The sequence below is a fragment of the Hippichthys cyanospilos genome, chromosome 7 (genome assembly GCF_059441005.1).
Source record: "Hippichthys cyanospilos isolate Australia breed blue-spotted pipefish chromosome 7, RoL_Hcya_1.0, whole genome shotgun sequence".
NCBI lineage: Eukaryota > Metazoa > Chordata > Actinopteri > Syngnathiformes > Syngnathidae > Hippichthys > Hippichthys cyanospilos.
In genome coordinates, this window is record NC_142375.1 from 21,742,968 (window position 1) to 21,800,856 (window position 57,889).

Sequence of the window (57,889 nt, forward strand, 5' to 3'; positions counted from 1 at the left end):
ATGAATGTGTATGTGCATTTCACGACTGTTTGTGATCAAGAAAATTTTGTAGTGGCGCATAAGGGTGTTTCAGTAGATTGTGAGAGCAAACAAAATGTGAGATTCCAGTAGTATGCATCTCAGTTGTGTAAGCAAAACAATTACCAGATTTTGTGTTTCTGTAGTGTGTGTGCCTAAAAAAAGTCCTTTTGTACTGTGTAGTCTTCAGTTTTGCCTGTGAGAATCTTTCAAAGTTGTGTGTGAGAGTATTTCCGTAGTGCCAGTCGTGTGTGGAAGAGTCTCTCAGTAGTGTGTGTGTGTTTAATTTGTTGACACAGAAAGTTTCAAGTGCCTCTGAGAGTTTTCATATTTTGTTGGGAGCAATCTTTCAGTTTTGTGGGAGATTGTTTCAGTTTTGTGTGTGAGAGAAAGGTATTTGTATTTTGAGAGCATTTCAGTAGTGTGTGAGAGTGTTTTAGCATTTGTTTATGTGTGTGTGTGTGTGTGTGTGTGTGTCTTTTTTTGACCGTTTTTGTCATCACCTGGGTGAAATTTCAGCTCCCTAGTCTTTTACTGCTTTTTACTGATTTCAATTTGATGAGAAATATGAAGTGGACAAAATATCACACAATTTTTCAAGTAAAATACATTCATTAAAATGTTATGAGACGACTGAAGTGAAGTCCACAATAAAACTAGGGCAAGCCTGGAGCAGCGTCGTCAGTGATGACGAAGGTGCTGCGTTAGCATTTGATGATATGGCAACAAAGTCCATTCGCGATGCGGAGGAGCGCCCGGTGGAATTGCATCATCAACGTCTCACATGTCCTCAGCATGGTTTCCAAACCGCAAGCGTGATTAAAACCCTTGTGGCATTATGTTACAAATGATGGAAATTCCTTTGATTTTTTTGGTGATAGCATAAAATAATCAATGGGAAAAACACTAGGGAGCTGAAATTTCCAGCAGAGGATTCAAACATGTCAAATTTCAAAATGCATCGGTTCTGGCATTTCTATGTGATTGCAGATGGACTTGCGAGATTTTGTGTACAAAAATAAACATTGTCCAAATTTTGGATCATATAAAACCATTATAATTACAAATTTTTAGATTAATTTTAGTGGGATTTATTACATTGATTTTCATGCAAATTTTGCAGCATTTCGTTGAGCAAAAGAAAATTCTTAGTTGACTTGTGTTTCACCTCAAGGCAGTAGGTGGCAGTAGACATCACATTATCACGTCACCAACTACAAAGACATACCCTACAATTTTTCAATTTTTTTGTGGGTGTTAATAAATTTAACTTACATTTGTATGGATACAACTGATGCCACTGAACAATTTGAGTGGTTGAAGGGGAAAAAAATCATAAATAACTTTATTTATTCCACCTTTAAACACATTTACACAATTAGGAAAAAAATGCTATGTGTATAGTTTGCAAAGTGTGTGCACAAGAGTTAAGGTTGGAATGATCTGGATCTGTCAAAAAATGTCGGAAACACAATATTTTATTCTATCAGCAAAAATATAGAATTTTTGGGAACGTGAACAATTGAACAAACAGAAAGTTTTGCTATTCAAATCAGAATGACGTAAAAGTCTCCGATTGAACAAACCATTGGGAATGATGGGTGAGTTATTCATCTAAAACTGTGAAATTTTGCAAAAACCGTGAATTTTTGGAACGATAAAAATAAAAGCCCGCATGTCATGAATGTTTGGAACACGTTGAAGTTGGTACGGTGAGAATCGGTGGAAAAACGTCAAAGTAGTAGCGCGTCAAAAACGTCCATTACATCACGTATGAGGTACGGGAAGCACATTTTGACTTGGAAACGAAAACTATTGTAACCATTGCTGTTGTCGCATTTGGCCGTCAGAGAAGGCTGCCGCATGGACAACGTGGAGAAGAACATCGGCTGCAGGAAGTATGCCTTCAACATGTTGCAGCTGATGGCCTTCCCAAAATCGTATCGGCCGCCCGAGGGCTCGTACGGAAAAGTGGACACTTGACTAGTTGCTATCTGGTGTTGGTACAGTCCGGTCCAGACCTCCAACGAGCAGGTTATTATTTTTTTTTTTTACTAATACTGTACAACAAATAATTTATATTTTTCTACACTGAAACAATGGTTCGACCCTTGTGCAAAAAGTCATTTGTTGCATTTACCAAATAAAACAATCTTTCTATCTGCTTGTCATGTCTTTATAAGCAGTGAGATTCAAAGAAATACTCATCAGTCAAGACATAGTTTTAGTTTTTAAGAGTCCAGGTATTCAATTCCAGGTACTTTTATATATTTTTTCATGTGGTAAAAACAAAGTGGAAAAAAGGTTGGTTCTTTACCGTATTTTTAGATTATAAACCACGCCGGAATAGACGCGCAAACAAAAATGTGATTTTGTTGTGTATACATTTGTATATAGTGCAGAAACCACAGATTGTAACATCAGATATTTACGCAGAAAAATGTTACGTAGAAGGATTAAAAAAAATTTTTAATGAAAAAAACAAAAACGCAGATAAGCCGTACTGGCCTATAAACAGCAGGGTTCAAAGTGTGAGAAAAAAGTAGTGGCTTATTTTACAAGAAGTTCCAAAGTAATTGATAACTTATCTATTCATTTAATTACTTTAGTGTCTTTAGATTACTTTAGTAATCAATTATTTTATTTTTTTAGTACCCAAGCAATATAAAATGATCTAAATCAGAGGTGTCTCCAAATTACTAAAAACACATTCTGACATGGCCCACAATGCTATTTAAGAAATAAAAACGGTTGATGGTAGACAATGTTAGAAATAGATTCTAGGAATCATAAAAATACATTACTTGCATCATTTATTTTCACCATGATTAGCGCATGATTAGCAAAGTAAAAAAAAAAAAAAAAAAAATTCCAGCCTTTCATAAAACACATACAAGACAAATGTTATGTTTTTAACATAAAAAAAAAGCACAAAAGAGTAATAATATAAAACAGAACGCAAGAAATTACAGTGTGGGTGACACAATTTCATGTTTTAATTCATCTTTGCCATCAGGGGCCACAATATACATTCAAGCGTATATATATATATATATATATATATATATATATATATATACACACACACAGTACACAAGGAAAACATTCACAACTGCTACAGTGATATTAGTCAAGATAAAAAAAATATATATATGCCTGTGAGTATAGTGTACATCTTATTTTGTGTGTTAGCATCAAGCTAGCAGACGCCAACTTCAACTCTGAATGGCAAAAAAGCTCAGTGCCTCTTGAAAGTAGCACTTTTTGGAAGAATGACATGGCTGGCATCGGGGTCATGAGAAGTCACATTTCGGTGATTTGCATATTTTTTCCACTAAAGTCTACGCTGGTGTAGGTGAAAATTGCTAACGTTGCAATGCTAATGGTTGAACTGACACATTTTTGATTTTGTTAAATTTGTCAGATTTTGTCAACATCGTTTATTCACCAAAAACTGGATTTGGGCCAATGAAAAACAGTTGGCACCATGCATCTAATAACTGATACCAGAAGAGTCCAAAGCGACATTTCCCAGAAGCTTTTGAGCCATGAGAGTTCCTCCAGGTTCCTCGTCCATCAACGAAAACCTTTGCATGTGTCACATACAGCAGGGATACAAAACAGTGAGGTACAGTGATTATAAATATGAATAATGTTTTTTTTGGATGGAGAAAATCTTTTGTGTGTTAGCATCAAGCTAGCAAATGTCAACTTCATTTTGTAATGTCAAAAAAAACACCTTGTCTGTTGAAAAAGTACTTTTTAAAGAAATATTATATCACTTGCGTCAAGCAAAGATGTCATTAGACACATTTTGGTGAGTTCTATATGTATTTTTAATTTTTTTTTCCAAATTACCGTGATAAATAGGGGTTCACTGTACCGCTACACATTTAGCATATATTGACTTTTTTCATACATTTCTTTTTGGTAAATAGCATATTTTGGAGCGACAGTTTACATTTCAGTTCTTCAATGAGCATATTTTTGGACTTTAGATTACATTCATGGCTGTTTAGCAATTAGCTTATGGTCAGGCTAAAATATTAGCTAGCATTGACACACACTGCTACATCTTAACCTCTCAGGTTCATCAACATTAGAATAGGTCACACATTTCTTTTAAATTGCGTTAAAAGGAGTTTTTTTTAATAATAATAACAATCACAAGTTATTCCCTTCGATATATTCGGGTGCAAAAATATTTGGACAATGACAGTTTTGTTGGATGAATTTGCTTACATTATTTCTTGTTGACTTTCTCGTAATTAAGGGGCATTACTCTCTTGGTCTACCTAACGTGTTTGAGTTTCACGAGGGAGACGAGCGTTCCTACAAAACACGTGATTTGAGGGCAGGAGTTGTAATCTACTCCCGCCCCAACTCCCGCCCCAACTCCCACTTGTTAGCCAGACCAAGAGAAATGCCCGCCTCCCTCATGAAACACACACCGTGTTGTAAATCTCTTAGCGAGATTTGTAATAAATTAGAATTTTAAGTGTAAACTCTGATTGTTATCATGTTTAGTCAACTATAAACTTCAATCTAATTAGACTTCCGGCGCCGCTAATATAACCGCGGCTCTCCGTGAGACTACAGCCAAAGGGACGGGAAAAGATAACAGTACAGTTACTGTATAAGGTTTAATCATTTAAGATTTAAGTAAATATGTGCACCGCAGTAATATTTGTACTAGGTATAAATACTTTTCACAGATAAAAAAAAATCAGGTACCCACATACACATGCATGAAAAGTCCGTCGAAAAACGAGGGAGCGCTATGTATTGGTCCTACGAGATTTTCTCATAATGGGATTCTTGTAAGCTTCTCTTTACAGTGTGTGAGAAATCCGTGATAGATTTCGACCAACTTTTTCTACTTTTTCTTTTTCATACAAGTAAAAAAAAATAGCAATTTTATTGATCGTTATTTATCATGGAAATTAATTTATGACCTCTATTGCAGGTTTACCTACCTCTTTTCCCTGATATTTTTAGGTCGGACGGACCCGACATTTTAAAATCTAAAGAAAAAAAGTTCGAGCTCTACTATGCGAGTTTTGTTTACTGCGGGTATTTTTGAGAAGGTAACCCGCGCACTGAACAAGGGAAACCCGTATTTCTGTTATGGAATATCACGACTTTTGTTATAACGTTTCGATTTTCTCGTACAATTAGAAAATTTTTCTTTTAGCTTAAATACTGTGTCTTATAAATTGCCATTTTTCCACCTGACATAATGACCTTGTTGTGTTGTCAACTTTTATTTTTAAATTGTGTTTTACACCCGAATTTCTTCTTCGGAGAAATTCCAACCTTTTTTTTCCGCCGCGTTTATTCTTTGCAATTCTTTTAAAACTGCCATTGTCCCAAAAAAAAAAAAAAGTGAGGAGCTCAGCGTACATATAAAGACTTTGACGTTTCTATACAGTATATTACATATTTGCACTTTAAGGCTTTGGATTGGCATTCACAGAAGCCATGACTTGCAGGAGGGTGGTTAATCTGTCCAGAAAAGTTGTGATATTCCCAAACGTGTGCGCTTCGCAAGGTGGACAGCTGACCTGCAATTCAAAACAAGGTAAAAAAACAAGATTTTAACTCATTTTATTAGCAAAATTTTGGGCTCCGTACGTCACTGAAATGCTTGTCTGCTATTTGTCGGCGTCACGGTTTTGCTAAGACGCCGATATGCTAAAGACTTGACCTGGCGTGAGTGCGTACCGTATGGTATTTATTGTAATTCAAGCTTGAATCGGTTAGCCATGGATCCCAAGATTGCTAAAGTACTTAGAAGATGATTAGTATGGAAACGAAGCTGGAGATAATCAAGAAATACGAAGAAGGCTAGGCTAGGCTAGGCTACCCGCGCTAGGGAATATAGCCGTAACAAGCTCAAGTCACGTCACTAAAATGTAAATAAAATGTCATTTTTCCTTCAGATATTTTTTATTTATGTTGTTTAGTTCTATACATGCACATTATATATGTAGCACTTACTATACTATTTTGTTCCTGTTTTTTTAATATGTATATACAATTTTGATGGTTTTACCTGGGCTTTTATACGCTGTAGCAAATTACCATAAGTTTCTATTTTCCGCCATTTGACGATTTCGCCCTAAGATCCCAACTCCGGAACGGATTAAGCCCCCCAGGGAAAAGGCTTTTTGTCATGTAAAGTGTAATATCGATAAAAAAAAAAAATTCTGGCACTTTGATGCTATTTTTTTCAGCTTTAGACTAAGCTGTAACCGTATAAACGCTGTTAAAAAATTATTACTGAAAAACACTTGTTGAAATTTAATTTATATTGCTTATTCTTTTGGTAATGTTAAAAAGCATACAGATTTAGGTATATAAGATTTTTATAGATAATAATCGTATTTATAGTCAGCGCGTCGAATGGGGGGGCTGAAATGTTTTCCCTTTACTAAGCGGGGCTGGCGAAATATAATTGAGAAGCGCTGATTTAAGTAATAAAATAAATGTACGGTTGTTGTTTGGATTTTCATCTAGAACGGCCATTTTGTGCGGGCAATCCAACTTTAAACAACGATAATACGGCGGTAAGAAAATAAATATCAAGCACAATTTAACATGCGTTTACAGTCTATGAGAGGCATTCAATGCGCGTGACTCACAGCGTCGCTTTTGTGACGCAGCTTGTCGTGGAAATTATAGATGCAGCTGGCGTACACGTTGTCCTCGTCAACTTCTTCTTCGTCGATGACCATGGCCAGCTCCAAGAAGTAACACTTGAGGGAAAGATCACGACATTTGGCCTGCGGGGAGAGAGCAACGCCGAAACGGTAAAGTTCACTCATGAAAGTATGGGGTCGGATAATAAATCACATCGGTCAATAAATAGACTTTTTCTATGGACAATTTCACGAGTATTTTGCCTACGGCACCATGTTATTAAAGAAACAAACCTCAGCAAATCGTCTTTTTATTTAGTCAAGCTAACCCTTGACGTCACCGTGAAATCAATCTTGAAATGACTGATATATTACAGTGGGCCCCCGTGTTACGACATTAATCCGTTCCGCGGTTGGGCTCGTAAGGCGAATTTGTCGTATTGACGGGCAATCCAAACCTACGTGAAATGGCTAATGCGTTTAGAACCCTAGGTAAAAACATCAAAATTATACATACATATTCAAAATTGGCACCAAAATAGTATAGTAAGTGCTACGTACATATAATAAACATGTATACGATCAGAAAACATCATAAATAAAAATATAGAAAGGATTTATTTACCTTTGAGTGCCCCTTGTTATGCCCATATTCCCTAATTGAGGTTATCTCCAGCTTGGTTTCCATAGAAATCATCTTCTTAGTTCTCTCTTTAACATCACTAGCAATCTTGGGACTCATGGCTAACCCTTTCAACTTTGAATTAAGTAGTAAATTGCGCTATGAATAGGCTTTTGTAACCACTCACGATAGAACAAAGCTTTACCGTTCCGCCATTTTGAAACGCGTGAGGCAGACCAATAGCAGAGCATCATCTCCATGAGGAGACGCCGACCAATAGCAGACCAGCATTGCAGTCACGCGTTGCATGGAAGCAGTTAGAGGGCAATAGTAAATAAGTGCAATTACCTAAAAACGCCAGCAGATGAAGGCAAAACAACACAAATACAACGCCCTAGGGTCATGACAGTTGTTTTTGTCGCAAAGCCGGGAAAATACCGTAAAGAGGGGACGAAAAAACTCAGTATTCCACATCACAACATGAAAAATACCTAAGCCAGGGACGCTGTAACACGGGGGTCCACTGCATTGTAAGGTGCCTTTTGCCCGCGATTAATGCTGACTCCAAAGCAAGCTGCTAGTGTCAAGCAGCACTAGATGCTAGCATCTTCCATGACACAAACACCCCACCAAACTGAGCAAATATATCATTTTTCTCTTTCATCCAAACATCTAAATACCAAAAATTTCAATAGCTGCAGTGGTACACGACATTGTTCACTCACAAACATTTCATTATTTCATCAATTTTGGCCGAATAGTAATTCTAGCATTTTGTGGGCGTTTGACTTACTTGAATGTCGTTGACGGATGGCGCGTACAACATCGCACGGGAATCCTGAAAGGACAAAGAGGAAAACTTTTGAATTACGCTTTGTGCAATATATATATGTATATGTGTATATATATGTGTATATATATATATATATGTGTATATATATATATATATATATATATATATATATATATATATATATATATATATATATATATATATATGCGATTTGTATATGTGTATGTATATATATATATATATATATATATATATATATATATATATATATATATTGATTTGTATACCTTTTGCTCACCTCAATGGAGGGCGTAAGGCTGCTGAGGCACTGCTGCAGTTGTTCAGATTCCCGCACGGACAGCGCGCACGAAGGCCAACTCAGTAAGCTGCGCAGGAACAATGACGCTTTGATGCCGTAAAAAGAAATACTCTGGTGTTTTCAAAAAGACATATTAAGCAAAATGTGCCTTTTGTTTGCTTGTACGCTAATAGTAGTGGAATTTCAAAAAAAGATCTAAATCTTCCAAACATTCACTGCCATTGACGGATTTAGACGTCAAAGAAATATTTTAGCAGGGCTCAACGGTAATATTTTGGCTAATTCTGAAGACTTGTGTTAGCTAGCGAGATGAAGGGTTAATGTAGGTCAAGGTCAATTGTAGTTGGATGTTTTGTGACGTAAATAAAACATAAAACTGAACTGTTACGTTCTGCAGAGAAAAATCTTTAAAAATTCATTGTAGTTGGATGTTTTGTGACGAAAAGAAAACATAAAACTGAACTGTTACGTTCTGCGGAAACACGCTGTTAGCTGTTGAATAGATGTAAATTTATGTCAATCGCATTTGAAAAATAGCCCAAAGTGGGCTAACTGCTAACAAATTGTTGTAAGAAGCGCAAGGCGACATCAAGAAAGGGTAATAGCACAAGCTAAAATGTTAGCTAGCGAAATGAAGGGTTAATGTAGGTCACAGGAATACATTTGCTTCCTGTGAGAAAAATCTTAAAAACTTAATTGTAGTTGGATGTTTTGTGACGTAAACATAAAACTGAACTGTTACGTTCTGTAGAAACACGGTTAGCTGGTAAATAGATGTAAATTTATGTCAATCACGTTTGAAAAACAGCCCAAAGTGGGCTAACTGCTAACAAATTGTCGTAAGGAGCGCAAGGCGACATCAAGAAAGGGTAACAGCACAAGCTAAAATGTTAGCTAGCGAAATGAAGAGTTAATGTAGGAGGTCACAGGAATACATTTGCTTCATGTGAGATTTTGTGACGTAAAGAAAACATAAAACTAAACTGTTACGTTCTGTAGAAACACGGTTAGCTGTTAAATAGATGTAAATTTATGTCAAGCACGTTTGAAAAACAGCCCAAAGTGGGCTAACTGCTAACAAATTGTCGTAAGGAGCGCAAGGCGACATCAAGAAAAAGCTAAAATAGCACAAGCTATTTTTTTAGCACAAGCTAATATGTTAGCTAGCGAAATGAAGCGTTAATGTAGCTAATTTGCTTCCTGTAAGGAAAATCTTAGGGGTAACCACTCGGCATTCGGGGACAATGTAAGAATGAGATATTTTTGTGTGTTTGTGCATATTTTCCTTCCTCTGCATCACTTAACTCTGTGTGTGTGTGTGTGTGTGTACTGCGTCACTCCATTGTCAAAAAGCCTCCAGGGTTTCGAATTGTGCTGGAGTTCATCCTCAACCGTTTTTCTGAGGCTTGTTCCCAGAGAGCGTTGTTGTTGTTGTTGTTGTTTTTTTTTAAATCAGCATTGGCACAATAAGCTTGTTTTCTGCTTGTTTGCATGGCAACCAAAGGCATCCTACACCGCTGTCGTCGTACCTCAGCACAAACACACTAAGCCACACCTGAGTTGTGCGTCTGTCCCTGCACAGGTGAGGGCATAGCCGCAGCCGGGCGCCTGCCTGGAAACGACACCAACGAGTTAGTGCACATCCTCGCGCGTTCCGCCGCGCTTCCACACACAACCTACGCCGATAGCCGTAAATCTACCGTTGCGCGGATGATTATCTTGGCTTTATTTCCTGTATACTCAAACATGACTGATACAGTTGTTTGTTGTTGTTGTTGTTACGCAACAACATTCCGTGTTATCTATTAACACATGATCGAGACCATCCCACAGATATTTATTTAAGCCTGTTTGTTATTCTAAATTGCAGCTGTAAAGGAGGGACACATCCGTTCTTTATGTTTTGATTATTATTTGGCCGCACGCATGGGTAAAAATAAGAATAACCATTCGGTCCAAGTGCAATCTTTCCCAATTCAAATCGGTTATTTTTTAAACGGCCCAAAAAAGCTTTTGTGGTGAATTTCTTTAAAGGGACAGTGTGTAAGATTTAAAACATATTGTTGGAGATTAAGAACACATTCATCCGCAAGTTTTGGAAATTTACAATCATTTCATTTATTCCTTTTTCATGAAAAACGGTCGAAATCTTACACTGTCCCTTTAACGCTTGTAGTGTTTGTTTTGTTTTTTTTACTTTACGACATGGCCATTTTTCCGTCTCGTTTTTACGACATTTTTTTCAAAAACAACTTCTCTTCTCAAACATGGCGGTCAGTGTGTGTGTGTGTGACTGTGAGTGTGCCCGTTCTCAAAAGTCACTACGTACTACGCGACATGCTAAAGATTTGAGTACTTACAATAATATTGTGCATTTATTTTAGTGCTTAATTCTAACGTTAATTTGTTAGCCATGGGTCCCAAAATTTGCTAATGATGTTAAAGAGAGAAGTAAGAACATGATTACTATGACAACGAAGCTGGAGATGATCAAAAAATACCAAGAAGGCTAAGCTAGGCTAGGCTACCCTATAATACTGTACTATAATATTGTGCATTTATTTTAGTGCTTAATTCTAACGTTAATTTGTTAGCCATGGGTCCCAAAATTTGCTAATGATAAAGAGAGAAGTAAGAACATGATTACTATGACAACGAAGCTGGAGATGATCAAAAAATACCAAGAAGGCTAAGCTAGGCTAGGCTACCCTCGCTAGGGAATATGGCCGTAACTAGCGCAAGTCACGTCACTCCAAAGGTAAATTAAATGTCACTTTTTCCTTATCTATGTTTTATTAAATTAATTTAATTATATACATGTTTATAAGAAATAAGTAGTACTTACAATGCTATTTTGTTAATAATTTTTAATATGTATATACAATTTTGATGTTTGTAACTGGAGTTTTATACACATTAGCTAATTAGCATAGGTTCCTATTGCCCGCCATCCAACGATTTCGTTTTACGATCCTAATTCTGGAATGGATCAATTTAATCTGGCGGGGGTCCACTGTATTTAACTTACGTATGTGAACACTAGAAAAAAAGAGTTTAGGAAGAAGAGATGTATCTGCTTTGCTATAGCTTTTGCATTTTTGCCAAAGTTTTGGTGCATCTTGTGAACGGTAACATAGAAAATACCAAAATTTTACCCCAAAATTAAGGGTTTGTCCTATACACAGGCGTGTTTTATAGTTGTATAGTTATTAAGTATATGCCTATGAGAATTACAGTATATAATTCTTTTGTCTTGTGACATAATTTGTGCGCAAGTAGAAGTTAGTTGAATGTTAACATTAGCATGTCAAAGGTGTTTTGCATGGTTTGCTAGCTTTCTCATGGGTGATGAAACCTGATAGGTGACGAGCGCACCGACGTGAGTGTCATAGTTAGGTTTCCAGATAAATGTGTTTATCTTAGTCCTTCCTTTTGTTAATATTTGGTGTGGCTAAAGTACAGGCAGGTGTATTGGACGTATTATATTTTCCTTAGGTGTGATTGGTTGTTTGTTTCTGTGTACCCTGAAATTGGCAACGACAATCCCATGGATGGATGCATGGATGCATGGATGCATGGATGGATGGATGGATGGATGGATGGATGGATGGATGGATGGATGGATGGATGGATGGATAGATAGATAGATAGATAGATAGATAGATAGATAGATAGATAGATAGATAGATAGATAGATAGATAGATGACTTTTTCGTGAGCGGTTGGTGAATGAACGGCTCCTTTAAAAGAGTCAAAGGGCAAAAGTTGGAGTTGGATTCCCCAACGACGCATGGAAAACTGAAAGTGAAACTTTCAAGCGCTTGTGACGGACTTTTCCTGTTGCGGTCGGGGGAAAAGACCAAACGGGCCGGAATGAAATTCAGAGACGCGGTGAACGGACCGCTTAACCGCCCCCCCCCCCCCCCCCCCCCCCCCCCCCCCACCCCCAAACCCCGCGCAGCCACTTGCGCGCTTTCAAACGACGCGCACGCACGAAATGAACAAGAATGGCGAAAAGTCACCTTACCGCTCCGCAAGAAATCAGCCTGGCGGGGACGAGCGGGCGCGGCGTCATGAAGCCGTCGTGTGCGCCCCCGCGAGTGTGGCTGAGCAGGCGGAGCTGGAGTCCGCACGGTCACCGCGGCATGCCGCGCAGGTGGACGGACTCCTGCTGTACGCGTTCACGAGGTTCGCCTACTCCAACGTGCGCGCGTTGTCAATGAAAAGCACTCTGAAGAAAGCCCTCCAGAAAGAAAGTGACATATTAAGTTACACGCAATCTCGGCGGTGTGCACGCCTCTTTGATTCGTCACGGGAGAAAGCGAGGAAGGGAGGAGTGTGAGAGAAACAATAAGACTACAAAAATGGCAGAAAGGCTACGAAAGCATCCAAAGTTCTGAGCGTTTTTGAGCTAAAAAGGCCAACAAGAACTTCTGAGCTTTATTTGGCATTTATCAGCAGGTGTTTCCTTGTCGTTTAACCCTTGTGGCATTATGTTACAAATTATGAAAATTCCGTTGCTTTTTTTATGATATCATAAAAAAATCAATAGGAGAAAAACACTAGGGAGCTGAAATTTCCAGCAGATGATTTTAAATTTCAAAATGCAATGCTTCTGACATTTCTATGTGATTGCAACCGGATCTGCAAGATTTTGTTTACAAAAATGATCATTGTCCAAATTTGGGACTGTATAAAACCATTATAATTCCACTTTTTGAAATTAATTTTAATAGGATTTAAGACAGTGATTTCCCTGCGATTTTTGCAACATTCCATTGAGCGGCCGTCAAACTATGTCATAAAACAGAAATTTCACAGGATATACATCATTGAAAAAAAGTTTGCTCTCGTGCGCCAAATGTTTAGTTTGCTCCACACGACACACAACGCATTGGTTCTTTTGAGTGTTGTTTTTATTTTATTTCGGCAACGTACTGTGCTTGCAAATCACATGACATCGCCGTGTCATATTTGACGTCATGTCAATAAAAAGTTGTAAAAACGTTTGCGGGCGGGACAAACTCGCCGCCTGACTCAATTAAACTCTCGCGGTCCCATTTCAGACTTAAGCGGCTCCTTCTAATTTAAGAGCGGCCATTTCCTCTTCGCCCTCATCCTCGTCTTCTTCATCCTCGTCGTCATCTTCGTCGTCGTCTTCATCGTCCTCATCCTCATCGTCGTCGTAGTTACGTTGCCCGCCTCCGGATGCGACGTTCTTCCAGTAGGCGTCGTAGCCCGACGCTCCGTAATCGTCGTCGTCCTCGTCGTCGTCGGCGCCGGCCTGCCGCCCGAATTTCAACGTGCGGGCTGCGGGGGGAGCGAACGCGCAAATGGGACGACGGTCACGTGACGCATTGAGAAGTCACCCGAGAAGGTTTCTGAGCACTCACTGGACATGCTGAGGTCTTTGGTCTCTTGGGTTTCGTGGCCGCACTTGGGACACGGCGGCGCCTTGCCCTTCTCCTGCTTGAACACTTTGCTCTTGGCGTGGTCGTCGCAGTAGCACGACTGTGAGGATAACGGGGCCTTTTAATGCCATGGCGTTTTGTATAGACTTTCCTTTTAATTAGTGATGGGAGAATGAAGCCTCGAGAAGCGCTTGGTTTATTTTTTTTTTGCTTCTCTGGGACTCGTATGAAGACGCAGTGGAATTGGAGTGCACTTCCACTGCACTAGCGTTAAGCTTTAAACAAAGCGCGCCACCAAGAGGAGGAAAATAAGATCGCAGGTGCTTCGCGAGGCTTCATTTGAACTCATTCGCTGCCATCAACTGTTAAAGACGTCAAAGTAGGGCTTTCAATCACGATATTGGCTGCCACGATTAATTAAGCTGTTCCTCTGCGATATTAACATTTAAAAAGTCAAACTTTTTTTGTAATTACAAGTCAAATCAAGTACTTTGTCATCCTACCATTAGGGGGCAATGTTTCGCAAGGTTCCATTTTTACTAGTGAATGACACCTAGGACGTGTTTTTAATTGTACCGAAAATGCACAGTGTAACTTGTATTGTACTCTGCCCAAGTTCTTTCCCAACAGGTAAGCAGAGCTGCGATCCCACCTTGCAGCGTAGGCATGAATGCTGGCCCAGTCTGTTGCAGGAAACGCCTACATTGGAGCACAGAAAACAATGGGCACAATCAGGTTATGCATCCGCACCTCCACCTGTGCACCAACCCTGAAATTATGACATGCCTCTTTATTAAAAAAAAATTAAATAAATAAAAAAGCCAGGACAGCAGTGACTCACATTTGTATGTTTCAGCTTGAAGGACTTGGCAGCTGGCCTGGTGCTCAAATTGATCATCCTCGCAAAGGAAGTTTCGACAGAAGGAGCAGCGGAAAATACGGCCGCCTGTTGAAAGAATGAGGAGGCCGTGAGGGCGATGTGACCCGAAGGTCGGGCGAATCCGATGAGGCGGGGTCCCCCACCGTGGTCCCACACGCCACGTTCACACTCGATGCAGTCGGCTTCGGTCAGGGGACACGCGCAGGCGTGAGTGCTCAGGCATTTCCTGCTGTGGCACACCCAAGCTTCGCAGAAGTCGCACACTGCCCCCTGGTGGTCACAACAAGTTAAGCCACAAAAAAAGACCTGTTTTTATCCATCACAGAGGCGGCAATTTGTCCTCTTGCTGTTGCGTGAAAATGACTCAGCAACCAATCGTGGCTAAGCTTGGGAATGTCACTTGACCTCACTGGTGAGCCGTGATTGGTCGTAACTTGAGCCCTGAACAACTGCGATGTCATTTTTAGTTGACAGTAAATGACAAAATGCCTAGCCCTGAGATGGATAAAAAATATTGCACAAAGCGCTAAATTTAACCCGAATGTCATGTTTAGACTAGTGACGGCCAAGTGAAGCTTCATGAAGCAATTTAGCCATTTAGTTTACTCATGATTCAAAGCTTCACGGTGCTTCATTTGCTCTACGGTGCCATCAAGTGGTCCAGAATCCCAAGAAGTCAACTGCGATGAGACTTCTATTTATTTAATTCTTATGCATTATTTTGTCCAATATTAGGAATCAGGTGAGAAATTTCAATGCCATTTCAAACTGGTAAGTAATATATTAGAGTGAGAAAAGCTGAGGCTTTTGTCATGCAATCATGTTGGAAACATTGCCCCCTGGTGGTAGGATGACAACGTGTTTGATTTGACGTGATAACAAAAAAAATGCTAGACTTTTTAAATGTTAATATCGCTGAAGATGGGCTTAATTAATCGTGGCAGCCAAAATTGTGATTAACATTGGATACATTGTGCAGCCCTAGTTAAATTAAGTTCCAGAAAATTTCGAATATTTCAGACTTTGGATCTTCAGCTGTACAGAATGTAATGATACATGAATTTCCTTCTTATGAGCGTGACAACATTTGCTTCCAACTTACCACCATTCCCATTCCAGTGCTGTAGATCCCGGGGTGTTTAACGACGCAATCGGAAGTCTTCATGCACTTGGTTTTGCCTTGTCACAAAAACAAACACACCCCTTAGAATGCATCAAGAGCAAAACCGTGAAATATTTGTTCCTTCACCTACCGCATTGTGCACATGTGGGAAGTTTCTGCACGGCGCTGCAAAAGTAACAGAACGCCCTGTTCTTCTGTTTTCTAGGAAAAAAAAAAAAACAGTTAGCGTTTTGACAATCACAGCTACTTTGCTGGTTGAAATGCTCACCTCTGACATTTATCACAATCCTGCATAACAGGGAAAAAGAAAGGATTATTGGTTGTGACACTTGGACTGGAGAAAGTTAGGCACATTGGCATCTCACCATGTTGACATTGCAAGGGTGTTTTGCCAAGTCCACCAGGTCCCGGTTGGCTCGGCTTTGTTTCTCACGTTCCTTTCGATTCTCAGCCTTTTTCCGGGCACCCGTCTTCTTTTTGGGCATTTTTGGCAATCAAATGACAGTAAACCTTCACAAGAATGTACAAAAATAAACTGTCGATATTATAATCAACTGGCCGAAAACGAAGAATCAAAATCACTCGTCTAGTATCAACACTTGTCAATTGAGTGAAATGTTGAATGAAGGAAATGTCAAAAGTTTGCGGTGGTCTTGCTTTACGAAATAGCTTTCGGCTAGCTAGAACGTGTCAAAAAAATACAGGCTTAAATGGAATTAATTTACGTAGTCATTTTCACGTTTTGGGTCACAAGCGAGTCGTCGGCTTTTTTTGGTAATCCATACGGCGGTGTCCCAGGAAAAACACCAAAAAGTAGCACTTACTTTACCGAAAGCGATGAGCGAGGCTACTGTTCCGTTTGAAAATGTCCTCGGGTAGAAACAATAGCCTGGCATCATAAAGTTCCGGGATTGATGCATAAAACAAAAGGATTTAAAATGAAAGGGGATTCAAATGGTCAAGATTTAAAAAACAAGAACAAACCAAAGTAAACACTGTCAATCCGTGAACACAAACGTTTTATACAATTTTGTTATTTGTTACGGCATGCCGTTATACGGTTGGCAATTTGGCTTCAATAAAAACACAGTAAATCAGTTATTTATCCTATTGAAATTGTACTTTTGATTTGCAATATTAATAGTTTCTTATGCTTTACACATTGCGCGTATTGTAATGTGTAACTAATGTGATTATTGTCTATAAACTTATTGTCTGAATTTTAGACCATTAAAAAAAGCAAACCTACAGTTTTAAATGTATTTCCTTTTTTATTTGAAATTAATTTATTTTATGATTTATTGTTAAAATTTATGTTTTTGATTTGATTTATTCATATCCTCACGCATATGTTCAAACTATTGTGGCCTTTTCTTATTTTTAGTCAGGCATATCAAAATGCCCCTCATCAAAGCAACATAAGCCGCGCCTAGGTCACGTGACAACTCGTCTATCCAATCAGAGAGCGGCAACAGTGAACAGCTCCCCTCTCCTCCCCCCTCGGCCCGCCCCTCGCAGGTGACGATGTGTAGTAGAGTTGCAAGTGGATCAGCACCAGTCGAGTAGTCGCAGTACGGACCCGGGCTTGTTTAGTTAAAAAAAAAAAAAAAAAAAAACGGTCGATTTTTTGGGGGGGGTTGAACCATGGCGCCGTCGCTGACTCGCCTGTGCCGCAGTGTGGCTCTTTCGACGTGGCTCGTCTCCTCCCTGTGCTCCGTACACCTGTTGTGCTTGGACTTCACCGTGGCCGAGAAGGAGGAGTGGTACACGGCCTTCGTCAACATCACCTACCTGGACCCGCTCACCGCCAGGCCAAGGAGCGACAAGAGCGAGTGCGGCCGCTACGGCGAGCACTCGCCCAAGAGGGAAGCCCGAGGACTGGTGTTGGTGCCGTCGCTGCCGCAGGACCGACAGATGTGCCAACCGGGCGACACCTTCCCGCCGGCGTCGCGCTCCGCCGCCGCCTGGGTGGCGCTAGTGGCCGCGGGGAACTGCTCCTACCGCGAGAAGATCCGGAACGCGGCCGGCCACAACGCCTCGGCCGTGGTGGTGTACAATGTGGGCGCCGGTAGTACCAATGACACCATCACCATGCCCCACTCTGGTGAGACGAACGCACACGCAAACGAAATTCAGTATAATGCAAAATAAATCGCTGCCTCCGCGGAACCTGTTAACTCTGAATAAATAACACAATTCAGTTTTTTTCTGCTCTATATGGACGACAGAAAATCATTGCCTGAATCGCAATTGGTGTCAAGGAAGTATGTTAACGTAATGCATCTCGGATGAGTTCCTGTTAGCCTGACTTGTTGACATTGGGCCCCGCAATTAGCTGCCAACCAGTTCAGGGTGTCCCCAGCACACTGCCTGAAGCCAGCTGGGATAGGCACAAGCAAGCCTGTGACCTTTGTGATGATATGCCGCTCTAGCTAACGAATGGATGGATTTTGACATTTGCAGGTAGAAGCAACCCCTGATTGGTTCAGCAGTTGCGGTGGCATCACTTAGGTGCTCAAATTTTTTGCCTTCGAATCTATGTCAAATTTACGTTTTCACAAAGTGGTCCCCTCCAATTGGCCCGTACCCAAATTGTTGCATTTGTCACACTCTGGTACTCAAATTTTTGCTTTTGAACCTATTTTGTGGCTTAGTGCCAATCCATTATGTTGAAATGTGCTGAAAGTTACCTTTGGAAGAAAAAAAAATCATGCTATTCCTGGCATGTTTTTGTCAGGGAACTATGTTGACGAAAGTAGAGCTTTGCCGCCAGCTTTTGAACCCACAACTATTGAAAACCATTTCTTTTTGCTCATGATGAATTTTGATACCAACATAGTATATTGGCGCTTCATTTGGACAAAGGTAGTGCTTTGCAGCCATCTTGTGACATTTGGCTGCCGAGGAACAATGTTGAGGAGCTTCACTTTGACAAAAGTAGAGCTTCGCCGTCAAGTTGTGATACCCGTGTTCAGATATTCCCTTGTAATTAATTCCACTTTTTGTCCTCTTCTTGAAGAACCTTGGTGCTAACACTTAATTTTGAAGCTAGGGCCAAATTTCGACAAAAGTTGTGCTTTGAAGTCATCTTGTGCTGAGGGGCTTCATTTTGACAAAGTATAGGTTGTGACACATGTCCTCAGTTATTCATGGAAAAGCTCATCGTTTTACTGTTTTTGTCCTCCTTGTGATGAATCGTGATGCCAAACGACGATTTGGAAAATGAGATCTTCATTTGGACAAACGTAATGCTTTGCAGCCATCTTGTGACATCTAAGTTCCGAGACACTATGTTGAGGATAGATATCCACCGCTATGTTTTTTTTAGGACCGATACCGATTATTAGTAGTAGAGGAAGCCGATAACCGATATTTGGAGCCGATATTCATTTGCAATAAAAGTGTAAAAATTGGCGTAAAAAAATGAATGACGCAACACCGAATTTCACTGAAATGCCCAAAGCATGTTTATTGAACCGCACAAATAGAAAATAAGAGCTCAAAGCCGGAAGCGCAAATGCGTCATCGGCAAAACCGGAAGCACTTCAATCGGCAAAACGACGAAAATACACCTTAATAAAATGAAACTTTCGGCATTCTGTTTAATTAACGTGGCCGTCTGCAAACCCGGAAATGGAAATGCGTCATCAGAAAAACTGGAAGTACTTCAATCGGAAAACCCGTCCCTTACGCAAACAAAACAGTAATCATTCATCGAAACGCAACACTCGTTTAACAATATAGAAACTATTTTCTTAGCATTAGTTGAAACAAAACCCTTTGAATCAGCCTTAAATGCAACACGTTTGCATTCATTTCTTCATAACAAACGATCGGATCACAAAAAAGGCCGATACGATACACGTAAAATTTCCAAGCGTCGGCTCCCGTAATCGGCCCAAGCGATAATCGGTCAATCTCTCGTTAAGGAGTTTAAATTTTAACAGAAGTGGAGCTTTGCCTTCAACTCGTGACACCTGTCTTGAGCTATTATTGAAAAGCGAATCAATTTACAAATTTTCAACTCATCTTTTGGAGTCTTAGCTTGGCGCTAATGCATTATTTTCAAGCTAGCATGATTTTGACAACAAGTCTTGCTTCGCTACTATCGTGCTGTTCCTGTGCATAAATATGACAGAAAAAGGCTTTAAAGGAACCAGCGGACATGCAAAACTTGACAAATCATTTGAACACACCTCCAGTTGTAAATATTGCCCCAGCCTGTTGCTAGTTTTCACAAAGGAGCGGTTGCTTGCTACCACGTTCAAAACACCGTGAAGCCTCCAGGCTTATTGCACGAATTGATCCACTCGGAATCATGTGACTGTTTTTTGGCCATTTTTCATAAAAGAGATTTATCACCGACCGCCGCGCCATGATTTTTGCCAAATGAGTCCTGGGCCGGTTTCAGGAATGATGGGCCTCCAGGAGTATTTTGTCCTCCGTGCCAATAAATCTTGAAGCATGGCAACGTGGCACCAGCCCAACAAACTACACCTGCACCAAATCACGTAATAGTTCCATGCTTTTTTTTTTTTTCCAGGCCCCTCCTCTTCCTTGAGTCAAAGGAGGAGGGGGGGAGGGGGGGGGGGGGGCATTGGGGTGATGTCACCACTGGAAAACAGACGAGGAAGGCGATGTAGAGCGCGGCGACCGGTATTTCAGATCTGACGCGGAGGCTGCCAAATAAAGAGCGGAACACTTACTGTGCGCAGAGCCAATGCAGCTGGGCTATAAAAGAAAAAAAAAAAAAAAAAAGACTCAGGTCGGGTCAAACCATTTGTCACAACTGGATATTTGCAATAGTGCTCCCCGATTTTTTACTAAGCCAAGACACATCATTTAGAAATCCTTTACTTATTGCCCACCGACGATTTCGCCTTACGATCCAAAACCCGGAACGGATTCATTTCGTACAGCGGGGTCCGCTGTACTTAATTACTCAAAATAATTAACAACAAACACATAAAACCACGTCATGGAGATTGAATGAGTTACGCAGATCTGCCTATTTGGCAGAGGTGGCAGCTGGTCATCTGAGCGTCGCATTATCTTTCTGTCCAAACACCTCACTCGTAATATCTCGCCTATTTAAGGGGAATTTATTCCCGTGCGCGCTCTTTGTTTGTACAAGCGTCGGCCAAGTATGGCAACTCAAATCTTTTATGACTGCATTTTAATAAACAGCAGCGAAATTTATGTTTTTAATTGATTAGGTTTGACTCGGGGACCACGGTTGGCTGAATTTTACGAGTTACATAAAGGGATTTATGCAGTAGGGCGGCGCAACAAGCGATGGGAATTTTAGCAGATGTGCGCCGGTCGCTGCCTGCGTGATTGCAGCAGGCGTGTTTGCTGTCCGAGAGGTTCAAAAGTCACCCCTGGGAGTTGCCATGACTTCACTGAGGTTGGGCGCCCCCATTTTCTTGATGCAACTTCCTGTTGTTCTCATGTGGCGAGGGAACTGTTGAGGTTCCATATGTCCAGGCTGTCCAGTGTTCATCATTAAGCGCCAAGAACATTTTTTTTTTTGGTACATCTTACACAGGAATCATTCACAAGTCAACAGGAGCAATAATATTTATGTTTTGAGCGTGTACGTTTACTTAAGTTTAGTTTGGGGTCATGCGACGCGCTTCCTGTGTGATGTCGTTACTAGTAAACAACGCTAATGTCAGACGCGACAGCGCAAAGTGGTATGTAACTGATGCGTTTTCATGCCAATATGTACTGTACAACGTTAGCCGTAGCTAATGTCAATTTTATGTTTGATAGTTCTACGGTGTAAATTGTTGGTGGAAAGCGTAGATGATTTTTTGTAACAAGAAGCTTTCGTAAGTAAAGGTACCACTGTAATTGACTTACAAAGCTGCTCAGCAAAATATAAACAAAACTTTGATCCGTCTAGCTAGCTATCAAGCTAGCTATCGCTTTGCAGCTATCTATCTCCATATATATTACTTTCTGAGATTTCTGCATGCGCTGTGGTCGAACCGAGCTCCATCTGACCCGCCGCCGTTTCCCCGGTGTGTGCAGGTACTGGCGATATAGTGGCCATCATGATCCCGGAATACAAAGGTCGGGAGATCATGGCGCTGCTGGAACAGAACGTTGCCGTCACGTTGCACATCACTGTAGGGACGCGCAACCTGCAGAAGTATGTGAGCAGAACGTCGGTAGTGTTTGTCTCCATCTCCTTCATCATTCTCATGATAATCTCCCTCGCCTGGCTTGTCTTCTACTATATCCAGAGATTCCGCTATGCTAATGCCCGAGACCGCAACCAGGTATGGCTTGAGCTCTTTTTGATTATTATTACGTAACGCCGATATCTGTTTGAGGGTGGCTCATAAAATCTGGTGGCTGGATTTACGTGTTTCCATCAGGCGCCGGTTGCCAGAGAGAGGCCGGAATTAGCCTGACAGCTGGCCCGGCAAAAGCGGTCAACCATCAACAAGAGCAAATAGCAGCTTGCCGTTATATAATCGCCGCGTGTATTACTGTAACATCTGCAGGGGCGGCAGCCATTGTTTGCTTTTGAATAAACGTATGTAACGTGACGACTGCAGCATGTAAAATAGATACCATTCTCATTTTTTGTACCCCGAGAGAAAAAATGAAACATTTTGTCCATTTGGGTTGCAGCAGTTATTTTGATCAATCATTAATTATTGTGGCAAATAAGCAATGAATCAGGTATTAAAAAAAAAAAATATATATATATATATATATATAGTTCTTAAATAGGACATTTTCAATGGAGAAAAAGAGCATTATGATTCAGTCAATGCTTTGCTCAAATAATGGGAAATCGGCAAAAAAGTTGATCATTGTTTTTCAATGTTTTGAAAAGTAGTGTCAAACGAAACAGTGCCCCCACCAATTAGAGGTCAATGTTGGAATTACACCCACAATAAACTGAAGACGAAACAAAATAATGGCAATGTATCCCCGCCAATCATCTGTTTTTTTTTTGTTTGTTTTTTGAGAGCTTAAGTAAAGCGTGCGTCCCACTAAGATGAAATGCCTGTCGCCTTTCTTCCTCTCTTAATTTCAAGCCGTGTTTTTCCCCCCGAGTATATTCCATTTTGACACGTCCCGGTGTCACACTTAAGAGTGTGTTCTGTTCCGGCCCGCAGAGACGCTTGGGGGACGCAGCCAAAAAAGCCATCAGCAAGCTTCCAATACGGACCATTAAGAAAGGAGACAAGGTAAGCGAGCTGTAAGGTCTCGTGAATTCCGTGACATCGTTGTGATTTTCTTTCCAGGAGACGGAGCGTGACTTTGACAGCTGCGCCGTGTGCATCGAGGCCTACAAGCCTAATGACGTTGTCAGGGTGTTACCTTGCAGGTACGGTTTTCTTTGCGGTCGTGACGACAAGCTAAGGTCCGTTTGTTGTCAACAGGCGGTTGTGCTGCACTGTTTATTTTTCCAGGCACGTGTTCCATAAGCACTGCGTGGACCCCTGGCTACACGATCACCAGACTTGTCCCATGTGTAAAATGAATATACTCAAGGCTTTGGGAATTTCGGTGAGTTCTGCGCAAGATGGCTCCCGTTTTATATCACTGCCGGTTAATCCTCGTACGTATCCTCCGAAATCGTCGCTTTTTGGCAAAGTAGCCGTTGCCATGACACTTTAGACCATAGGTGTGGAACTCCAGTCCTCGAGGGCCGGCATCCTGCATGTTTTCCGGTTTTCCTTCGCCAACACACCTGATTCAAATAATTAGCTCATTAGCAAGCTCTGCGGGAGCTTCCAAATGATCCCAATCATTTGAATCAGGTGTTTTTGAGGGAAAAGGTTTGAAAACATGTAGGATACCGGCCCTCCAGGACTGGAGTTCCACACCTGTGCTTTAGACCATTGCTTCGCAATGACACATTGACTATTAATAAGGGTATTAGCTATAAAAAATGTATAAGTATACCTAACCTTGTCTCCCTTTTTGACATTAACGAAACAAAAAAGCAATCTAAATCAACTTTCTTCAAAATATTCTTAGTCTTAAACAGAAAAAAAAATCAAGTGCATCAAAGTGGCTGAAACTTAAAAAAAAGGGGGGATGAAAATTGTTGTTTTATTGCAATTACACCACATGACAAAAACAAAGCCTTTCGTCCGCATCCAAAATGTTCGATCTTTTTACCTGGGGTTTCATACGCATTAGTATAGGATTCTATTGCCCGCCATACGCCTTCATTCGCCTTGCGATCCCAACTCCGGAACGGATTCTTTTCGTATGGCGGGGGTCCACTGTATATATAGATCTATTTCAGGGCATATTTCCACGTACCTAGTAGTCAATGTGTACGGTCTGTCCAGCTCAATGCGGACTGCTCCGACGAGTCGCCGCCAGACTACGAGATGGCACTCGGCGGTCCGTCCGCCAACCCGGTCATCAGCGAGGCCAACGAAATCACGGTCAACGAGAGCTCCGTGGCACTGGAGCTCGTCGGCAGGCCCGCGGATCCCGACGTGGAGGTGGCGCCGCAGGCGGAGGAGAACTACATCATTTCTAGCAGTAAGTCTGACTTTTCTTTGTTTTGTTTTTTTTTTTTAACTCAGTAATTTAGTTTCACATATAGTTTTTTAATAATTTTGTTTTGTTTATTCAGGATCTTTTTTAATATGAGTTTATTTTGTGAAACTGGAGGAGGATTAGGGCGAGTGAGGGGAAAAAAAGGCTAGCTTCTCCTTCCGCAGTAAATTCTTCTTTAAAATCAGAACGGCTCACATTTGAGTCATAAATCTGGCTAGTTTCAAAATCTTTATTTTTACTCATTTTTCAAAGCGATTTCTGACTTTATAGTCGGGAATTTGTCTTTAAAGTGATCATTTTGAAAACAAAGTCACAATAAAGTCAGAATTCTCCCTTTAATGTCAAAAAAGTCTATCTGACTTTCAACTGACAACTCTGAGAATGACGAGAATCGTCACTTTAAAGTCAGAATTCGAGATTACGGTGACATAAATGTCATCGTTAGATTTCGTAATCTCCGTTACTCACAAACGCTGAAAACAGGTGCCATTTTTTTTCCACAACAGCAGCAGATGTTTACAAACCATTGTTACTTTCCGCCCTGGATTTGAAAGGATTTCCCCTTTGGTCAGGTGAGCACCAGCTACCACTCAGCAGCGATTCCGACTCTTCCCTCAACACGGTGGACAACGTTTGCGCCGCAATTGGCGCGGGACACACCGAAGACGAGAAGATTCCGGAAAACGGGGACGGGCTGGACCGCAGCCCAAGCACATGACTTTGAAGACCAACGTTTGGAAAAGACCACTCTCTTGTCTCCATCTACTGGACGGATTTGTCCCTGCATATATGGACTATGTCCTTTTTGAGACACCCCCCACACTTCAGCCAGCGCAACTCATCCCATCGCACGATGAGTAACCAACACCCACGCCACAGGGATCGGTCGTTCGAACACGCCCACTTTTCCCCAGTGAATGGGGTCGACAGCCACACTTTCCCCGCCGTTTTGACATCAAGCACCCGCAATTTGCTCCCAACCATGAGGGGATTGCGAGTAACGAGCGGTATGTGCCACTATCAGCACCCGCACTTTTCCCAGTGAAAGGGTATAAAACACCCACACGTTTGCCGCACAATGGGCAGTACGCCACGGCATCGATACCCGCACCTTTCGTGACACCCGCCTGGTAGATTGATGTGTTTTTCTCGGTGACAAATTTACAGTAGGGCTAAACTAACATTTACTATGATAATAAATCAACCAATCAAATAATAATAAACTAAAATGAATAAATATATTAAAAAATAATTAAAACAAATTCATCCTTCAATACATGGCAAAAATTTGGCCCACGGGGCAACACAGCTAACTTACTTGCCAAGTGACGAAAAAATAGATTCCAGAAATCTAAGCAGATTTTGTTTTGAAAGACTGAAATTCCAAGATTTTTGCTCGTTTTTTTAGAGACATCAAAATGGGTGTCAATTTGATAATCGATTCGTTGTCGATTAATCGTCGCACTTCATGTTTGCAACTGTTAAAATTGCCTTTCCAAGTTAATGAAAGAGACGAGAACAGACTTGTCTCTCACGTTCTCCCAAAAAAAAGTTCTATTCAAGATCACTGCCGTTTTCATATATATATATATATATATATATATATATATATATATATATATATAGTTTGAATTTACTGCCGTAGACATTTGGCTCGGCCTTCCGCCTCGAGTACGCACGCAGACTCATCCACTCGAATGAAAAATATACATTTTTGCACAAATGATGTCAACGTTTTGGGCACAGGAAGAGAAAACGCTGAGCACACAGAAGACGCGCCTCGCAAATGTGTCAAGTCCGTGCCGTGTGTCTCCACTATGTTCTGATGGGAAATTGAAGCGGATCAGGAAATGCATGTGGAAATGGACCAATCACGGGACTGTTTACAAGTAGAAAATGCTGCATCATTTATGGATGTTGTATTGGTCCAAAATTGTGTATTGATATTTAAAATGTCCTTTCATATTGGTTGGATGTATTTACTATGTACTCAACTGCAGATAATGCCACATTTATTTGAGGAATATTTTGGATAAATACTCAGGACAGTAGAGGAAGGACTTTGGATCATAAATGACATAGAGCGATGACAGTAAAATTAAGTAGAGTATCTTATTTTTTATCAAAAGGTAAACTAGTTGGATTCAAATCACTTTTTTTATAAGGTTTTCGTTTTGATTTCTGTTTGGCCAGCAGGAGCGTGACGTTACACCTCTTGGCATCAGGGCATGTTCAAAATGCCGAAACTCACAAAAAGTGTGTCAGAACCTGAAGGTGTTTCCAAACTTTTGACTGGCACTATATCTGCCGAGAACCCTCGGCATTTTAACAGAATGTCCTGGAGGCCGTAGCTGTTAAAAAAGTGACAAAAGCTCTTGCACCTTAGACAAATGCATGTGTATTTTATTTTTTTGGGCGCTTGAGTACCCTTAAAAATAACCCAAGCGCCACGAAAAATAACTCAAAAGACAAGATGGTACTACTGCAGTTGTGTGAAGCAATCCACCCACTGCCCTGTGATAAAATCCGATTATTTGTAAACAGCAAACACCAGCTTTACCCAATGTACTCGTGTAGCCCCCACTTCCAGTACACTGACTGTTTTTACCTGCTTGTAAAAACCCTACTTCAGAGGCGCCACCCTCGCTACCTTTTGGTTGTAAATCTGTCGCACTTTATTGCTACAAGTGTAAAGCAAAGGACTTGAGAATGTTGAGGGCAGGGGTTGCAGTATTGACACAGCACATTTGCTTGCTTGTGATATTTCAATGCCTATAAGGGGGACCAAAATATTGCACACTGTCCAACAGAGAGAACGCCATCGCTGTTTTCTAATGTCAGTCTTGTGCGTTTCGAGCAAAATGTCCCATGTAAACCTTGATGCACGTGTAACCATTGTGTTGAAATAAATTACGTGGTTTTTTTTCTTTATTGTTCTTGTTTACGTGAGAGATTTTTTTGTGTAAAGGAAAGGTTTCACCGATAGAAGAACTTTGGGTTTTGCCGACCGTGTTTTTGCAGACGGTCGCGCTAATCGAGCAGGATGCTATTTGACGCCATACTCGGTGAATTATCAGGCAGGAATGTCGTCAATTTCATTCTATTATATTTCAAACGTGTGTATCGGTATTAAGGTACATTTTTGTCGTTTTTGCCGATTTTTTTTTTGCCGGTTTTGTGGTTGACGCATTTCCGTTCCCGGTTTGGAGCTATTATTTTCTATTTGTATGGCTCAATAAACATGCTTGAGACTTTTCAATGAAGTTCAGAGTTTGCATAATTCAATTTTTTACGGAAATTTTTTTACACTTTTACGGCCATTCAATATCGGCTCCAGATATCGGTTATCGGCCTCCCCTGTTACTAATATTCGGTATCGTTCCTGAAAATCCCATATCGTTCGATTAATTAGAGATCTTTACACACACACACACACACACATACATGTGTATATATGTATATATATATATATATATATATATATATATATATATATATATATATATATATATATATATATATATAATTTCTACAATCCACATTTTTTCCACATCTTTTTAATTGCACATTACGTAGGTGTAGCTCTGCTTTGATTCTAATCTCTACGTCTGCTTTCCCATGTTCATTTATTTGTTTATTTTAATTCATGCTAACTGTAGCGCTTTAAATATTTCATAATATGGCGTGGTTAAGAATTCAATAGGAAAATGAAATAAATAGGTCATCAACCGGACAAATTAGTTAAAATACCATGGTATTTTATTAAAGGTATTTGATATCGGTGTGTTGTTACCGATCAAAATCTCAAGTATTGCACAGCTCAAAAACGCAATAAACCTAGCGGGGATGGGACGCAATAATGGTAATTAATGACACGGCCTCTAGAGGGCAGTAGCGTACATGATTTGCACCAAAGCGATATAAACCGCCAGTAAACAAAAAGAAGAAGTCGCGTACCTATTTCCGCAAAACACGGAAGAAAGAAGAAAGGTTCGCTGGACAGCTCCAGTTGTTTTCAGCGTCAGCGATGGGTCGCAGCGGGGAACTCAGCGACTTCCAGCGGGGTACCGTGGTCGGATGCCACATGTGCAAAAAGTCCCTGCGGGAGATCGCCACTCTGCTCAACCTGCCGCGTTCCACCGTCAACAACGTCATCGTGAAATGGAAGCAAGAGCGCCGGACGTGTCCACTGCCCCGCTGCGGACGGCCGCACAAGCTCAAAGAAGAGCACCGACAGGTTCTGGAGCGAATGGCCCAGGAGCAGACCTTCTCGTCCCTGGAGGCTCTCACTGCGGAGTTCCGGCGGGCGTCCGGGGCTAGCGTAAGCGCGGCCACCGTTAGCAGGGAGCTCCGGGAGATGGGCCTCAGTCGGCGACCGTCCTCCGAAGGCAAGGCCAGAGGTGGGTCACGGTCTTTTAAGATGATAAAATGTGAACGAACGCCATTTTACTCTCAACTCGCACTTTGAGTTTTAATTCCATGAACGCGTTTCACTGGGATACAACGAGCTAAGCTAAGCTAGTAGCCGAACGAGCATTAGCTCGAGGTGGCTTTAAACTTTCGACTAGTGGTTCTCAAATGGGGGTACATGAAGGAACTTCAGGGGTACTCGAAATTTTCAATAAAATAAATGGACAAACATGCAAGAATTCTTTCCAAAATAATTATTGAATTTTATTCTTTTCTTTTCCGGAAAATATACGTCCTTCAAGCACATGTTTATGTTCAGTAGGTTATTTAATGTCATTATTCTAAAATGCCTTTTTCTCCCCCATACTAGAATGGTTCGACCCAACTTGTCACGTGACTCCCCTCGTTGCCTGTTAAGTTGATTAGGTATTTATTTTTCTGATCACATCTCCCAAAAGATGACACTTCAAGTTGAATATTTTTCCGCGGGCAAATATTTATTTATAATTATTTATTTTTATGAAGAGATCCCAAAACATGGTTTTATGTTTATTTTTTTTCTGTGGACAAATGTGTAATATAATTATTTCTTTTTGAGAACAGGTCTGACACTTTATATTGATTTTTTTATTTATTTTTTTGGTGGACAAGGACTATTTCAATTTAAAATTTTCTTTTCAAATAATGTTTTTCTCTTTGATGCCAGAAAGGAAGAAAACGCAGAAAGTGGCAGAATCCTCTGTTGAGAATAAAGAGGTGGACCCGCCAAACCAAATGGACGTGTCCCATCTGGATCTTCGGGTGGGCTGCATCATCAGGACCATGGAGCTTCCCGGAAAGGACGACCTGTACTTGCAGCATGTGGATGTCGGCGAAACTCACCCCAGGACGGTGGTCAGCGAGTGTGTGCCAGTCAACCAGGTATGGGGAACGGATAAATGATACAGTGGACCTCCGCTATACGAAATTAATCCGTTCCGCAGTTGGGATTGTAACGCGAAATTGTCAGATCTCGGACAATAGAAACCAATGGTAATTAGCTAATACGTATAAAACCCAAGGTAAAAATATCAAAATTTTATATACATATTAAAAATTAGTCCCGAGCGAAAGTAGCCTTGCATGGCTTAGCCTAGCCTAGCTCTCTTCGTAATTTCTTGATTATCTCCAGCTTAATTAAACATCACTAGCAATTTTGGGACCCATGGCTAACCAGTTAAAGTTTGATTTAAGCACTAAAATACACAATAAATATGATATTGCAAGCACTCACATGAGATCAAGTCTTGTCGGTATCTTAGTGACATCGTGACCCCGACCAATAGCAGACCAACATCTTAGGGACGCTGTGATGCCGACCTAGAGCAGACCAGCATTGTAGTGATGTATGAGTATGGTGCAGCTTGCAGTCATGCACGCACACTAACCGTCAAGTTTGAAATATGGCAGTGCGAGAGTTGTTGTTGTTGATGCCGCATGGTGATAAAAATGTCATAAAGAGAAGATGACCATGTCGTAAAGAGAAAAAAAAACGTAAGGCAGGGACGTCGTAAAACAGGGGTCCACTGTATTTTCATTTGTGGCGATTACGTAAAGTGATTTGAGATATGTCACAGAACAAATGAACCCGAAGACTGGAGGTGCCACAGCGTTTCCCCGTTCTTGTTTGCTAATAAGGCTAATATTAGCATGTGTGACGTTTCATGCAGTTAGAGAACTACATGGCCGTTCTACTGTGCAACCTGAAGGTCACGCATGTGCAAGGCGTGGCATCTCAGGCCGCGGTCGTGTGCGTAAGGTCACCGGGCAGCGTGGAGATCCTCGCGCCTCCGATTGGAGCCGTACCTGGCGAAAGAGTCACCGTCCATGGATTTACAGGTACACACATTTGACTAGAGCTGTGTTGTGGTGATGTCAACTGTCAACTGAAGAAATCATACATCTAGTTATCATGTAACATAAAATTGACACTGGCTAAAGCTAACATTGTACATATTCACATAAAAATACATGCACACCACTTTGGGCTGTCGCGTCTGATGCGTCGTTAGCACATCGTTAACACATTAGCGAAAGGGCTGAAGGTCACACAGAAAGCACTTTGCATGACCGCAAAGTAAACTTAAGTTACATACAAAATAGGCTAAAATGCTCAAGTCAAAGGTAAATAAAATGTAATTTTCCTTGATATAGTTTTTATTTATGATGTTATTTAATTGTATACATGTATATTATATATAAAGTTGCACATACTATACTCTTTTTGTTACAAATTTTTGATGTGTATTAGGACTGTACGATTATGACCAAAATAATAATCACTATTATTTTGGTCTCTATTGAAATCTTATTATTAATCACGATTATTCATCATGTTATTCATTAACATGTCTATTTATTGCCCCTTTTTTGTTAAACAAGAAGTATATAAACAAGGTGGCAGGCATGCATTAGCTAATTAGGCTAAGTTTCTATTGTCTGCCAAACGACGATTTCGCCTTACGATTCCAACCCCGGAATGGATTAATTTTGTATGGCGGGTGTCCAATTTATATTATTACCTTTTATCAAATTATTTTATTCGTGTTTTTTTGTGTGTGTGTGTGTGTACTTTTTTTTTTTCTTCTTTGTGTGGGCTAACCTATTTCATTGTACTATATATTTAAAACACACACACAAACATGTCCTTGCTTGTTCTGACCAGGCGACCCGGTTAAGGAGCTGGACTCCACCAAGGTCTGCGAGCGCATCCGCTCAGACCTCCGTACAGACGGCCAGTGCGTGGCCACCTACAAGTGCGTGCCCCTGGAGGTCCTGGGCAAGGGCGTGTGTCGAGCGCCCACCTTGAGCGACTGCGAGGTCATCCTGACAAACCAAGGCGCGCCGTGAACAATTTTTTCCTTCGCTGTAAAGGCGGACAACATTCCTACTGAAAGGAGATTTTTTTTTTTTCTCGGATCATCACTTTGGAGTCGTATCGTCTTCAGCAGCTTTATATTTATGCACCATATGTTTTCCCTTCCACTTACTCTCTTTACTGTACGCCATTCCAATGGGCTCTATGCCTGAATTAATTGCCTTTTGTTACAACAAAAATAAGATTCAAGAGATTTATTGTCATGTGTATAGTATTATTATACCAAACAAAGAAATTCTTACCATTGCAAATGTTTGCGGGAATAAAACAAACAAAAAAAATCACTTATGACAAACATAAGGGCACTTTTTATTCACCTACATCAGGGGTCTCAAACGTACAGCCCACGGGCCGGTTCTGGCCCGTAAATGGGTTTAATCCGGCCTGCGTGATGATTTTGTAAAGTATAAAAATTAGCTGAATTTTTTAATAAATGAAAAATTTGAAATGTTTTATGATTAATAGTCATGCACTTGTTTTATTTTGGACAGTATTAAAAGAGTAATACATTTGAAGTTGTTGTTTTAATTATATAAATATAGTATACCATTTTATCGGTCCGGCCCACTTGAGAATAGATTTTCCTCCATGCGGCTCGCCATCTTAAACGGATTTGACACCCCTGACTGCACGAATATGGCCAAAACCACGATTATTTTTCACCAATCTTGAAATCACGATTCTTAAACACGAATATTCTTCATGTTATTCATCATGTTTATGTGTTGCCCTGACATACAAATAATAAACTAAAATAAATCAAGTAAATAATAATCAAAACAAATTCCCAAACAAAAAAGAACAAACTATTTGATATAAAAATGAAAAGATGCAAAGAAAACTACAATTGAGCGTGTAACGAAACAGCCTGTAGGGGGCGGCAACGTGCCGTGGCGTCAGTACAAGACGGAGAAAGAAGAAAACGCCTGAGAGCCACCGTTGATTTCGGCGTCAGCGATGGGTCGCAGCGGGGAGCTTAGCGACTTCCAGCGGGGCACCGTGGTCGGATGCCACATGTGCAAAAAGTCCCTGCGGGAGATCGCCACCCTGCTCAACCTGCCGCGCTCCACCGTCAACAACGTCATCGTTCAATGGAAGCGAGAGGGCCGGACTTGCCCTCTTCCGCGCTGCGGACGGCCGCACAAGCTCAAAGAGGAGCACCGGCAGGTTCTGGAGAGGATAGCCCAGGAGCAGACCTTCCCGTCCCTGCAGGCGCTCGCCGCGGAATTCCGGCGGGCGTCCGGGGCCAATGTCAGCGCGGCCACCGTTAACAGGGAGCTCCGGGAGATGGGCCTCAGCCGGCGGTCGTCCTCCGAAGGAAAGGCCAGAGGTGGGTTCCGGTCCCGGGGGCGGGGTCTTGCTAACCTGCCGCTGCTCCCCCCTCCCCTTCTTGTATTAGCTTAAATTCAGCAAACGCACCAATGTCACGTTTCGATCAGGAGTATTAGCTAAAGATGGCGAGCTTTAGTTATAAAGTGGAGAACCGAAGGTGTCTGAATCAAATAAATAAAGGGATCAATAATGAAATATAATCTCATTAAATAATTAAATTTTAAAGAAGGATGTATTTAAGTAAACATTTCATTAATTTGTCAACATCGCTCGTCAAAGTTTGATGGGCGGGTTCCTACACCTGATTGGTTACCCTGCTCAATCAAGGCGGGTCCTAAAACCTGATTGGTTACCCTGCTCTTTAAACACAAAGCAGGGTAACCAAATAGGCTTTATAGATTTTTTTCATTGCGGGATGATCATTTCAGACATGTTTCGAGTTACAAATAAAATAGCAAATTCCATTGTCTTGTGGCACCATTGTACTAGAAATTAGCATTTGATGGTTTTCTTAATAATTCTGCTTTCTTTGACGCCAGAAAGGAAGAAAGTGCCGAAGGCGGCAGGAGCCTCTATTGAGGACAAACCTGAGGCGGACGGGCAAAACCGAATGGACGTGTCCCACCTGGACCTGCGAGCGGGCTGCATCATCAGGACCATGGAGCTCCCCGGAAAAAACGGCTTGTACTTGCAGCACGTGGACGTCGGCGAGGCTCACCCCAGGACGGTGGTCAGCGAGTGCGTGCCCCTCAACCAGGTACATCATCAAGAAGAACATGAATACCTCAAATTTTGATGCATTTGGATGATTTATTGCCTCTCTCAATTGAAGTTCATCATATAACTCAACATAAAAATCATGAATAAATCACCAAAGCGCCACATTGTTTTCCATTCTGTTAAGAATGCTAATGCTAGCAAGTTTGGTGCGTTGTGCAGTTACAGAACTGCATGGCCATTCTACTGTGCAACCTGAAGCCCACGCAGGTGCGAGGCGTGGCATCTCAAGCCGCCGTCGTGTGCGTAAGGTCGCCGGGCGGCGTGGAGATCCTTGCGCCTCCGATTGGAGCCGTACCTGGCGATAGAGTCACAGTCCATGGTTTTACAGGTACGATCTCACACCCGATGAAAGCTGCATGTTCTGCCGTTTCTACATCGCCATGGAGATGTTGGCGTTTTCCCATTTTTTAACTCACGTTTGTAGTTTAGTGCAATTAATCAATCAAAATAATCATGGTTATTCTTTTGTTTAGCCCTAGTTCGCTGTGAAACTAACACAGGAAATTAAACAACAAACTTAGCTTGCTTGATACTATTTTCTTGGACTGGGACGACAAGAATTCAGCAAGGGATTTGCTCCTTAAGATGTTATTTAAATGCCCCCCCCCCAAAAAAAAAAAAAAAAAACAATACACATAGCTTAAATTTGAGATCTCCTGAATATATCATCCTTGCATGTTCTTACCAGGTGACCCAAACAAGGAGCTGGACGCCGCCAAGGTCCGCGAGCACATTTGCTCAGACCTTCATACAGATAGCCAGTGTGTGGCCTCCTACATGGGCGTGCCCCTGGAGGTGGTGGGCAAGGGCGTGTGTCGAGCGCCCACCTTGAGCGACTGCGAGGTCGTCCTGACTAACGAAAGAGCGGCGTGAGGAACTACCGGGACTTTTTTTTTTTTTTCTTTCAGTTGTATACATGGACAACATTTCCAGCGGAAAGAGACACTTTTGTATCTTCGCTTTGTTCCGAGCAGCTTCAGGCATCATATGCTTTCACTTTGATGTACCATATTTATGCCATTTATCGAATCATGTTCTTTATTTAGTTTCCTTATATGCCTCAGATAGCTAAATACTTTAGCGACAAAGCAGTGCTATTCTACGTGCTTAAGCAACTGGAATGACCTTTATCCCATCGACAAGAAAAACAGTGCTAAAATCCAACCTTTAAAAAAAAAAAAATCTTACCCTGTTCAGGAAAGTAGAATTTGAAAAACATGAAATGCATTTTGGTAACTATAATAACCTTTAAGGAGGACTAAGTGAAATAAATCATCATTTTTCATTAAGCCTTGTGCACACACTTTGCAAACTATACACATTGTTTTCCTGATTTTGTAAATCCTTTTAAAAGGCGTAATAATGAGTTATTTATGATTTTTTTTCCTTCAACCACTGAAATTATTGTGGCATCTGTCTTTGTTGCCTGTGACGTGATGATGAATGAAAAAGCTTTAAATAAAACTCTAAACCTTGATAAACATTAGAAAAGAGAAAAAGTAAAATAAACAATCGCAGTTCAGTAATTTACATGTTCAAAGAAAGTAGGAAGGAGTTCAAGAATTTGTCGGGTCCCATAATAAGATAAATACTGTTTATATATATATATATTAAAAAAAATGGGCCGATTACTTCACCCTTAAAGGGATAGTGTGTTAGATTTAGAGCGTTTTTCATTACGGACAGCAGGAGGTGCTGTGTTTACCATTTTCCGCAGCTATAACAAACATGGCTGTGCCACCCCCAATATAATATCATTTAATGATAACCAGACCGACGAGTACATTTAAAACATACCGTTGGTTGTGAAGACCATATTTATTCCTTTTCAATGAATGTGTTTAAAAAAATACAAATATGGTTTGTTTTGTTCCTGTCAAGGTTCGAACATTTTTTTTTCTACCCAACTTTTTGGAGGAGTCTTTCAAGATATTCCCGCCTCTTGCTTGTGCCGTCATACGTAACGTACGGCTTGTGACGCCATACGTTGTGCCCAGTTTGTGACGTCACGCGCAGTGCTCCGGCACTACTTTCCGTCAAGGAGGGAGAAGAAAGAGAGAGAGGAGGGACGGCGAAGGATGGTGTCCGCCGGCTATCGTCATCGTCTTTCGTCTTGACTCGCACGCCACGTCGCTGCCGCTTCTCCATCGAACCATACGCGTTTTTATGTTCATATTTCGGATCCGGGAGGTGAATGAAGAGCGAATCCCGTTGTTGTGCCATGTAACGAGCGTCGCCGCGGTCCCTCGCACCTGCTACGAAACCGGAGCACAACAAAAGCGTTTAGAAAATGGCTGCGACCCTCCAAATTATACCAATCGCGTTTTAATCCGGATTTCTGGATGCCATCGACGGGAGGCCGTTTGTTGTCCCGATAACAGCTGTTTCTTTTTAAGATAGGAGGCTTGCTTCGCTGACAGCGACCCCCCCCCCCCATTTTTTTTTAAAACATCGCTAATGATAGCATTACTTAGTTCAATGTGTCCTTAAAAAAACAAGTGAGCTCAACGTTATCATGTGGGTGAGCCCTGAAGAGGTGTTGCTGGCAGGCGCCCTTTGGATCACCGAACGGGCCAATCCCTATTTCATCCTCCAGAAGCGGAAAGGCCATGGCGGGGAAGGAGGAGGACTGGCTGGTAAGGGGCTTTATTAATCATTCTTATTTTCTAGCTCACGGCAGGTTGAAAGCCACTGTTCTTTGTTTTGTTTTGTTGTTTTTTGGCATTGTTAAATGGATTAATTGGAACTATTGAGTCCTAAAGTCCAGTGGTTTTCATTCTTTGTTCAGTAATGGACCCCCTGTGCAATATCTTTTCAGCAGTGCTCCTTAAAGGGACAATGTGTTAAGATTTAGAGCGTTTTTCATTATGGACAGCAGGAGGCGCTGTATTTACCACTGTCTGTAGCCTCCATTGTAATATCATTTCATGATAACGAGATCTAGGATTATATTTAAAACATGCTTTTGGTCATTATAAACACATTTATTTGCATGTTTTTGACATTTATAATAATTGATTCCTTTTGAATGAAAAACGGGCGGAATCTTAGACATTGTCCCTTTAACCAGTGCAAGGCATCTTTGCGTTTAAAAAAAAAAAAAGATTTAAATCATGCTCTCAGTGTTTGATTTATTAAACTGCAGACACATTCAAACTTCAAAAAATAATTATTCATAATTATTTTCCTCCAAAAAAATAATCAGTATAAAGTGTCAAAACTGTCTTCAAAAAGAAATAATTATGAATAAATATTTGTCTTCTTTGGGTTTAAAAAAAAAAGATTTAAAACATGCCATCAGTGTCTGATTTAATAAACTTTTCAAACAATTTGACCACTCGAGATCCTAGCCAGATGCTAAATTTCCCATTTTTGTTCTAACTTTAATGCAGAGCCAGAAGAGTGCCATGATTTGATCTTTTTTTTTTTTTTTTTTTTTTTTGGGGGGGGGGATGCTAATCTGTTCCTTCACTTTACTAACCTGCTCCCTAAATTTTTTAATCCGTGCACACAATTTACTAATCTGTTTGCTCAATGTACTCATATGTACCCCCACTGTACGCTTATTTTACTCGTCTATTCCCTCAATTTACTAGTTTATACCCTTCAGTTTAATAATCTGTACCCACAGTTTACTAAACCGTACTCTCAGTTGTCTAATCTGTACTATCACTTTACTAATCTGTACCCTCTGTTTACTAATCTGTACCCTCAGTTTATTCATCTTTACACTCAGTTTACTCATCCGCACACTCAATTGACTAATCTTGACCCTCAGTTTACGAATCTGTACGATTAGTTTATTCCTATGTACACTCAATTCACTAATCTATACCATCAATTTACTAATCTTGACCCTCAGTTTACGAATCTGTACGATTAGTTTATTCCTATGTACAAATCTGTGTAGCAAACGGTCATCGATCAGGAGTAAACACCGGCGGGGATCTGTGTATATTGAGGGTACAGTTTAGCAAATAAATCGCGTCGTTTACGCTCTACGCGAGGCGTTTTGTTGCGTTTTTTGCCCGTTTTTCCTGTCGACTGAAGTGAACATTTGTTTTTGGTCAAATAATTGTTTTGCTTGTGCATAGATTTGTGTAATTGTACAATTCACAGCTGTAAGGCTTGAAACGGATCATGGAGATTATTTTAAAAGGGCAAATGAGAGCCTTTTTTTTTTAATGTTGCTATTGTCAATAGATGATGTTTATATCTTAGCATCACATAAGAACAATGTGACGCTCACATGACCCATGCTGTTCCAGGTGGACTTTAAACATTAGTGAATCCCATCGTAATTGTATTGTTTGTTTTAGTAGCTATATTGCGCAACGAGGATTTCTATCAAGAGAATGATCCAGAAGAAAGCCCAAAATGCCTCACAGCAGGCGTGTTCTTGTTCTGTTTGCAAACCGAAATGTCCTAACAATGCAGACGCTTGTGCGGTCTCAAAAAAAAAACAACAGTGCAGCCACTGTATGTATGTGCTTCATGCTGAATCATTCCACTTCCTCTTTTTCCCTCCTCCCTTCTTGAGCTTCTATCTAAACTGGGCCAAACCGATGCATTATAAACAAGGAAGGGGGCAGGGGAGCAGGTGATGCAGGTTTAAGTTTCACTTCCTGACCTTTTATTTCCCTTGCAAATTAGCTTCCTTTTTTTCCTTTCCCTTTTTTTTTTCATTGCTGTTGTGCTGTTGTAGTCTTGACCCCTCGTCGAGTTTGTGAGTCCGTCCTTGGTTATATCAAAGCAAGCATAAAAAAGCTAGAGAAACCTATTTGTCCAGACAACATGCGCACAGACATACTTGCCAGTTGGGAACAAAGATGTGACACAGCAGTATTCGCAGTTGTTCTCCCATGTAATGGACATCTTTGTCTTGGTCATAGTCTGATGAATCTGAGTCGGTCTCAAAATTTTTCAGAGTAGATCCTGACGAAAATCATGTACCGCAACGCAAAACATTAAAAGGATTAAAAAAAAAAAAAAAAAGGCTTGGAATAGTGTACAAATTAATCCATTTTGATTGAATACATTTTGGGACTATATTTGTGTCACTAGAAGTATTTAACTTGGCAACTCCAGAAGATAGCTCATTTAACATCATCGGTTTATTCCCGACTCATCTGCTCGGGAATCTGCTGAATGGCATTGCACATCTGTTTAAAGTAAAACAAAAAAAATGCATACATTTTGCAAAGGAGCACCTATAACGCAATTTAGCAAAATGCTGCACCATGTTCTAATTAATTTGCTCTTAATTTGAAAAGAAAAGCATTCTTTTTCCTGTCACTGCATCAAAAAGCAGTGTTTTGCTTATATCTGCAAAAACCCTGGCAAAATATACCCCAGGGTTACACATACACGCCTCCTTTTTTTTTTTGTTTAGCTATTAGCTTTTTCCCTAGAGTTTGTAACACCCGGAATAACAACAAAACAGGAACACACTGAAAAAAAACGAAAAGGTTACACTCCTGTGAAATAATTCTTATTCTGTACTATTTATTGATATTTATTTTCTATACAGCTCACCCGATTTCATTGCATACCTGCTGTACAATGACAATAACATTATTCTATTATTTTTGATTGAAGTTCAGCAGATATTTCAACCGTGTTGCTTATTGGTTTGTCGCATTACCATTTTACTTTGTTTATTTCCTTTTGTTTGGCGTTGACACACTCTGGACATGGACTTAAGTGAAACTGTAGTGGTCTCAGTTGACTAAATGAGCGTTCAAGTCGTTAAGCTGTTAACTTCAATCGATAACCTCCATTTTGTTGCAGCCCATCACTTTGCCCAGATTGCAGTGGAATGTTCACCTTTAGCTTTAATGACATAGTGTAAAAAGCTCCATTGTTTCTGTATTTTGCTGGGCTATGGTTTGTATCATGAAAATCTAGCTGTAAAGTCTTTTTTTTTTAAAAATAAATCCCCCCCGGGTGTCTTGCTGCGGTGCGCTTGGCGGTGCTGGGGGATGATGTCATCCTTATGTAAATGCTGAGCTTGCTGGCTCACGCTGTGTGCCAGTTGGCAGTGCAGGGACACTGGCACCAACCACATGCATTTCCCTTTTTTTTTATATATATATATATATATATATATGTATACACAGTATTTTTTTTAACTATACCATGTGCACGCTATATACAGTATATTCCATATAAACCCGCTGTCACTCGCCAAAATGCAGAAACCGAGCTACATTTTCAATGCCCATTTAATACAACAGCAGTTTCAATGACCTCCTCAGTCAATGCCGTATAGAAATTGCCATGTACTTAAATATCAAGTTCTATTTTGGAACAATGTCTCTTTTCATCCCAGAAATCGTGCCGCTTATGCCAGAAGCTTAACCGACTCATTATAAACACCAATAAAACTTTGAAACCGGGCCATAAACACAAGCCTTATGCAATCCGGCAAGCTGCTTTTGAGACAAACTCATTTGAGTGCAATTTGGTGACCTGTGCTTTCTATTCTTTGTCCTTCGAACGCTCTGAAGTCTTAACTTGGAACGCTGATTGGCGCATGTGCTTTTTAATCAAGTCACATTTATTGTTAGCTTAACTGCCTAAATCTAGATAAAACTGTGGAATAGATTATACACATATCTTAATCAACCTGGAATGCTGTGTGAAATAATTGTAGATGGAGCTGCCCAATACTTTTTTTTTCCTCAATTCCTCAATAGACAAAATTTCAATGGACACAAATGACAAAATACTGTATAAACACAACCTTACTTTCTGACGCAGATAATGATTTGCTGATGTGATAAGACGGACGCAGCAAAGCTCCACATGTTCCGGAAGAGGATTTATTCTTCCCTTAGTCTTAAGTATTGGGAGCTAGTATCGGCAGCCTCCACAAATACCAAATACCTAAAAATAAGGCCAGTTTTGGCACTACGTGGTTTCAGATATTGATGTCAGATTTCGGTCCGATATATGTGTCGAATTATATCAACCCCAAATTATATACTACATATACAGTACTTGGTTACGGGTATATCTCTTTTAATTATTTTGCTTTTATCTTAATTAAATGCAAGACATTCTCATGTATGAGTTTGGATTCATGTAACCAGGTTTTTAGATTTGTCATATTTTGTCACGCCTACTGTTGCTAACTATTGTTCTTTGTCTGAATAGTATTACGTGAACAAGTCTATTCTAAGATTTCATACCGAGAAAATAAATACGAGCATGTATCATTTTTGCTGATATCAGATTAGTTATCAAGATTGCGCAGTAGTCTTGTCTGCAAAATTGGTGATGTAACAGAAGTTAAAAAGTTGTATCAGGACACCTCAAGATTTGGTACTCGCCCGTCCCTAAATATAAATAAAAATAAACTGGCATCCTGTTATCATCATACAACTTTAGAGGGGCTTTAAAATGTGACTTTTATGGCAACGATGTGAAGGTAAGCGGATTCATTTTGCTCTTATCAAACAAGGCACTAATTATGAGTCCAGGAAAACACAACTCATCACATGGCTTCATAGATGTTTGTGCTTGGGGGGTTGGGGATATAAAGCCTTTTGGGAATAATAAGCGAGGAAATTTCCTGTTACATCACCAAGAAGGTGATGCGATCACACAGAATGTTTTGTCTACAGCTTTTACCCTATAACAGTTTTTTTTGTGTGTGTGTGTGTTTTTCCATTGGTTGCCTTTGTCTAAGCGTTGCACTTTGTGTGTGGTCAAAGGTCTATTGGTGGGAACCTTGGACGTGGTCCTGGATTCAAGTGCCCGGATGGCCCCTTACAGGATTCTCTACCAAACACCGGACACGCTTTCCTACTGGATCATCGCTCACGGTGCGTAAGGGTCAACTCAAGAAGTTTGAAGATTTTAGTCGTTTTTGAAAGGAAGAAACCCACCCCTTCCCCTTTTCCGCCACGTTTCCTGTCGTCTCCCATGTGTGCAGCTGAATGCCAAACGTTGCATCATGCCCCGGTAAATGTCAAAGGGCTAGAATAAAGGAGGGGCCAATTTAGAAGTTCCAAGTTCCTGCCTTTTGCTGGTGTATCATCTGTGCCTCTTAACAGCTTTCCCTCTGTTTAGAGCATTTTGCTTTGCAAAAAATAATTGAGAAGCACTGGGTCAACCATTAACCGAACAATTTTTCTCCCCTTTTAAATTTCTGTCCGGATCATCTAGTGAGCATAGTCGCGTCGATGGAAAGTGGTTGAGCGAACAGTTTCGGTTATCGAGTCTGTGTCTAGAAAACAAAACAATTCAGTCAAAACATTCAGTTGCGCTGTTCAAACGGGAGCATTCCCTTGTCGGTTTCCTCCTCAGGAACGTCGCGGAAAGAAATCACGGAGCACTGGGAGTGGCTGGAAAACAACATGCTGCAGACTCTCTCCATCTTTGAGAATGAAAATGACATCACCACTTTTGTCAAAGGAAAAGTCCAGGCAAGTAATGGACACACAAAATGTATTAATATAATGAAATAGTAATAAATCAATAATAAAATAATCATGTATATTAGACATGACAAATTTTGTAATATAGGGGGGTTGATATATGACCACAAAACTCAGAACAGACCAGTTTATGTTCCACATATCTTGTTTGAATAATATTAATTTGAAATAAGTAATCTAATTCCATATATGCACCCGTTTTTGACTGATGCACAGAATAACCCAAAAATGCACTTTTGTCACCGAATTGCCACTTTATTTTCGACAACAAGGCTGCATGGCAGTTTTTTCCACGAACTTTGATGCATTATGAAAAGAAAATATAGTTTGACTTTTCTCCTTCAGCCTGTGGACGTGTGATTGAAGCCGGCACTCCGCGCTGTGGTCTCACAACAGTCGTCAATTGGGGAAAGAAAACTTGGGATTATATCCCAAGTAAGATGATCAGCAAATGGCGAGTGGGGCCATTGAACGACTATTATGAGACGTGTCTCGTAGAAGTAATATGGTCTGAGTGTGGTGTGGAGTCGAGTTCCTCTGCCACTGAACACCAGACTATAAGCATCACATTAGTAACTGAAAAGTAATATTACAGAGCATGCTCGAAACGCCCCCAAGGCAATAATGAATCTGCTATTTGCGATACACCGACACTCGCTCGGGCTGGAACTCAATCCTCTCTTTGTGCGTCCCACTGCAGGGCATCATCGCAGAGTACAACAAGAACCACAACGTCAAAGAGGACGATGACACGGACAAGTTCAAGGAGGCCAGCTCCAAATTCCGCAAGCTGTTCGGCATGCCGGATGAGGAGAAGCTGGTCAATTACTACTCATGCAGCTACTGGAAGGGCAAAGTGCCGCGGCAAGGCTGGCTGTACCTCAGCATCAACCACCTTTGTTTCTATTCCTATCTGCTGGGCAAAGAAGGTTGGCACTGCATTAATATAAGGCTATAGAATGCCCAGTTTTGATACGCTCCATCAGAAATGATGAGATGAGGTCCGAACAGTAACGGTAAAGCAACACAAATCGACAGTGAAAGGGGTAGTACAGTTATTTAGCCATTTTCAGCAGTAAAAAAGTCATATTTCACAGATTTATTTGATTAAAAAAAATCACATTCAATTAATGCTTTAAAAAAATATATTTTTGACACTTGCTTTTAACTGAAAACGGCATCAAATGCACTCATGGCTCTGCTAAGAACCAATCACAGCTCAGCTTGATAACGTTACCTGACCAAACCCAGTCAAGAGTTGAGCCTCGATTGGTTGTTACCTCAACCCTGGGTGAATCATTTGTCAACAAGTGGCAAAATGTGTTTTTAAGTCTGCCTGAGAAAAATGATTGTCATCAAATTAACTATAGACAAAGTTGTTGTTTTTTCACCGCTGAAAATGGCAACAAAAAAAAAAGTAAGGTATACCTTTACAAATATTTAAACACCAACGGCAAAGCAACACATGTAGACATTTAACACATGTGATCTAATACACTGCAAAAAATTGGGGTCTTGGAGGTTGGAATGAATGTCATTCATTTCAATGATGACAGATGATCTGAGATGGACTGTATTTGTGTTGGCATGTCTCAGTCAAACTGGTGGTACGCTGGGCGGACATCACGCAACTGGAGAAGAGCGCCACCCTGCTGCTGCCCGACGGCATCAAAGTTAGCACGCGCAGCCACGAGCACGTCTTCTCCGTCTTCCTCAACATCAACGAGACCTTCAAACTGGCCGAGCAGCTAGCCAACATCGCCATGCGCCAGCTGCTGGACAACAAGGGCTTCGAGGAGGACCGCTCGCTACCCAAGCTCAAGAAGAAGTCACCCAAGAAGGTGTCGGCCCTCAAAAGGTGAATTTGGACACTTTCTTCTCCTCTTTTTACTTGATGTGTGACATCTTTATTCCTCTGCAGGGACTTGGATGCCAGAGCCAAGAGTGAGCGCTACAGGGCGCTCTTCCGCTTGCCCAAAGATGAAAAACTGGATGGGCACACGGACTGCACCCTGTGGACCCCCTTTAGCAAAATGCACATCCTGGGACAGATGTTTGTATCCACCAACTACATCTGCTTCACCAGCAAGGAGGAGATGCAGTGCAGCCTCATCATTCCCCTCCGCGAGGTCAGGCAGGCAGAATCAATATTATTCTAATAATAGTTGATGAAAAACTTGAATGATTCTGCTACAGGAACTGAATATTAACTGTTGAGAGGGTGACATTTTGAGGATTTGGATTCATTTGATGCTCGCAGCCTAAATATTTGAATTCATTCTAACCTCAGTGTTGAGGCAGCACTTAAAAAATGGAAAATCTTCCTTTGTTTTCTCCAGAAAGTCCAAATTAAGTTACGGTAGACTTACCGTTTATCTTATACTTGAATGAAAATTGAAAAATGTTTATTGTCATTGCTTCATAGTCCTATGAATTGTATTCTGTGTCTTTTACATTTGTTTCACACTATTCTACATATTTCACCTGTTTTGGTTCGAGAACCTGCATGACTCCATTGCCAGATGACTTTGCTCAGTTCTCAGGCAATGGCATGATCCCCCCCCCCCCCCCCCCTTTTTTTTTTCCAATTTTCAATCATCCAGGCTGTAACCTAATCTAGCCCAATCTATTGAACAATCTTTCAGGTGACCATCGTGGAGAAAGCCGACAGCTCCAACGTGCTCCCCAGTCCCGTTTCCATCAGCACCAAGAACCGGATGACTTTCCTGTTTGCCAACCTGAAGGACCGCGACTTCCTGGTCCAGAGGATCTCCGACTTCCTGCAGCAGACGCCCTCCAAAAGCTGCCTGGAACGAGAGCTCACCGGCAGCCTCAACAGCTCCGACGACGAGGCGAGCGCACTTGATGGGTGGCGCTCTTTCCTTGGTCCGGTGAAGACGCTTATGTTCCTCGCTTGTGCTTTCCAGGTCTATGGCTCGCTGCTGTCCAGCAGCCCCCAGCACAGCGTGAGCTCAGACGGCGAGCGCACCTTCAACCTGAACGACAGCAGCGTGCCCACCGCCTCGCAGGCCCTCATGACCATGTACCGACGCCGCTCACCCGAGGACTTCAACCCCAAACTGGTGAGGCAAAAAGCTCTTTTGCAACAAACTGCTATTGCATGCCGCTGCTCTGTGTGCGCTCAGGCTAAGGAGTTCCTAAAGGAGCAGGCCTGGAAGAACTACTTCACCGAGTTCGGCCAGGGCGTGTGCATGTACCGCACAGAGAAGACCAAAGAACTGGTCCTCAAAGGCATCCCGGAGGGCATGAGAGGAGAGCTCTGGTTACTCTTCTCTGGTGAGCATCAACGAATCGATTAATCTTGCCCACATACACACGCACACACGCAAAATCTTGGTAAGTGGACATGCATTTTTGCACGTAATGGTTGACGAACCTGTTAGTGTGATTACTATGTGGTAGTGCCATGTTTAAATGTGTCACTATTTGGGTGAAATTTCAGCTCCCTGGTGTCTTCTTTCAATGTTTTCCCATTGACGTAAAGATCAAAGGATCCGACAAAATACTGCGCAAGGGTTAAATCCGACATTTCAACACGTCCCAAATTCAGAATATCAAAGTAGCATCCGTTTGCAGATCCTATCCTTAAAATGCTGTTTATCTTTTTATCTCCCTTGTGTACCTGAAGTAGTGGTCTGCATGGCCAAAATGTCATCCAAGAGGACAAACAAAAATCACGCTATTCAAGCTTGCCGTCTCTGCCGTTGTCAGGGGCCATCAACGAGATGGCCACCCATCCCGGCTATTACGAAGACCTGGTGGAGCGCTCCATGGGCAAATACAACTTGGCCACCGAGGAAATCGAGCGGGACCTCCACCGCTCCCTGCCCGAGCACCCCGCCTTCCAGAACGAGATTGGCATCGCCGCCCTCCGCCGGGTCCTCACCGCCTATGCCTTCAGGAACCCCAACATCGGATACTGTCAGGTAGGTTGCGCGATATCGTTGTCGTGACTTGAGAATCTTTGTTTTTTGGCGCCCCTTCTGGCCGCTGTTGATATTACATACATAGTGAGAAGGATGATGTGGGTTATGGAGCAGGCGGCAGCAGCTATGACTGTCATTTTTAACTCATTCAGTGCCAAGCGTTATCAGAAAAGGAAACCCCTTGAGTACTAGTATGTTGCATTTTCACTCATCTTGCGAGGCCAGCAAAATAATAGTGTGCTATGTCTATGTAAACATGAGCGTTATTATATGAAAGGTTGCAAGATTACAAGTATGTAATATCTGTGTTGTATGTATGGCAACAGTGCCATCCAATGGTCACGGTTATCACTACAGTGCTCGATTGGCTTAATATCAGAGGAGGCACGAGCGAGTCAAGGGTGTCAGCTACCCTCCATAAAAAAAAACGTATTTGACAAGAATTGTATTACTTATTGTTTTTATCATTATTTTAAAAGATGAAGGTTCTCATCCATGACACAGAAAGGTTGAAAATCTGTGATTTTGAAAATGATGAACGAATCCAATTCGATCGATCGCCCAGCCCCGCTTGAAAATGATGCGCGCAAAGGTTATTTGTCGTCATCGCAGGCCATGAATATCGTGACGTCGGTGTTGCTCCTGTACGCTAAAGAGGAGGAGGCCTTTTGGCTTTTGGTGGCGCTATGTGAAAGGATGTTGCCGGACTACTATAACACCAGAGTCGTAGGTCAGTACGGAAGCTCGCCGCCGTTTTCCTAGAGCGGTCGTATGTTCGGTAGAATGCGCGCACATAGACCGATGATCTTCTCAGGTGCTCTGGTGGATCAAGGCGTGTTCGAGGAGCTGGCCCGCGAGTATGTGCCCGAGCTGTACGACTGCATGCAGGACCTGGGCGTCATCTCCACCATCTCGCTCTCCTGGTTCCTCACGCTCTTCTTGTCGGTCATGCCGTTCGAGAGCGCCGTGGTGGTGGTGGACTGCTTCTTCTTCGACGGCATCAAGGTGATCTTCCAGCTGGCGCTCGCCGTGCTGCACGCCAACATTCACCAGTTGCTGGGGTGCAAGGACGACGGCGAGGCCATGACGGTGCTGGGCAGGTGAGAAGATCAAAAAGAAGGCTGAGGTGGCACCTCGCCTTGACGGTTCAGTTGTTGGCCGTAGGTACTTGGACAACGTGACCAATAAGGACAGCACCTTGCCGCCCATTCAACATCTGCACTCCTTGTTGACTGACAACGGAGAACCGCATCCAGAGGTGGACATCTTCAAACTGGTCCGCAGCTCTTATGAGGTATTTCACATGTGAAAAAAATACGCCCGCTTTTGTCGTTCGATTGACTGACTGGAAATATAAATGGAAAGTATCAACTTTTTGAGTTGGCATCATGCAAGCGTGTCAAACTTATGCGAGCTTTCTAAATTCGCCATCAGCCTGTGAATTATGCTAAGTGTAAGAATTCCTCAGATGATGCCCAGGAACGGCCCTGCGGCCCAGATATACAGTTTACATAAGCCAAAATCTTAAGATTTACCAAAACATTTTTCTTCTTTGGCCCCAGATTTTTATTATATTTTTATAATAAGTGTATAAAGTCATTCAAAACCTATAGCTTATTATTGGGTGCTGAGCAATGTGACCAAAATCTCATGTTTTTTTGTTTTATTTTCAGTCATTCTGGATGATTCCAATTTTAATCAAAGTAATAAACTCAACAAATACCATTTTAAAAGTTTCATTTGTTTAAAAAAAATAAATAAAACGATCCCGCACAAACGTTTCAGACAACAACAATGTATATTGAGTCTTAATCGGTTAACATTCCAGCCATTGTGACGTAACAACATAATGTTAACTCTACACAATGTTATCAGCTGCATGGCATATAAATAGTTTACTGTCAAGACTCTATAGCTGATTGGCTAATAACCTGAACTGAAACTGCCCAATTCCGTCATATGCGGTTTGTCAAGTAAAATGCAAAGCTTTGTTGCAGCTCCGCATACACACAGTTGGGTTTTTTTTTGTACCCTTTGCGAAGAGCGAAGAGGAACATAAATCACCTATTCCAACGGAAATAACGATAATGCGCCATACGCACTCGGTTGTCATCGGACGTCAACCTTTGGATGACGTTTAAAAATGCTGCGGATTTCTCGCGTTTATGCTTTGACTTTACAAGCAGCCCTTTTCTGCTTTAAGAAATTTGGCTCCATTCGCGCCGACGTCATCGAGCAGATGCGTTTCAAGCAGAGGCTGAGGGTCATCCAGACCATCGAAGACACCACCAAACGCAACGTGGTAAGAAAATCCAAAGCTCGCTTTCCGCTAAATGGAAATTCGGATGGAAGCGCGACAAAAAAGATCATCTGCGCATTAGTCGCTGGACAATATACTCTTTCTTCACCACATCTTTTACGCCCGGGGATTTCTAGGTCAGAACTATTGTCACGGAGACGGCCTTCAGCGCTGACGAGTTGGAGGAACTCTTTGTCCTCTTCAAGGTGGGCCGTTTTCACAACGCATTCAAAACACGCCCACGGACGTTCGCCGTCCTCTCGAAAACCACGCCCGTGTCGAAAAAGGCCACGCCTCAACATAGGGATCGGGAGATTTTTACACTTTCCGTAGTTGGCGGGCCGCTCTTCTCACCGCGTGGCTGCCACGCCCCCTTTATGATGCCATTCAATGGCGAAATATCATCATCTTCACCGCTTAGGTTCTCGGAGTGAATGAAGGAGCCGAAGAAACTGCTGTTTAACAGACCTTAAAATGCAAACACACACCCACACACGTTTGTATTATCGAATCGGTTCCCGTGGGAACCCGGTATTAATGACATCAGACACATTTTCGCCACGTCAGTAAAACATGGCAATTATTAAATGAAACATTGCTGTTGACTTGGCCGACACCGTGCAAAATCTCTGCTCCTCGGACGGTAAGTAAGGAATGCTTCAAAACGCATTCAAAAAAAGAAGACTTTGGGGGCGTTTAGGGTTTGAAATCAGGACTCTATACTGGTTAAAAGCTCCAAAAGTTGGCTTTTCATGATTTAGGACACAGGTGTGGAACTCTAGTCCTCGAGGGCCGGTATCCTACATGTTTTCAAATCTTTTCCCTCAAAAACACCTGATTCAAATGATTGGGATCATTTTAAAGCTCTTGCTAATGAGCTAATCATTTGAATCAGGTGTGTTGAGGAAAGAAAACTGCAAAACATGCAGGATGCCGGCCCTCCAGGACTGGAGTTTGACATCTATGATCTAGGACCTTGAAGTTCATCAGCGGGTTTATGAGAAATAAGCTCATTTCAGCACAAAAAAACACTTTTCTATTATTTTTTAAAAAACATGGCCTTCAAATTCCATGATCCGTATTATGTTTTAGGCAGAGCACCTGACCAGCTGCTATTGGGGAGGCAGCAGCAACCCGACGGAGCGCCACGACCCCAGCCTGCCCTACCTGGAGCAGTACCGCATCGACGCGGAGCAGTTCAAGGGCCTCTTCAAACTCCTCTTCCCCTGGGCCAACGGCGCCCATTCAGACCCGCTGGCGGCGCGCTTCTTTCGCCTGCTGGACCACAACGGAGACGCCTTCATCAACTTCAGGGAATTCATCAACGGCCTCGGTAGGCGCACTAACATCCGCGGCGTTTAAAGCGCGCTCAGTTGGGTTGGAATTGATCAATAGCGGTGTGCATTATCGGTGGATTGCAGGCATTCTGTGCCACGGGGACCTAACGGAGAAGCTCAAGCTCCTCTACAAGATGCACGTTTTACCCGGTGAGCGCCAAAAAGCCAACGGCGGTCGCCACACCAAACTTGCGCGAAGAATGACACCGTCCGTGGTTTTATGTCAAGAGGTGACCGGCGAACAGGAAGAGCCCGACTCGGCCTTTGAGGCCACGCAGTACTTCTTTGAAGACATTGCGCCGGAAACATCCATGGGTAAACAAATCGGCACCCGTCCGTACCGCGCGCCAACGCTTCCGCGCAAATTTCGAATCGGGATCGGAAATAACCTCCTCCACTTCATTTTGTCCTCTTCCCCTCAGGCCGGGACGCAAAGAACCGAAGCGAGAAGGACGACGGTTTTGTCAGAGTTACCTTTAAAACGGAAAAAGGTGAGCGTCACACGCGCGATGGGAAAGCCTCAATGTAGCCATCAATGTGGCAAATGTGCCAAATGGTCAAATGAAAAATAACAGTGTACAGTGATCCCCCCTACTTCGAGGTTAATGGGTGTCGCGAAGTTTGACACCGGCGAAATAGGGTATCAGTTCCTAGATTTCTATGTGCGCCCCAATATAGCCGCAGTAACCATAAACAATTCTTTTTTTCTATTTTTTGCGTATTTGATTTCCTTTCTCCTATTAATTAACATTACACTATCCTTATTAACAGTATTGTATATTCATTAAATAACTAATATGACTTAGTTTGTTGAGAATTTGTTCTCAGGACTGGTTAGCTCCACCAAGACTCCGGTCAAAGTCATCACGTTGAACTTCTCGTTTATTTTGGCTCATGTATCGTGTAGTATCTGTTGAATAATAAATCAACAACAATCTTAAAGTCAGTCAACTAACATATAAACACTTAATCTTTGAATTGACTGTATTTTTAGCCGACATTAGCGGGTTAGCAACAACTACTAACTTTAAAGTGCAAGCTCGACACAAACGAACAAATAAACAGAATAAACACTCATCGCTTACTAAACATAGGCAGTAGCGTGCGTTATCAACAGAAATGATAATAAACTCTAAATACGAGCTTACGTTGTCGTTCACTACGTCGCCGTAACTAGCCGAACGACGCACAGAGAACGTAAAACAGGAAACGGAAATGCAACGCGAGCCGACAAATTAAAAGCATGCATTTCAAAATAAAATAACAAACGTCACGAACTCCAACGCTTGAAGAATTCTTAACATAGTTATTAACTAATATTCCTTATTTCTTTGATTTGACACAGTACTGTACAATGTACTTTTTTGCTTTTTTCAATTGTTTTTTTCATTTTTGCGCATTTTTTACATTATTTTTTATTTTGAAATATTTTTAATTTTTCCTGGAAAAACCCGCGATATCCGAGACCGCGAAGTAGGAGGGATCCTTGTACGTAGTTGTCAATAAGAGTTGGTGCCTAGATAAACATAAAAGTGTCCTAGCTTCCCTTTTTATTTCAGCTACAAGCTGCATATTGTATTGCTGCTAGCATAAAACAGAAAACACCACTGAGAAGCTAAAGAATGAAATAGATAATGACAGCGTTAGCAGAAGAGATGCGAACACAAACAGTGGAGCAACACAAATAGACAGACGGTACGACAAAATCCAAACAAACGGCTAATACCGCAGCTTATTGAGTCACTGAAGGGCACATAGTAAATCATATTTCATTGATCATCTTTATAATTAAATCTATGTATGTTTTGACAAAAGAATTGAACACAATGACCCAAGCCGCAACTCTCTTTGAAACGCCAAACACATTGTAATGGCGTGTTCCTTTGTGTCGGGAAGTCACGCAAAATACCGCATTTTACAATCCGTCAGGGGAGAACAAGTCGGCCTATTCATCAGCGTTCATATGACAATCGTCATATGAATTTCTCTTTATTGGCGCGCATCCCGGCGAAATGGCATTGTCGCTCGCTCGCAAACGCCATGTCACGGCGTGCGGCTGTTTGTGAAAAAAACGTTGCAGTCAAGAAGCTCAACGCTCCTGACTATCGCCACTACCTGAAGCTGTGGAATCAAGAGAGCAAGTCCAAAACGGAGCGCGCCAAAGATCTCCCCAAGCTCAATCAGGTACGTCGCTCGCTCTGACGTTCCTCAGAACGCTGAGGATTTGCCACGCCGGGAACGTGACCCAGATCCCCTTGGCGCAGACGCAGTTCATCGAGCTGTGCAAGTCGCTGTACAGCATGTTCAGCGAGGAACCCGCCGAGCAGCAGCTCTACCACGCCACCGCCACCGTCACCAGCCTGCTGTTGGAGATGGGCGAGGTGGGCAAGCTTTTCTGCGCCGCCCGCCGGGACCGGCACCTCGGGGATCACTCCTCCGAGGTACGCGCGCGCGCACACAAATACCGACAGAGAAGAAGCAAAAGTCATTTTTAGACCACGCGAAATTCGGGTTCATTCCTGTGAACGTGAAACATACTGCAAAAACTGTGAACATTGGGCCTCTTTTTTTTTCCCTTCCAAATCTTATCCAAGAGGAGACTGCGGGCGGCACTAATGTACTGGAGCCAAGTATCAATGCTGGAGCATAATACGGCATCTTTTGTATTCTCAGACTTTTACTACCGTATTTTCCGCACTACAAGGCGCACCCCAGTGCATGGCCAAATGAAGCTTCATGAAGCAGTTTAGATTCAAAGCTTCACTATGCTTCATTTGCTCTATGGTGCCATCAAGTGGTCCAGAAGTGGCCGTCAACTGCGATGAAAATTCTACGGCTGTTTGTTTAATTAATACCGTATTTTCCGCACTATAAGGCGCACCTAAAAGCCTTATTTTTTTTTAAAAAAAGCTGATGGTGCGCCTTAGAATCGGTTGCGCCTTATATATGGATCCAGATTGGTAGATGGGGAATGAAGTGACAAAGCTTGACCTGTTTTTTTTGTGTGTTTACAGTTGAACAAAGTTGCTCATATTGACATTGACGACTTATGCTATTGAGAGTTATTATTATTACTTTGGGTATTACTAGATTCAAAAGGTTTTAAAATATGTCATTAGTTGAGGGGGTGCGCCTTATATATGGAAAAGGTTTTATAATACGGCATTAATTGAGGGTGCGCCTTATAGCACGGAAAATACGGTAATTTTGTCCAGGGAGAGACTATGGGCAGCGGAGACAGTGGAATATAACATTGGGTCAAATATAATATTGGGGAGCGTGTACAATAAAGCGTTTTTTTTTTTCCCTCCGGGAAGGAGGATGAGGAGGAGCGCTCGGCAGCCATGCAGGACATCAAGCTGGAGGACTCGTCCCCCAAATCGGCCATGCTGACGTCGGACGACGAGGCCAAGGACGACACCTCCGTGTCGTCCTACTCGGTGCTGAGCGCCGGCTCGCACGAGCCGGACGACAAGCTGCGCTGCGAAGACATCGCCGACGACACGGTGCTGGTGCGGAGCGACGACGGCGACGGGGACGGGGACGGGGACAAGAAGAGGAAGGGCGGCGGGGGGGGCGCCGACCCCGCCGCCGCCGACCGCGACTGGGCCATCACCTTCGAACAGTTCCTGGCGTCCGTGCTCACCGAGCAAGCGCTGGTGCTTTACTTGGAGAAGCCCGTGGACGTGTGGGCGCGCATCGCCAACGCCAAGAACGTCCGCAAAGTCGGGCGCAAAGCCCTGTCGGCCAGCGACTATGAAATCTCGCTCTCCGGTTGAGGGGACGGACGGACGCTTTACGGTAATCTCCCGCGATTGGCTGTCACAAAAATCGGAAACCATCCAAGCCCCCGCCTCCTGGAAAGGGTTTATCGTTTCCTGTCAACGCCACAAGAGGGCAGCAAATCACCGCTTTGTGAAGCTGACCTCAAAGCAAAGTTGCGTAAGGTATAGCTAAACCTTCTTGGCGAGAAGAAGCGTTTTTAAAATATATATTTTTTTGACACTGTTGTTGATTTGCAAACAAACACTGTATCAAAACATTCCTCTTGTTTTCAATGACGCTCATGGCATGCAACAGAAATGCCTGGCTACAAAACGGCGTCAAATCAACTTTTTTTTTTTTTGCCTTGAAAAGGTTATTAGGACAAAACCTTTTAAAAAAAAAAAAATCCCTTGAAAAGGGAAAAACGCTTTTTTCTGATTTTTTCTCTCCCTTTTCTCCCACCAATATAAAACATTCATTGGCGCTGAAAAATTGCGGAAAACTGGAAAATTGTACACCCCCCCAACTCAGTTGAAAAATTAAGCAATTATTGGCCAAACGATTGTCAAGCAGTCACGTAATTTACATTATTCACAATATTCATCATCCCAAGCAATTTTTATTTCACATCTTTTGTTTAAAGCGTGATTCATGTTATTGAAATTGTTTTTTTCTGCCAAACACGGAATCCACTTTGGCTAACTTGCCTCTACACGCGTTTTTCTCAATATATTTTCAAATACAGCTTCCAACATTACTATTTAAAAAAAAAAAAAAAAGGATTTCCTGTTTATGCCCCGCCCTAAAAAAGACAAACAGCCAGCTGCCAATATGCGGGTGATTACTGTAATGTTAAATAGTGCAATGAACTTGACCAAAAATCCACAATTGGAGGCAACATCCTGTAATCACGCGTAGTCGCTGTAAAGTAAAAACGCTAGCGCTGTATTCCGATTTTTTTTTTCTCCGTTTTTTTTAAGCCAAGGTACACATTTCGCATGGGAAAAGTCTCACATCCACTAAACGCAACAATACGCAATATGTATTCGCTGTATAGTCTTGAGCCTGCGTAGTTGAAAACTGCTAGCAAATATGAATGGTAACAGGTGAATTACGCACATTCATTTGACCTTCTGCCCTCTAGTGGAAGAGCATATCATTGTCAATAACTGTCACTGGCATAGATAGATAAAACAGTGTTATTTGTCTCTTTTTTTTAAATCTGAAATTGACTTATGAGAAAACCTGCAAATCGCAACACAGGAAGCACTTGTTGCGTACGCAGGTGAAAAAACAAAACAAAAGAGAATTTTGTTATTGTGTTGAAAGGTTTACAGGAAGTGCAAAGTGTTTTCATTGGTGTATGCTGACCGTGACACTCAAGCTGTTGTATGAACACTATGGTCACTTTATGTGGGGTCAACTAATACAATTTATTTGTGTGTTTTTATGTTCCCCACATTTGTTTTGTACGTTTTAATGTTTTTTTTTTTTTAAGGCACTGAATATCACTCTGTCGAATTATAATAAAATTAAGACATTTATTAAACATTATTATTCTTGTGTAAAAATAAATTCTTTTTAATTAATTTATAGGCAACGTAGACGTTGCCGAACTTTTATTCAATATATTTCTGGAAATGAACAATAAAAGTATATCATATATGTATTAGATGAAAAATTTGCCTTAACCCCCCCCCCCAAAATTCGCTTAAATCAGAGCTCAAATACTGGGGGGGGCTTGGCAAAATATAATTGAGAAGCACTGGCCTAAATTAACGCATTCAAACCCAAAGACATAATTGATTTCTATTTTTTTTTAGTGTGTGCGTGTGTGTGTATATATATATATATATATATATATATATATATATATATATATATATATATATATATATATATATATATACATATACACACACACACAAGACGTTTTCCATAATAGTTTTACTAATATTGAATAGCTTTATGTACCTGTCAGGACACGGCGTCCGCTACGCTGCACCACTAAAAATATCCACAAGATGTCAGTGTTGCACCTTAAAACAACAAACAAAAAAAATCTGCTGGGAAAGGGAGTCGTCCGGTCTGGTCTTGTTGGCAAGCACCTGCTTGGACTCCAAACAAAAACACTGGAAAATCCAACACAGTTTGCCAAATGATGTAAACACTGCTGTCACTTTAATACCAATAAAAATACTCGACGTGCATTAACGGAGGCCAAGTGAAGACTCATATATCTGCTAGCATCAAAAACCTCAACCATGCAGCGGTTTGGGTTTTCGTTTGATTTGATTTTTGTGTGCTCCAAAAGTTCATCGCGGTCCAGCAATCAGAGCATATCAACAATAATGCTGTTTGTGTGTAAACACTTGCCCGTCAGTCCGTGAATGCCAACGAAATCTATCCAAGATTTGGAGCGTGCCGCTGTGATGTAACACATGACACCCCCCCCCCCCCCCCCCACACACACACACACACACACACACACACACACACGACTAAAAAGGAGTTGGCTGCAGACAGCGGGTGATCTCGAGGTCCCAACAAACAAGCTAGCCAAAGAACCTCTTTTCCTTGAGCACATGCAAATCTCGCAAGATTCTGATAGCGTACCAGGACTGTGGTATATTGTGAGATCACATCATCAGTAAACCTCGCAGAAATTCAATCACCCTTGTGAGACACATCTCACAAGTCTCACGAGACCTCACGAAATCTCACCGGTAATTCTCATGAGACCGGTAAATCTTGCGTTACTCTTACATAAATTGTGACGCTGAAGAAAACTTCGCAAGACTTCTGCGTCACAACACTTTGGTATGTATCAAAATGTCTTAGCAAATCTCACGAGATTTAAGTCACTAAAGGCAAATAAATCTCACAAGAAAATCTCATGAGACTACAGTAAACCTCAAGACTACATTACTCTCACAAGACTTCAGTAAAAATCTTGAAAATCTCAAAGATTTTGAGGTTTTACTAAATATAACAAGACTTTAGTAGCTCAGTAGAGACCTCAGTTAGTCACAAGACACCAGAAAATCAGTATTGCTTACAAGATTTTAGTAAATCTTGTGAGATTTCAACAAGATTTTAGCATAAAGGCTATTGCAAGACTAACGAATCCCGATCTTATTTCCTGTTCTTATCACCTCTCCCTGTCCTTTGGACTTAAGCATCGCTTACAAGATTTTAGTAAATCTTGTGAGATTTCAACAAGATTTTAGCATAAAGTCTATTGCAAGACTAACGAGTCCCGATCTTACTTCCTGTTCTTGTCACCTCTCCCTGTCCTTCAGACTTCAGTATCGCTTACAAGATTTAAGTACATCTTGTGAGATTTCAACAAGATTTTAATGTAAAGAATAAGAAATTCGTATCTTACTTCCTGGTTTTGTCACCTCTCCCTGTCCTTCAGACTTCAGTATCGCTTACAAGATTTTAGTAAATCTTGTGAGATTTCAACGAGATTTTAGCATAAACTCTACCGCAAGACTAACGAATCCCGATCGTACTTCCTGGTCTTCTATCGCTTACAAGATTTTAGTGAGATCTCATCAAGATTTTAGCATCGAGTCTATTGATCTTACTTCTTGTTCTTGTCCCCTCTCCCTGTCCTTTAGACTTCAGCATCGCTTACAAGATTTAAGTAAATCTTGTGAGATTTCAGAAAGATTTCTTGCGAGACTAAGTAAGGAAGGGCTTACTTGCTGCCCCTGCCACCTTTCCCTACCGTGTGGAGGAAAAGGGAAACCCAGGCTATTTTGTCCCCCGTAATTGGCGTACAAAAGGGAGAATTAAGGGCGCTCCTTTGGTTGCTGCGGCTTCCCTTCACCTTGTCCTGAGTGGGGCATTCCTTCGTAGCTTAAGAAGGGGGAAATCTTTCCCGCTTCATCCGGGATAATCCCGAACCCGAACAAGGCGGCGCGGCTCTCGTATGAAGAACCATTTATTCACGGTGAATTCCGCTCAGGTCAAGTCTCCCTCTTTCATGTTTTTTTGTTTTTTTTCCTGTGCATCTGTGGGGGGTAACTTGTGTGTTCACTTCAAAGACATCATGCGGATTGGAAACATGAATTAAGGTCACTGATAAATGGTAGCTCGATGTTGGGAGTGTTTTGGGGGGCCTGAGGGGGGGAGGACAGGGTCACGCAGGAGAACGCGTGAAGCTCGTATAACGTGATTTAAAAGTGACTCGGGGGGCGCGGCCGAGGTGAAGATCGCAGGAAAGCGATTTTTCCTCACCCAAAGCGAGTCCTACTGTTTTTTGATCGCATCGATCATTTTTGCCTCATTTTCTTCCA

General features: G+C 41.7%; 7 protein-coding genes across 23 annotated transcripts in view; 5 read left to right on the forward strand and 2 right to left on the reverse strand.

The window, feature by feature from the left end:
• Positions 1 to 2,178, forward strand: part of inpp4b (inositol polyphosphate-4-phosphatase type II B) — a 130,434-nt gene extending 128,256 nt beyond the window's left edge. For 8 of the 9 annotated variants that reach the window (XM_088418853.1, XM_088418854.1, XM_088418857.1 and 5 more), the window contains one exon: positions 1,874 to 2,178. In XM_088418853.1, coding sequence (XP_088274979.1) covers positions 1,874 to 2,093 — 220 coding nt within the window. In that variant the 3' untranslated portion in view covers positions 2,094 to 2,178. Of the gene's footprint in view, positions 1 to 1,868 lie in introns of all 9 variants that reach the window. The other variant, XM_088418856.1, reaches the window with a different exon arrangement.
• Positions 2,179 to 2,996: 818 nt separating this feature from the next.
• Positions 2,997 to 12,690, reverse strand: LOC148421594 (uncharacterized). 3 transcript variants are annotated; one of them, XM_088418804.1, is made up of 6 exons: positions 12,421 to 12,690; positions 9,923 to 10,005; positions 8,373 to 8,460; positions 8,075 to 8,119; positions 6,663 to 6,803; positions 2,997 to 5,582 (listed from the first exon to the last, which is right to left on the reverse strand). In XM_088418804.1, exons 1-6 carry the CDS (start codon positions 12,466 to 12,468, stop codon positions 5,469 to 5,471), a joined length of 519 nt encoding a protein of 172 aa, XP_088274930.1. In that variant the 5' UTR covers positions 12,469 to 12,690; the 3' UTR covers positions 2,997 to 5,468. The 3 variants fall into 3 exon arrangements, with proteins under 3 accessions (XP_088274930.1, XP_088274932.1, XP_088274931.1); XM_088418806.1 differs by having other exon boundaries at positions 8,362 to 8,460; XM_088418805.1 differs by having other exon boundaries at positions 9,949 to 10,005; positions 12,416 to 12,690.
• Positions 12,691 to 13,287: 597 nt separating this feature from the next.
• On the reverse strand, positions 13,288 to 17,895 carry noazfp (nucleolar atypical zinc finger). 4 transcript variants are annotated; one of them, XM_088418800.1, is made up of 10 exons: positions 17,473 to 17,895; positions 16,173 to 16,317; positions 16,076 to 16,095; positions 15,938 to 16,008; positions 15,787 to 15,863; positions 14,828 to 14,954; positions 14,646 to 14,750; positions 14,457 to 14,503; positions 13,787 to 13,904; positions 13,288 to 13,703 (listed from the first exon to the last, which is right to left on the reverse strand). In XM_088418800.1, exons 2-10 carry the CDS (start codon positions 16,290 to 16,292, stop codon positions 13,462 to 13,464), a joined length of 927 nt encoding a protein of 308 aa, XP_088274926.1. In that variant the 5' UTR covers positions 16,293 to 16,317; positions 17,473 to 17,895; the 3' UTR covers positions 13,288 to 13,461. The 4 variants fall into 4 exon arrangements, with proteins under 4 accessions (XP_088274926.1, XP_088274928.1, XP_088274925.1 ...); XM_088418802.1 differs by lacking the exon at positions 17,473 to 17,895 and adding an exon at positions 16,637 to 17,274; XM_088418799.1 differs by lacking the exon at positions 17,473 to 17,895 and adding an exon at positions 16,632 to 17,274.
• On the forward strand, positions 17,313 to 27,614 carry rnf150a (ring finger protein 150a). 2 transcript variants are annotated; one of them, XM_088418795.1, is made up of 8 exons: positions 17,313 to 17,911; positions 21,844 to 21,968; positions 22,059 to 22,094; positions 22,947 to 23,018; positions 23,076 to 23,158; positions 23,244 to 23,340; positions 24,135 to 24,333; positions 24,924 to 27,614. In XM_088418795.1, the coding sequence occupies exons 1-8, from the start codon at positions 17,452 to 17,454 to the stop codon at positions 25,067 to 25,069; spliced, it is 1,218 nt and encodes a 405-aa protein (XP_088274921.1). In that variant the 5' UTR covers positions 17,313 to 17,451; the 3' UTR covers positions 25,070 to 27,614. The 2 variants fall into 2 exon arrangements, with proteins under 2 accessions (XP_088274921.1, XP_088274920.1); XM_088418794.1 differs by having other exon boundaries at positions 17,315 to 17,911; positions 21,844 to 22,094.
• A 685-nt stretch (positions 27,615 to 28,299) lies between these two features.
• On the forward strand, positions 28,300 to 31,962 carry LOC148421597 (aminoacyl tRNA synthase complex-interacting multifunctional protein 1-like). 2 transcript variants are annotated; one of them, XM_088418797.1, is made up of 4 exons: positions 28,300 to 28,751; positions 29,468 to 29,682; positions 30,471 to 30,639; positions 31,466 to 31,962. In XM_088418797.1, exons 1-4 carry the CDS (start codon positions 28,379 to 28,381, stop codon positions 31,648 to 31,650), a joined length of 942 nt encoding a protein of 313 aa, XP_088274923.1. In that variant the 5' UTR covers positions 28,300 to 28,378; the 3' UTR covers positions 31,651 to 31,962. The 2 variants fall into 2 exon arrangements, with proteins under 2 accessions (XP_088274923.1, XP_088274924.1); XM_088418798.1 differs by having other exon boundaries at positions 30,510 to 30,639.
• Positions 31,963 to 32,574: 612 nt separating this feature from the next.
• LOC148421598 (aminoacyl tRNA synthase complex-interacting multifunctional protein 1-like) lies at positions 32,575 to 35,312 on the forward strand. The gene is made up of 4 exons (XM_088418796.1): positions 32,575 to 33,008; positions 33,550 to 33,767; positions 33,950 to 34,118; positions 34,479 to 35,312. Exons 1-4 carry the CDS (start codon positions 32,636 to 32,638, stop codon positions 34,661 to 34,663), a joined length of 945 nt encoding a protein of 314 aa, XP_088274922.1. The 5' UTR covers positions 32,575 to 32,635; the 3' UTR covers positions 34,664 to 35,312.
• Positions 35,313 to 35,829: 517 nt separating this feature from the next.
• Positions 35,830 to 55,136, forward strand: tbc1d9 (TBC1 domain family, member 9 (with GRAM domain)). Of its 2 annotated transcripts, XM_088419360.1 has the most exons (22): positions 35,830 to 36,426; positions 41,509 to 41,619; positions 42,104 to 42,222; positions 42,935 to 43,163; positions 43,831 to 44,092; positions 44,156 to 44,363; positions 44,880 to 45,086; positions 45,162 to 45,317; positions 45,381 to 45,531; positions 45,967 to 46,181; positions 46,794 to 46,911; positions 46,996 to 47,281; positions 47,346 to 47,475; positions 48,385 to 48,483; positions 48,618 to 48,686; positions 49,573 to 49,813; positions 49,902 to 49,967; positions 50,046 to 50,132; positions 50,240 to 50,308; positions 51,898 to 52,001; positions 52,082 to 52,258; positions 53,135 to 55,136. In XM_088419360.1, exons 1-22 carry the CDS (start codon positions 36,306 to 36,308, stop codon positions 53,594 to 53,596), a joined length of 3,687 nt encoding a protein of 1,228 aa, XP_088275486.1. In that variant the 5' UTR covers positions 35,830 to 36,305; the 3' UTR covers positions 53,597 to 55,136. The 2 variants fall into 2 exon arrangements, with proteins under 2 accessions (XP_088275486.1, XP_088275485.1); XM_088419359.1 differs by having other exon boundaries at positions 44,880 to 45,317.
• Positions 55,137 to 57,889: the final 2,753 nt, after the last annotated feature.

Bases quoted from the DNA above. Each gene is read 5' to 3' on its own strand.
- LOC148421594 (XM_088418804.1), bottom strand. From the start codon at position 12,468: ATGACGCCGCGCCCGCTCGTCCCCGCCAGGCTGATTTCTTGCGGAGCG. The intron at 10,006-12,420 runs GTAAGGTGACTT...TGTCGTTTCCAG, and splicing joins GGCTGATTTCTTGCGGAGCG to GCAGGCGCCCGGCTGCGGCT. The intron at 6,804-8,074 runs GTAAGTCAAACG...CTCTCCCCGCAG, and splicing joins CATCCGTCAACGACATTCAA to GCCAAATGTCGTGATCTTTC.
- noazfp (XM_088418800.1), bottom strand. From the start codon at position 16,292: ATGCCCAAAAAGAAGACGGGTGCCCGGAAAAAGGCTGAGAATCGAAAG. The intron at 16,096-16,172 runs GTGAGATGCCAA...CCTGTTATGCAG, and splicing joins ACCCTTGCAATGTCAACATG to GATTGTGATAAATGTCAGAG. The intron at 14,751-14,827 runs GTGGGGGACCCC...TTCTTTCAACAG, and splicing joins ACGTGGCGTGTGGGACCACG to GCGGCCGTATTTTCCGCTGC.
- rnf150a (XM_088418794.1), top strand. From the start codon at position 17,452: ATGGCGCCGTCGCTGACTCGCCTGTGCCGCAGTGTGGCTCTTTCGACG. The intron at 22,095-22,946 runs GTATGGCTTGAG...TCCGGCCCGCAG, and splicing joins ATGCCCGAGACCGCAACCAG to AGACGCTTGGGGGACGCAGC. The intron at 23,159-23,243 runs GTACGGTTTTCT...TTATTTTTCCAG, and splicing joins GTCAGGGTGTTACCTTGCAG to GCACGTGTTCCATAAGCACT.
- LOC148421597 (XM_088418797.1), top strand. From the start codon at position 28,379: ATGGGTCGCAGCGGGGAACTCAGCGACTTCCAGCGGGGTACCGTGGTC. The intron at 28,752-29,467 runs GTGGGTCACGGT...CTTTGATGCCAG, and splicing joins CTCCGAAGGCAAGGCCAGAG to AAAGGAAGAAAACGCAGAAA. The intron at 29,683-30,470 runs GTATGGGGAACG...CGTTTCATGCAG, and splicing joins AGTGTGTGCCAGTCAACCAG to TTAGAGAACTACATGGCCGT.
- LOC148421598 (XM_088418796.1), top strand. From the start codon at position 32,636: ATGGGTCGCAGCGGGGAGCTTAGCGACTTCCAGCGGGGCACCGTGGTC. The intron at 33,009-33,549 runs GTGGGTTCCGGT...CTTTGACGCCAG, and splicing joins CTCCGAAGGAAAGGCCAGAG to AAAGGAAGAAAGTGCCGAAG. The intron at 34,119-34,478 runs GTACGATCTCAC...TGTTCTTACCAG, and splicing joins CACAGTCCATGGTTTTACAG to GTGACCCAAACAAGGAGCTG.
- tbc1d9 (XM_088419359.1), top strand. From the start codon at position 36,306: ATGTGGGTGAGCCCTGAAGAGGTGTTGCTGGCAGGCGCCCTTTGGATC. The intron at 46,182-46,793 runs GTAGGTTGCGCG...TCGTCATCGCAG, and splicing joins CCAACATCGGATACTGTCAG to GCCATGAATATCGTGACGTC. The intron at 52,002-52,081 runs GTACGTCGCTCG...CCCTTGGCGCAG, and splicing joins ATCTCCCCAAGCTCAATCAG to ACGCAGTTCATCGAGCTGTG.